Source organism: Dasypus novemcinctus, chromosome 22, assembly GCF_030445035.2.
Source record: "Dasypus novemcinctus isolate mDasNov1 chromosome 22, mDasNov1.1.hap2, whole genome shotgun sequence".
Lineage (NCBI taxonomy): Eukaryota > Metazoa > Chordata > Mammalia > Cingulata > Dasypodidae > Dasypus > Dasypus novemcinctus.
The window spans coordinates 22,460-94,548 of NC_080694.1; the positions used below are offsets into that span (position 1 = coordinate 22,460).

Below are 72,089 nucleotides of genomic sequence, written 5' to 3' on the forward strand. Positions count from 1 at the left end.
GCCGGGTGGGGACTGGGCTAGGAGAGAAGCTCTGCTATGCTGTCCTGGACAGTTGTTCCCTCCTGTGTGTCTGGTGAAAAGCCAAGAGACAGAAGAAGCTCCAGGAACAAGAGAGCGGCTCCGGTGCCCAAAGTCAGAGCCAAAACTTCCACCGCTAGGGGCCACTGTTGGATAGGAATAGTTCCTTCCTGACGCTTGCTGGGGGCCAGAGGGCTGAGTTCTAAGGCAGGGGGAGGGGCAGGGCCCCTTGCAGAAGGGGCTGTGGGGGAAGGGACCCGTGGGCCAGCTCTGGGGCTGCTGGGAGAGCCCCCCTCTCCATGCCATAGCTCACCTGGCCCAGGCCAAGGGTCTGGGTCGGGCCAGGCTGCCAGACCCGTCTGAAGAGGGGGTTTCCTCGCCAACCAAAGTCCCCGAGGCCTCCTCCAGCGGGGGGGGGGGGGGGGGGGGGGGGGAGCCCAGCCAGGGCCGGCCGGCGTTGCCCTGCAGGTCTCTCCCACGGCAATGGTCACAGACATGCTGTCTCCCATCGCCGTCACCTCCACCTTATGTCAGGGGAACCCCGGCCTTTCCCACCGGTGGCCTGCGGGCTTCGGCCTGGGCTCCCGGCCAGGCCTGCAGAGGCCTGTCTCCCGGAGAGGACAGGCCCAGGGTCTTCCCTCTCCCTTGTCAATGACCTCTCTTCCTCTGCCTTTCTTTTCTGGGACGAGAGGGGCCCCAGAGCACCCCGACGACTCTGAGCAAGGAGCCTGCCCTTCCTCCTCTCGCCCTCCTTTTTGGGACCGTACCGACCAACGAGCGTTTCTCTCGGCTCTGGGGCCGCGGGACGCAAAACGAAACTGCTTACCTATTGGGTGGTGAGACACTTGCGTGGAAATCATTTCTGCTCACTTGAGGCAGGCACTGCGGTCAAGTGGGCTTACAGGTCCAGGTGTTCCATGGACCGGGTATACTCTAAGCGGCCATCGTGACCGTCCAAAGCGGACGTATGGGTGGTCTGGGCAGTGACTCGAGTCGTACCCATCCGTTTTTGGGGGAAAAAAAGGGAGAACCCATCATCTTCAGCACATTTCCCTCTGCCACAGCACGCCACGCAACCAGGTGGTTTTCCTACTGATTGCCGTTCCAAGCTACCATAGCGGGCAATGCCGCAGGGATACTGTCCAGATTTCCAAACCAAAGCAGATAGGCCTTCTCGCCGAGGCGCAGCTGCCTGGTCGATCAAGCCCCAGGCCCTGGTGCTCCTGAGGGCTGCGGGGACACCCAGGACTACGCTGCTGATGGCAGGTGGCTCCGGGCCTCAGTGGCCTGCCAGTGGGCTCTACTTGGGAATCCGTGCTCTTGCACGGGGTACGGGGTGGGTGGGGGGAGTCGGTTGCAGGGGGGCCTCCCTACACATGCCTCTTCTTCCGTCACTTTGGCTGCGGCTGAGCCTGGCACTGGGTGCGTGCACGCTCAGGAGACAGGCTTCTGCATGTCTCTGGACAGGCCCCGTGCCAGCTGGGACCTGAGCCCCAGCGCAGGTGCACCACCTGCGCTCAGGTTCGTTGGACCGGCCCAGGTCAGCTGAGAGGGAGGAGAACGTGGTCGTCACCCGCGGAGGGAAGCAAAAGTGCCGACACCTGCCAGCGGGAGAGCCGCATCCAACAGCCCTGTGGGATCTAAGCCCCCTCTCGCTCCATCCGCTGCCTCCGCCTGACCCCCTCCTTTCGGGGCGCCCAGACAGCGCCCGGGCTGGGGGTGGGGGAGGGGGAGGGGCAAGCGCTAGGCCTCCCGCGCCGCCGCACACCGCTCTCTGAGGCCCGCAAAGCCGGGAGCAAAGCGCAGGCGCCCCGGCCCGCTGGGCCGCCCACGCCCAGCGCCACTCACCCCGCCCCCGGCAGACTCGCCCCGACCCCGCCCCTCCTGGTTGCTCTGGAGACGGTGGCCACTGGCGGGAGGTGCCCAAGCCCGGGAGTGGGAAGACGGTTGCGATGGATTGGGGGGGAGGGGAGGCGTTTTCTGCACTCGGGAGTTGTCCCCAGTGGCAGTGCCGGGACAGAGGCGGCCAATAGGCATCCTGCCGAAACCCACCCGATGCACTTCGGGGAGCGCGTCCACTGCCAGGAAAGCCTCCAGCGCCGGGGGAAGCGGGGTTCCAAAATGTATACACCGAATGCCAGCAGGCGGCCACGGGGACGCGACGGAAGGGGTCGCCGACGTGGGTGGAGCCTGCCGGGTGGGGACTGGGCTAGGAGAGAAGCTCTGCTATGCTGTCCTGGACAGTTGTTCCCTCCTGTGTGTCTGGTGAAAAGCCAAGAGACAGAAGAAGCTCCAGGAACAAGAGAGCGGCTCCGGTGCCCAAAGTCAGAGCCAAAACTTCCACCGCTAGGGGCCACTGTTGGATAGGAATAGTTCCTTCCTGACGCTTGCTGGGGGCCAGAGGGCTGAGTTCTAAGGCAGGGGGAGGGGCAGGGCCCCTTGCAGAAGGGGCTGTGGGGGAAGGGACCCGTGGGCCAGCTCTGGGGCTGCTGGGAGAGCCCCCCTCTCCATGCCATAGCTCACCTGGCCCAGGCCAAGGGTCTGGGTCGGGCCAGGCTGCCAGACCCGTCTGAAGAGGGGGTTTCCTCGCCAACCAAAGTCCCCGAGGCCTCCTCCAGCGGGGGGGGGGGGGGGGGGGGGGGGAGCCCAGCCAGGGCCGGCCGGCGTTGCCCTGCAGGTCTCTCCCACGGCAATGGTCACAGACATGCTGTCTCCCATCGCCGTCACCTCCACCTTATGTCAGGGGAACCCCGGCCTTTCCCACCGGTGGCCTGCGGGCTTCGGCCTGGGCTCCCGGCCAGGCCTGCAGAGGCCTGTCTCCCGGAGAGGACAGGCCCAGGGTCTTCCCTCTCCCTTGTCAATGACCTCTCTTCCTCTGCCTTTCTTTTCTGGGACGAGAGGGGCCCCAGAGCACCCCGACGACTCTGAGCAAGGAGCCTGCCCTTCCTCCTCTCGCCCTCCTTTTTGGGACCGTACCGACCAACGAGCGTTTCTCTCGGCTCTGGGGCCGCGGGACGCAAAACGAAACTGCTTACCTATTGGGTGGTGAGACACTTGCGTGGAAATCATTTCTGCTCACTTGAGGCAGGCACTGCGGTCAAGTGGGCTTACAGGTCCAGGTGTTCCATGGACCGGGTATACTCTAAGCGGCCATCGTGACCGTCCAAAGCGGACGTATGGGTGGTCTGGGCAGTGACTCGAGTCGTACCCATCCGTTTTTGGGGGAAAAAAAGGGAGAACCCATCATCTTCAGCACATTTCCCTCTGCCACAGCACGCCACGCAACCAGGTGGTTTTCCTACTGATTGCCGTTCCAAGCTACCATAGCGGGCAATGCCGCAGGGATACTGTCCAGATTTCCAAACCAAAGCAGATAGGCCTTCTCGCCGAGGCGCAGCTGCCTGGTCGATCAAGCCCCAGGCCCTGGTGCTCCTGAGGGCTGCGGGGACACCCAGGACTACGCTGCTGATGGCAGGTGGCTCCGGGCCTCAGTGGCCTGCCAGTGGGCTCTACTTGGGAATCCGTGCTCTTGCACGGGGTACGGGGTGGGTGGGGGGAGTCGGTTGCAGGGGGGCCTCCCTACACATGCCTCTTCTTCCGTCACTTTGGCTGCGGCTGAGCCTGGCACTGGGTGCGTGCACGCTCAGGAGACAGGCTTCTGCATGTCTCTGGACAGGCCCCGTGCCAGCTGGGACCTGAGCCCCAGCGCAGGTGCACCACCTGCGCTCAGGTTCGTTGGACCGGCCCAGGTCAGCTGAGAGGGAGGAGAACGTGGTCGTCACCCGCGGAGGGAAGCAAAAGTGCCGACACCTGCCAGCGGGAGAGCCGCATCCAACAGCCCTGTGGGATCTAAGCCCCCTCTCGCTCCATCCGCTGCCTCCGCCTGACCCCCTCCTTTCGGGGCGCCCAGACGGCGCCCGGGCTGGGGGTGGGGGAGGGGGAGGGGCAAGCGCTAGGCCTCCCGCGCCGCCGCACACCGCTCTCTGAGGCCCGCAAAGCCGGGAGCAAAGCGCAGGCGCCCCGGCCCGCTGGGCCGCCCACGCCCAGCGCCACTCACCCCGCCCCCGGCAGACTCGCCCCGACCCCGCCCCTCCTGGTTGCTCTGGAGACGGTGGCCACTGGCGGGAGGTGCCCAAGCCCGGGAGTGGGAAGACGGTTGCGATGGATTGGGGGGGAGGGGAGGCGTTTTCTGCACTCGGGAGTTGTCCCCAGTGGCAGTGCCGGGACAGAGGCGGCCAATAGGCATCCTGCCGAAACCCACCCGATGCACTTCGGGGAGCGCGTCCACTGCCAGGAAAGCCTCCAGCGCCGGGGGAAGCGGGGTTCCAAAATGTATACACCGAATGCCAGCAGGCGGCCACGGGGACGCGACGGAAGGGGTCGCCGACGTGGGTGGAGCCTGCCGGGTGGGGACTGGGCTAGGAGAGAAGCTCTGCTATGCTGTCCTGGACAGTTGTTCCCTCCTGTGTGTCTGGTGAAAAGCCAAGAGACAGAAGAAGCTCCAGGAACAAGAGAGCGGCTCCGGTGCCCAAAGTCAGAGCCAAAACTTCCACCGCTAGGGGCCACTGTTGGATAGGAATAGTTCCTTCCTGACGCTTGCTGGGGGCCAGAGGGCTGAGTTCTAAGGCAGGGGGAGGGGCAGGGCCCCTTGCAGAAGGGGCTGTGGGGGAAGGGACCCGTGGGCCAGCTCTGGGGCTGCTGGGAGAGCCCCCCTCTCCATGCCATAGCTCACCTGGCCCAGGCCAAGGGTCTGGGTCGGGCCAGGCTGCCAGACCCGTCTGAAGAGGGGGTTTCCTCGCCAACCAAAGTCCCCGAGGCCTCCTCCAGCGGGGGGGGGGGGGGGGGGGGGGGCCAGCCAGGGCCGGCCGGCGTTGCCCTGCAGGTCTCTCCCACGGCAATGGTCACAGACATGCTGTCTCCCATCGCCGTCACCTCCACCTTATGTCAGGGGAACCCCGGCCTTTCCCACCGGTGGCCTGCGGGCTTCGGCCTGGGCTCCCGGCCAGGCCTGCAGAGGCCTGTCTCCCGGAGAGGACAGGCCCAGGGTCTTCCCTCTCCCTTGTCAATGACCTCTCTTCCTCTGCCTTTCTTTTCTGGGACGAGAGGGGCCCCAGAGCACCCCGACGACTCTGAGCAAGGAGCCTGCCCTTCCTCCTCTCGCCCTCCTTTTTGGGACCGTACCGACCAACGAGCGTTTCTCTCGGCTCTGGGGCCGCGGGACGCAAAACGAAACTGCTTACCTATTGGGTGGTGAGACACTTGCGTGGAAATCATTTCTGCTCACTTGAGGCAGGCACTGCGGTCAAGTGGGCTTACAGGTCCAGGTGTTCCATGGACCGGGTATACTCTAAGCGGCCATCGTGACCGTCCAAAGCGGACGTATGGGTGGTCTGGGCAGTGACTCGAGTCGTACCCATCCGTTTTTGGGGGAAAAAAAGGGAGAACCCATCATCTTCAGCACATTTCCCTCTGCCACAGCACGCCACGCAACCAGGTGGTTTTCCTACTGATTGCCGTTCCAAGCTACCATAGCGGGCAATGCCGCAGGGATACTGTCCAGATTTCCAAACCAAAGCAGATAGGCCTTCTCGCCGAGGCGCAGCTGCCTGGTCGATCAGGCCCCAGTCCCTGGTGCTCCTGAGGGCTGTGGACAAAGCCAGAAGAGACTTGTGGACAAAGATCACATCTATGTCCAGCCCTGTCATACAAAAACCCAAACTCTAAAGTAGGGCAACTGAGATGGCACTGAACTTCGTCTACCATGACCATAGAAACTGTGGGTCTCTGTAGCCCTCAAAAGAACTAATACCTGGGGTTGTATCTACTTTATCTGGCTCTGGGATAACAGGATTATTAACCGCCTTTACCTTAAGGCATTAAAAGTTTTAAATTGGGGAACCAGAGGACAAACTGATTTTTAGTTCTACAGCCTAGATGATTCTTTTAATCTGCCACACCTAGCCCTTCACTCAGAGCTCTGGCTAAGGGAAGGCCCAGGGGGCTGGGAAGGTTAAAGGGCTCAGGAAAACCTTTCCCTTTCCCAATTCCCAAATGACCCACTCCCTTCCCTTCCCACACTTTCCCACATTAACCACATCCCTCATTAGTGTGGTACATCTGTTACAATTGGTGACCACCTACTGGAGCACTGACACTAAGTGGGGATTATACTTTACATTATAGTTTAAATTCTCTCCCATACAATTTTGTAAGTATGACAAGATATATAAAGGCCTGCAACTGACACTGCAACATCATTGAGCACAATTCCAATGTCCTGAAAATGCCCCCTTATTATACCTATACCCTCTCCCTCCCCTCAGAACCTCTGGGGGCCACTGCTTCCTCATCAATGATAAATGTTCTCCCATTACTAGAATCACAATAAGTCTGTAACAGAATAACAGTCAGTCTACTGTAGTCCATCATTCATTCCCCAATTGCAAGGATTCTGGAAAGGTGATGCCCAGTCTGTCTCTGAGAGAAGGCTTAGATCCCAAGGGGCAGGCAGATGAGACTATCTTCTTGAAGTTGCAGACTCTGTTCTTTGGAATGGCTGTTGTCCATTCTCATCTCCTTGTCAGATGTCCTTGGTAAGTTCAATGAACTGGAGAGTAGGTGTTGCAAATCTCTTGAGCTTCGGAGTCCACTGGCACATAGAAATCCCAAAACTTTAAGTCTTGTGGACATAAACCTATCAGTTCTATTACTAACTATAGGCTCAAATACAATGGGCAGAAGATCCATGTGTTTGGAAACCACAACTGAGTCCAACTCTGTCACACTGGGGAGCATAAATTCCAAAGTAGGACCCAATGGCGGGGTGCCAAACTCCTCAAACGTCGACCCAGCCTATAGTGTCTGGCTGTCTGCAGAGCCCTCGGGAACCTAGCTATTTGAGGCAATTATTTACTATGGCAGTCAATCAGATCCTGCTAGGATGTGCATAAATGTAACCTCTAGCATGACCTCCCCATTCACTTTGAAGTCTCTTAACCATATAAACTCATTTGTCTTTACTCTTTCCTCCTTTTGATCAATGTCCAGTTGCATTGCTACTTGGTGCTTGGTGGTAATCCCTCGGTGCACGGGAGCCTCATCCCTGGGCATTATGTCCCATGCCAGGGGGAAGATAGTGTATTTATATGCTGAATTTGGCTAAGAGGCCACACTTAAGCAACAAGGACGCTCTCAGGAGGTAACTCTTAGGCAGCCTATAACACTAAGCTAGGTTTCAATTTCAAAAGTAAAGGTTCAAAAGCACAGTCATCAATATCAAGGGTCCATCAATGGCCCATCCTCTTTTACTAGTCACTGCCTGTATACTCAGGGGGTTCTTGCTGTCCCATTAAGGAATATGGCAGAACTGGAAATTTAATGTTCTGGTTATTGTGTGAATCTTCACCCACTGTGACAATGCCCCATGAACATTTGACCACATGCCTTACATATATGCCCCAGGTGAACCTCTTCCCATGAATCGCCCATCATTGACAGCCCACACCATTGATCCTCCCCTGCCACAGTTGGAACCCTTCTTAGATCCAACATTTATTCAAAAAATGAAGCCAATGAAATAACCAAACAGAATAAGAAAATGAAATGATAGGTTAAAAAATAAAAATTGAAAAAAATTGAAAAAAAAATTAAAAATAAAAAATTTTCATTGTGCCTTTCATCACTATAAGATCTGTTGTCTTGTATGTGCAGTGACATTTTCTTCCATTTATTCCCCCAGAGTCTTATTTTCTTCACTGTACCTTCAGAGAAGCTTTAGGTTATTAAAAAAAAAAAGCCATGTACAGAAGATAGGTTTTCCCATATACCCAATATCTTCCCCCTTTTCCTGTTTCCCCCATCAATAACATTTTACATGTGGATGGTACATTTGTTACAATTGATGTACAAATATTGAAGCATTGCTACTAACCATGGTCAATGATTTACATTATGGTTTATAATTTGGACCCTACACTTTTATAAATTTTGATGACATTTAACAAGGCCTGCATGCATCACTGTAAGACCATGTGGAACAATTCCATCACCCCAAAAATGCCCCAAGTTCCACCTATTTTATTTCTCTCTTGCCTCCCCTTAGGATCTGGGCAAGCATCATGCTTCATTCCATAAGAACGAGATTCATAGTTATTTACAACAACACTGAGTGCTTCATACACTGGCCTGTCCTCCCATTTAAGGCACTGCCTATAATCTTAAGAGACTCCTGCCACTCTGAGAACACAGCAGGACTGACTCCCCAGGAGACCACAACTTCCCTCTCATTATGTGGGTCTCCACCCTCTGATAACACATACTATGATGGGATGAACACTCACACACTCCCTAGAGGCCTGCCTCAGGTGTACCATGTCCTGCATGCTCCCCACATCCAAAACCCTAAACCAATAACTCTCCCTTCCATATTTGCCAAAATAACATTCTCAATGTTGTCGTTTCAACCACATACCCACAAATCCCCAGTGTTCACCTGCTCCCTCCCCCAACCCTCCTCCCAGTTCCCTGTACAGTCCAACCCACCTTACCTTCCCCTCCCCAACCCCTCACAAACCAGCACCACTGAACCCAAGAGCCTCACTGCACCACTGTCACACCCATTCACTACAACACTAATCCCCAGAGCTCATCTGTTCCCTCCCCCAACCCTTGCCCCAGTTCCATGGACAGTGCAACCCACCCCCACCCTACCCCCTCGCAGACCAGCACCACCCATCCCAATAGCCTCACTGCACCACCATCATGCCCAGCCACTGCACAGATAGATACACCCTTCCACCTTATCATCAATTTTGCCCATAAGGGCACTGGCCCACAACCCACTACACCATTTCTGACAGACACTTAAATTTAAGAAAGGATTAAAATAAAGTAGTCATTTATTGGCAAAGCAGCTGTGTTTCATAGATAGGGCACTGACCTTGGAGTTTCCACTCCCAGGTGTGAATCCAGCTCTGAGTCACATTAAGTTGTGAGATCTCAGGCAAGACATTGGACCTTTAATTAACCTTCCCAAGCATCTACAGTACATACTTGATATATATTAAGTCATTCATAGACAAATGTAATGGTTGATATATTCTCCTCCTCCTCAGGTGGAAAAACTGAGGTACAGAATTATACATGCAACAATGACAAAAAAACAGAAGTGAACTTCATCAGAAGTCAAAAGTTTTGTCAGTCAAAGAACATTATCAAGAAAGTGTAAAGAACCTACAGAAAAGTTGCAAATCTTATTTCTAGTATGGGTTTAAATAGCCAGTATGTATAAAAGAACACCTACAACTCAACAACAAAAAGAAAAAAAAAACAATTAAAAATGGGCAAAGGACTTGAATAGATAATTCTCCAGAAGATATATCAAGTACCAATAAGCACATGAAAAGATATTCAAAGTCATTATTCATTAGGGAAATTCCTATAGAACATACAATATCTGCAGGGTCAGCATTTGTGGATACATGGAGATTGAAATGATCTGGAAGATGTCAAGAAGACACTGCCAATTTTGGAAATTTAGGTGAATACAGAACAAATGGGAGGCACCATGGAAACCTGTCACTGAATTTTAGAACCATTTGTAGGCTGATTATTACAAGTTATTTTAGATTGCCATTAACTACAATTCTTTTCTTCTATTGTCTTTGCTATTCTTCTTACAGTAAGAAGGATGGCCCAGCAGCAGCTCATACGGTACTTGTTAATCCACAAACTCCACTCTACCCTCCTGCCCAAGGCTAGAATACTACTTGAGTAATTCATGGTTAAACAATTAGTGTGCTCACAGATACTCTGTGTCATCCAAGCTCCCAAGGAATAAATGATAGTGGAGCTTCCCAAAAACCAAGAAGATGAGGTAGCCCAACTAATGCTGAGGTGAGGTCACTATTCTTTGTCTAAGATATAAATGTTACCCTTTTTGTTTCTTTCTCTTTCCATTGACTTCAGATAAGGTTATCTAATTACGTATAATATATTTCATACATACAATTTCCTAGGAGAGGCAAGTGTCGAGTGCGGTCCTCTTCAAACTGACCCCTTCTTTAAAAGAGCATCCACAAAAGGCAGCAGATTATAAACTATGTGGTTGGGGTCTTTACCTCAGCAAAATTTTTCCCTCCACTGATTAAGAATTTTATAATCACAAAGCAAAACGGACTTGAGAGATTTATGTTCAAGCAAAGCATGTGCCCTACCACAGATGTCCCTCCACTTGCTTATGGGGTCTTCGACTTGACCACAGTTTCCCATCTGTTCTTCTAAAGCACCAAGGGAACAAAGTACCTGAGCAAACACTACACAGCATGATCCACTATGGAGTTTTCATTTCTGTAATTGGGAATGACACTAAGCAGAAGCAAAAACAGCACATATTTTGGAAGCACTCATGTTTGAGGAAATATCTGCATAAGAAAATCAGAGCATTCTTGCTGGCTTTGTCTGGAGAGTCATTCTGTTTCCATATCCCAGAAGAAATGAAGATTGGGGTATGGCTAAAGAAAAGAGAGTTTCCAGGTAAAGAACTAGGTCTTACAAGCATCAATGTTCCCTTAGATGGCATGGACTCTGTGTACAGGGACTGGGGACTGTCTATGTGCAAGTCTGAGTGGTGTGCTTGTGAATGTGGGGGCAGGGGAGGGGGTGTGAGTGTGTGTCCTGGAGAGGGACAGTGGGATGCATATCCTTGAACACACTTCTAGCCTCCACTCTACACCCAGATCCAAAATTCAAGGATTAGGAATAAAACCTGAACTTGTTCTCAGTTGAGAGGGATTGCTGTCCAGCTGCCCCTCAATACTTCCCAAGGCCTGGCAGGCTTTCTGGAGGACTTGTGTGAAGGGGCTATTGCCTGGCTTGTTCCACACACTGGCTCTCACACTCCTGCTGACATGGTTTCCTGGAATGAACCAGACCCACCACAGAATCTCTGGACCACAGGGCCCAGGGCTCCCTGCTCTTCTCAGAACCCACAGCTCCAGTGAGACAGGTCAGCCTTGTCCCCCAGACTCTACCAATGCCCCTCCCTGTGAAGTTTCCTCAGGCCATAGTTTTCCTGCACTGGGTCATTCCAACAGGCACAAATGTTTTCTTCCTTCCCCCAGCTGTCAACACTGTTCCAGAGCAAGTCTGGTTCCAAAAATTATTCTGCACTGGTTCAAGAGAAGAGACTTGGGAAGAATGAAGTGTTGAAGAGAAAGAAGAGGAAATGTGGAGCAGGTCAGAAGAAGGGAAGGGAAGTAAGTGTATATGGAATCCACTGCTTTTCTAGCTTTCTTTTTGGCATTTCAGGAAATTCAGCAAAACTGAGGGGAACACTAGGTAACTGCAATTAACTTTTTATGTGAACATGCAAGTGGAGCTGGGAACTAGCTGGTAAAAATAGGCACAGGAGGTAAAGATGCCCTGACAACTTCTACCCAGGGGACAGAAACGCTTTCCATAAAAGCCCTTTAGTTGCTTGGCCATCCATCCAATGGCTCCTTAATTTGGGCAAGAGAGCTGTAGGTGCATGTAGGGTCACTGTATACAGCTTCCTCTTCCATTAATCTGTGCCTTTCCAGATTCTAGAACTTGTGTTTGTGTTCCAGATCCTAGTATCAACAGCTACAAAGACCATGCATGAACTGAAGGTCTTTGCCAGAGCCTCAGAGGAGCTGGTGTTTGCAGACTGAAAGGCATAATTCCATGAAATGGAGAAACCTCAGTACTCAACCCCTTATACCCATTCTCTAATCAGCTGATTTAGTGAAAGTCTGGTTTTTAGTTTGACAGATTTAAAGTGAGGTTTAGAGACTTTACTTTTAATGTTAGGTATTATTATATTAAACAATATTTATCTCCTACAAGTTTTCTTAATATTTATCAAGCACTCTAAAGAGAGTTAGAACTTCCTGAATTATCCTATGTCTGTTTCCCTAGTAGCTTTCACCAAAGACACTCTCATACAACCCTCATTTAGTCATAGTGGAACAACTGTAAATGTAATACTTAATTAAGCATCTGTCCTCAGGTCAATGTTTTTCTAAACATACCTTTACTGAACTTTGTTCACTCAGCTGGAAGGGAATGTGGGAACAATATTACCCAGGGTCTAACAGTATAACTTGGACTTCCTGTCTTTTATACTTGCAAATTAATTTTGTTGGGTGCGGTCACCCCTCGGGCTGAAGTGTGGTTTGCTGGCCTGGCGAGGGGAGCGGCCGCGGTAGGCCTAATTCCACTGCCCCCATAATAGGGTGGTTGGTCGGGCCCACCGCCACCCCTGAAGGAAGCTTGGCATGGGCGCAGAGTGACCTCGGGTCTCCCCTTCTCGGCAGCCATGCTTCCACGGCTGCCCCTCCTCCCAGATGGCGCCACCCGATGCCTTGTGGGGCGGCACCCTTCTTCTTCCTTCTCCCTGCGCAGGCGCAGGGCAGAAAATTCCAGTCTGCCCTTTTCCCCTCCCCCCGACAGCAGCAACAGCCAGGCGTGGGCGGAGAAATCCAGTCTACCCTTTTCCCCTCCCCCAACAGCAGCAACAGCCAGGTGTGGGCGGAAAAATCCAGTCTGCCCTTTTCCCTCCCCCTGACAGCAGCAACAGCCAGGCGTGGGCGGGAAACTCAAGTCTGCCCTCCACCCCAGCAACAGCAGCCACCAATCCCTAAACCCTGCCCCTTCCCCCAGCAACAGCGACAGCCAATCCCTAACCACCACCCCTCCCCCGTCCAGTACCGCCCACTGACATTTCGCCGGCAACCAATCAGAACAGGGCGTGGCTTCGACCAATCAGCCTTCCCCAGCCCCTATAAAACTGTTGCCTCTCCCTCAGTAAAGTGGACTTGCGTGTTTACCTTGTCTCCGCGGTAGTTCTTCTGCCGTGCGCCCTCCAGTCCTGAGAGCCCCCGACAAGGGCCTGGCCTCCCTTGTCCCCAGTTTATCTCCTGCTTCTCCGGGCGGCCCCTTCATCGCCGGCTTTGCTGGGTGACCCCATCAGCCGAACCGCGCAACCCCTGTGAGACCGACCCCTTGTCTGCTGCCGGACCGACCCCTCGTCCCAAGCGGGACCGATCCCTCATCCAAAGCTGGACCGACCCCTCGTCCGCAGCCAGACTCCACCTCTACCGACCGAGCAAGCCGCCGCAGTTGGGTATAAAATTAATGGCTCCATTTTCTTCTGACACAATGCACTGTCTTCAAAAACCTTGATGGGGATCTAATTTTCTTTCTATCTATTGTGCTAAACGCACAAATGATTTTTCTTTTTCTGCAAAGCCCATCAATTCTACTACACTATATATTGTCATTATATTCATTCTTATTCAGTGCTCAGTATGTACTTTCAATAAGAAACTTCAAAGCATTCCTTCTATTTACAGACAAAAATGACATCTTATGGGAAACGGACTTTGGCCCAGTGGTTAGGGCATCCGTCTACCATATGGGAGGTCTGCGGTTCAAACCCTGGGCCTCCTTGAGCCGTGTGGAGCTGGCCATGTGCAGTGCTGATGTGCGCAAGGAGTGCCGTGCCACGCAAGGGTGTCCCCCGCATGGGGGAGCCCCACGCGCAAGGAGTGCGCCCGTGAGGAAAGCTGCCCAGCGTGAAAAGAAAGAGCAGCCTGCCCAGGAATGGCACCGCCCACACTTCCCATGCCGCTGACAACAACAGAAGTGGACAAAGAAACAAGACGCAGCAAATAGACACCAAGAACAGACAACCAGGGGAGGGGGGGAAATTAAATAAATAAATAAATCTTAAAAAAAAAAAAAGAAAATTTGTTTCAGGTCTCTGCTTTGGTTTTGTCTTTTCATGCACTCCAGTTATTAACATACTGGCTCTTCTGTACCTATCATTAGCTTTTGACACTTTTTCTCAAATCTTTAAACAAATTTTTATTTCTCTTGAATATTTTTTCTCTTCATCAATTTCTATTTCTTATAAGGCATTATCATTCACTGTGTTTCTTCTAGCTTGCATTACATTTTGAAGTGATTTTTCCTTCTTCTTTTCCATCTTCTTTCCACATTTCTGTCCCTTCATTTTTTATTTCTTATCTGATGTCTTTTAATACCTTCCTTTATTTTCTTAATGACTTATGCCATGTTTTTTTGAAAAACTACAACATAAAGGACACTGAAATGAAGATTTTTCATTTCATTCTATGCTGTTACTCTGCATTTATTCCTTTTTTTGCCCTCTATTACCTTTGTATGTCGATTGACATGAGTATTTTTTCTATTGGTCAATTTATATGATTTTCCCCCTTGAATTTGTAGGCAGTATTATGATTCAGAATAGCTTTCCCAACCTCACAGAGCTGTCTCTCCTGTAGTTTCTGTAAAATGCTCAAAAATATGGCAGTTTAATTCTGGGTATTTCCTGGTTCCATATTTTTCCCACTCTTAAATATAGGTCTTTGTTCTCTCTGCCTCTATTGTACCCTGTTGTTTCCATTCTGCATATGATTATTGGGTTTTTTTTTAGATTTTTTAAAATTTATTTCTCTTCCTCCCCCCTGTTGTCTGTTCTCTGTGTCTGTTTGCTGTGTGTTTTTCTTTGTCTGCTTCTGTTGTTAGCAGCACAGGAATCTGTGTTTTTTTGTGTGTGTGTCATCTTGCTGAGTCAGCTCTCTATGTGTGTGGTACCATTCTTGGGCAGACTGCACTTTTTTCATGCTGGGTGGCTCTCCATATTGCATGCATTCCTTGCCTGTGGGGTTCCCCTATGCTGGGGACACCCCTGCGTGGCAGGGCACTCCTTGCATGCATCAGCACTGCATGTAGGCCAGCTCACTACATGGGTCAGGAGGCCCTGGGTTTGAACCTTGGACCTCAGATGTGGTAGGCAGATGCCCTAACCATTGGGCCAAATCTGCTTCCCTTTAGTTTCTTATTACTGTTGAAACTGAAGGTAAGTTCAAGTCAATTCAAAGACAGTTATCATCAATTTGTGATGTTAAATATAAACTCCAACATAACCCTACAAATAAAATATCTAAAAAATTTCAGAAAAAGAAATAAGAATGGGAAAAAACTGTTTCACTACAAAAGATCAACTATACACAAAAGAAGGCAGGAATGGAGAAAATGAAGGGAAAAAGTATAAGATGTATAAAAAATGAATTTAAAATGCCTAAATGAATCCTGATTTTCAAAGTACTTGCTTCAAAATAAATAGATTATAAGGTGTACACCCAAGAGACTTCAGTCTTTGGACTGTCCATGTCACAGCTGGGCTTTGAATCTCAACAGTTCATTGGACTCACCCAGTACAACTAACTAGAAAATGATGGCACAATAATGATGGGTTGATGACACAACAATGGTCCCAAGAAACATAAAGAGTCTACAGTTGTAAGCAAGATATTCTCATGCATCTTGCTCTATGGGAGGAAAGCCCCCTCTCAATTAGAGGTGGAATGGGCATCCATCCCAGAATCCTCAGCACTGGGGGAATGAACTATGGACTAAAGTAGACTTACTGGTATCCTACTACAGACTTATTGTGATTCTAGCAATGGAAGATTTATATCATTGATGTGAAGGCAGTCAGTGGCCATTAGAGGTTCTGAGGGAAAGTAGAGGGAAAAACAGATGTAAAATGGGTGCATTCTTGGGACTTGGGAATTGCCCTGAATGACATTGCAATGACAGATACAGGCCATTATATATCTTCCCATAACCTATAAAATGTGTGGGAGAGAATATAAATTACAATGTTAACTATAATCCATGATTAGAGGCAATGCTCCAAAATATGTTCATCAACTGTAATGAATGTACCACACTGATGGAGGACGTTAATGTTGGAAAATGGGGGAGGTATATGGAGGGGAGCATACAGAAATCCCCTATGTTTTTTATACATAATTTATGTAATCTAAGTATCTTTTAAAAAATAAAGAAGTAGATTAAACTCACCAATCGAAATACACATATTGGCAGAATGTATTGTAAAAAATACTTCAAACACCTATGTTATTTTCAAGACACTCACTTTAGATCCAAAGAAACAAATAGTTTGGAAATTTTTAAAAGAAAAAAATGTTACATACTAAGAGTAACTAGAAGAGAGCAGGGGTGGCTAAACTACTAGCAGAATAAAATAGCCTTGTAGTCCAAAACTACAACAAAAGAAAATGGAGGACACTATATATTAAGAAAAGGGTCAATCCACCAGAAGGTATAGCAATAGACAACATATATACACAGAGCCACAAAATACATGAAACAACATTGGCAAAACTGAAAGACAAAATAGTTATACAGTAATAGTTGGAGACTTCAAAGCACCACTTTCAAGAATGAATCAACAGGAAGCAGACTTGGCCCAGTGGTTAGAGTGTCTGTCTACCACATGGGAGGTCCACGGTTCAAACCCCGGACCTCCTTGACCTGTGTGGAGTTGGCCCATGTGCAGTGCTGATGTGCACAAGGAGTGCCGTGCCACGCAGGGGAGCCCCATACGGAAAGAGTGTGCCCCATAAGGAGAGCCGCCTAGTGTGAAACAAAGTGCAGCCTGCCTAAGAATGGCACCGTTGGGGGGGTGGGGTTGAATGGGACCTCACATATATATTTTTAATGTAATATTATTACAAAGTCAATAAAAAATAAAAAAATTAAAAATTAAAAAAAAAAAAAAAAAAAAGAATGGCACCGTCAACATGGAGAGCTGGCACAAGATAACTCAACAAAAGAGACACAGATTCCCATGCCGCTGAGAACAACAGAAACGGACAAAGATGCAGCAAATAGACACAGAACAGACAACCCGGGGGGGGGGCAAGGGGAGAGAAATAAATAAATAAATAAATAAATCTTAAAAAAAGAGAGAGAGAATGAATCAGGGAAGTGGATGTGCCTTAACTGATAGAATGTCTGCCTACCATATAGGAAGTCCAGAGTTCCATAACCAGGGCCTTGAGGCCCATGTGGTGAGCTGGCCCATGCACAGTACTGCCATGTGCAAGGAGTGCTATGCCATGCATGGGTGCCCCCAGTGTAGGGGTGCCCCATGCACAAGGAGTGCACCCCTCAAGGAGAGTCACCCCACATGAAAAACACAGCCCACCCAGGAGTGCCACCACACACAAGGGAGACCTGACACAGCAATATGATGCAACCAAGAGACACAAATTCCCAGTGCCACCTGACAAGAATGCAAGCAGACACAAAAGAACACACAGCTAATGGACACAGAGAGCAGACAACTGAGGGGAAGGGGAAAGAAATTAAATAAATCTTAAAAAAAAAGAATGAGTCAATCATTAAGACAGAGTTTCAGAACAGAAAATGAGGATGTGAACAATATTAAAAACAAACTGCACCTAATATATATAGAACACCACTCAACAACAATAGAATACTCATTCTTCTAAAGTGTCCATGGATCATTTTCCAGGCTAGGCACAAGACAACAAAAATTAAAAGATAGAAATCACAAAAAATCCTCTCCTACCCCAATGGATTTATATAAAAATCAATAGAAAGAAAACTGGAATTATACGATTAAGTGGAAAATATATGACCCATTTTTAAATAACTAATGGGCTAATTTTCTGAAATCCACCTACAAAGAAAATCAGAAAATTCTTAGAGAAATTTTTTTTTAATGTGCAAAAAACTATGGAAAGGAGCAAGACAGTACTCACTAGGAAAAATAACTATAAATTCTTATATTAAGGAAGAATCAATAACCTAATTTCATATGTTGAGGAAAGAAGAGAAAACCAAACCTAACATTAGTAGGAGGAAGGAAATAATAAAGATTATAGAGTGGAGACAAGTGAGATAAAAAATAGAAAAACAAATGAGAGGATCAATGAAACCAAACTTTGGTTCTTTGAAAAGATTAATAAAATTGACAAACCTTTATCCAGACAAACAAAGAGAAATGAGAGAAGATGCAAATAACTATTTAAGGAATGAAAGTGGGAACATTAACAGTCACCTGGCAGAATTTAAAGGGTTATAAGAGAATACTATGAACATTCATATATCAACAAACTAGATAACCGAGAAGATATGAACAAATTCCTAAAATATAAAAATAACCTGCCTTGACACAAGAAGATATAAAAGATCTTAACAGACATATGAAAGCAAAGAGATTGAATAAATAATCAAAAACCTCCCATCAAGGAAAGGTCAAAGTCCAGATGACTTCAGGGAGAATTGTAACAAACATTCAAACAAGAATTAACACCAATCCTTCCCAAACTCTTCCAAAAAACTAAGGCTACTATTGTTCTAATACCAAACCAGATAGACACATCAAAAGACAAAGAATAACTTCCATATGAATATAGAAGCAAAAACTCCCAACAAAACACTGGCAAATCAAATCAAACTACATATATTATAAGGATTATACCCCATGGCCAAGGGTGACATATCCCCAGAATGCAGTGGTGGGTCAACCTAAGAAAATCACTCACTGTAGTAACACCACATTAAAACAAAGGAGGGAAAAACCTATGATCACTTCAATAGCACTGAGAAGGCTTCTGATGAAAGCTACCATGATTTCATAATAAAATCGCTCAGAAAAACAGAAATGAAAGGTAACAACCATAACAAGTAAATACAAAAAACTCACAGCTAACATCATAGTCAACATGAGAATGAAAGCTTGCAATGAAAGAATGAAGCCTGAGATCAAGAACAAGACAAGGATGCCCACTGTTACCACTTCTATTCAAAATTAAACTGGAAGTTCTAGCCAGGGTTATTAGGCAAAAAAAGAGAAAGGCATTCAATTCAGAAATAAAAAACTACCACTATTCTCAGATGGTATGATCCTTCATATTGAAGATCCCAAAGAATGCACAAGAAATCTACTACAGGAAATAAATTCAGAAAAGTTACAGGGTATAAGATAAACACTAAAAAAAAAATCAGTTTTGTTTTTCCATACCAGGAAAGAACAATCTGAAATGGGCATTAAACATCAATTCCAGTAGCTGCAACACCTACTCTGCAGTTCATTGGCATCACCCAGGGTAACTAACAAGGAGGCGAGGATGGACAACCACCATACCAAGGAAACAAGAGTCTACAACTGCAAGCAAGAGAGTCCCATCCATCAGCCATATAGGACTGAAGCCTCCTCTCAATTAGAGGTGGAGTAGGTATCCCCATCCCAGAATCCTTAGGATTGGGGAATAAAATATGGATGAGAGTGGACTTACTGCTATTCTACCATAGACTTATTGGTATTCCAGCAATGGAAGAAATTATATCATTGATGTGGAGACAGTGGCTGCTGGAGGTGCTGAAGGCAGAGAAAGGGAAAAAGAGGTGTAATATGGGGGCATTTTTGGAACATGGAACTGTCTTTAATGACACTGCAAAAACAGATACAGGCCACTATATATCCTAAAGAATTGAGTGAAAGTGAGTATAAAGAATATAAACTATAATCCATGCTTCATGGCAATGCTCCAAATGTGTTCAATTGCAATGAATGTACCACATTAATGAAAGAAGTTGTTAATGTGGGGAAGGGTGGGAGGTGTTTGGAATGGGGCATTTAGAAATCCTTTCTATTTTTTGTGTAACATTTTCTGTAATCTAAGTATATTTGAAAAAATAAAAACTGTCTTACATAAAATTTCATTCACTATAGACTCTAAAAGAATAAAATACCTGATAATGAATTTAAATAAAGAGATGAATGGCTCATACACTGAAAACTCCAAAGCACTTAATTAAATCTGACCTAATTAATTTTAATTAATGATGACCTAAATAAATGACAAGATATATGTCCTTTTTTTCAGATTTAATATTGTTACAATATTAGTACTATCTGAAGTAATCTACAGATTAAATACAATACCTATCAAAATCTCCACAAACTTTTTTTAGGAATGGAAAAAGATCCTCAAATTCATATGGAATAGCAAGGCACCAACTAGTCGAAACAATCTTTCAGAAGTCTCTAACTATATAATAAGCACACACAACCAAGATATCATCCCAAATTATACAACATAATGTAGACCAACTAGTCAAAACAATCTTTCAGAAGTCTCTAACTATATAATAAGCACACACAACCAAGATATCATCCCAAATTATACAACATAATGTAGAAAGAACAAGAAAAATCTCATCTATTCTCCAGGGGAAAAAACAATCAGCCAATACAGTCCCAAATGAACCAGAGAAGGAATTATCTGACAAAGCAGTCTCTGCTCAATGAGAAAGGTAAATCCTCCTGGAATGAAAGAAAAGATAGTTCTCAACAAAGAAACATAAATAACAAAAATGTAAAAGGAAACTTTAGACCTATATATAAAATATCCAAAATTCAAGGAAAACTAACAAGATGGTGGCAGAGTAAGGAGTTCCTAGAGTCAGTTCCTGCTACAGGGCAGTTAGTAATCACACAACACTATCTAAAGCACCTGTTTGGGGACTCCAGGAAGCCAGAAGAGTATCCTGCAGCATCCTTGAAAGAATGGAAGGAAGGAGACTGCCCATCTGCAGAAAAGATTCAAAAGTAGAGCACACCATGCCCTGGAGGCCAGTGCCCATCCTCCACTGGAGGCACAAGCTACCTCAGGAGGTATTCCGCAGGTGGAATTGGAAGCTCCATTTCCCAAAAATGGGCAGGAAGATAAGACTGGACACCAGCTTCAGCTATTGATTAGTAATTTCGGCAGGTGAAAGTATAATCCTCAGAATGGCTAAAATTTGAACCTATCCAAGTCAGAAGATTTTGGTATCCACCATGTTAACTCCACCCCAGGCACAAGGGAGGCAGATGGACTGAACATCCCAGTGCTGGTAGGGACCAACTTCTTTCCATCCAGATCAGATTGCAGCTCTAGCCCAAGCCCCAGCCCTGCCTCCAGCATGGAGAAAGTTGGAGGGAACTTTGCCAGCCTCTCTGGAAAAATACAGTCCACACAATTGATGCCAGTTATCTCCTACACTGGTGGTGCAAGCCATCTAAGGAGCTCTTCTGTGGCTGGAATTGGAAACTCTATTTCCCAAAAACAGGGAAGGAAGAGATGCTTGGTCACCAATTTCATCTACTAATTAGTAAATTCAGCAGGCTGAAGTACAACCCTAAAAACAGCTAAAGTTTTCACCTATCCAAGTCAGAAAGAGGACAGTAGATATCACTTGACTTTGCCCCGAGCATGAGATGAAGCTGGGCTACCTGAAAATCAAAGTGCTGGTAGAGACCAGCTTTTTTCACCCAGATTAGCCTGCAGGCCTAGCCCAGGCTTCAGCCCCACCTCTAGCAGAGAGCAAGCAGATGGAGCCTGCACCACCCTCTCCAGGTAACTGCAGGTACATTCAGTGAGGAGACTGAATAGTGGGAACTCTACTGGGGCAACTACAGTCATGTTGGACATGCATGGCATAGATTATTGCCCACACCTGCAGTTCCATCTCCCCTAGGCAGGGGAGAAAAGGACTTGAAGCTTAATCAGCCACTCTGGGTGACCACAATTGAGGCCTGCAAAACTTGGATTATTACACACAGCTGTGGATTTGTCCCAACACCTGGCAAAGGAGAAAGTTGGGAGAAGCTTCATCAGTCCCTGGGGAAATGAGGGCAGCCTGAGCCTCCACAGCTCACAGCACCAACTATATCCTTGGCTCCTACTGCACAATCAACAAGGGAGAAAGGGCAGGAAGCCCTAGACTAAAGAGAAAGAATGCATCCAGAATAAATACTTCTAACAAGTCAGATGTGGAAACACCAACAAAAAAACTACAATCCACACCAAGGAACAGAAAGACACAGCCCAGTTGAAGGAACAAAATAGGCCTCCAGATGACATAAAGGAGGTGAGACAACTAATCATAGATGTTCAAACAAATCTTAACAAATTCAATGAGATGGCTAAAAAGATTAAGGATATTAAGAAGACATTGGATGAGCACAAAGAAGAATTTGAAAGAATACATAGAAAAAGAGAAGATCTTATCAGAATGAAAGGAACAATAAATGAATTTAAAAACACACATGAATCATATAATAACAGATTTCAGGAGACAGAAGGATTGGTGAGCTTGAAGAAATGGCCTTTGAAATAAAACAGACAAAAGAACAGATGAAGAAAAGAATGGAAAAAATTGAACAAGGTCTCAAGGAACTAAATGATAGGAAGAGATATGCAAACAGTGACATGGGTGTCCCAGAAGAAGAAGAGAAGAGAAGAGAAAAAAGGCAGAAGGAATATTTGAAGAAATAATGGTAGAAAATTAACCAACCCTATTGAAGGACATGGATATCCACATTCAAGAAGCACAACATATGAATAAATCTCCCATATGAATAAATCCCATATGAATATGAAATCCCATATGAAACTCCCATATGAATAAATCCAAATAGACCAACTCAGATACATATTAATCAGAATGTCAAATGCCAAAGATGAAGAAAGAATTCTGAGAGCAGCAAGAGAAGAGCAACACAAAATATATAAGGGATACCCAATAAGATTAAATGCCAATTTCTCATCAGAAACCATGGAGGCAAGAAGACAGTGGTATTATATATTTAAGATACTGCAGGAGAAAAACTGCCAGAGAAGAATCTTACACCTGGCAAGATTGTCTTTAAAAATTGAGGGTGAGTTTACAATATTCACAGATAAAAAGAAAAGGAGAGAACTTATAACCAAGAGACCAGCTTTGCAGTAAAGGTTAGGGTGTGTTATAGCCTGTAAAGAAAAAACAGGAAAGAGAGGTTTGGAAGAGAGTCTAAAAATGAAGATTATATCAGTCAAAGTAAGTGAAAATCTAAAAACAGTGGTAAAAATAAAATATGACAGATAAAACCCCAACACTTACAAATAAACTTAACCAACATTCTAAAGCACTTGTATTCAGAAAACCACACCTCATTGCTAAAAGAAATTTAAAAAAGACCTATATATTTGGAAGAACATTCCATTCTCATTAATTGGAACACTACATGTCACTAAGATGTCAATTCTACTCAAATTGATATAAAGATTCAGTGCATTCCTGATAAAAATTCCACCAGCATTTTAAAAATAAATGGAAATTTATTTGGAAGGGTAAGGGGTCCTGAAAAGCCAGAAACATCTTAAAATAGAAAAGCAAAGTGGGAGGACTCTCACTTCTGGACTTTAAACTATATTACCTAGCTACAGTGGTTAAAAACAGCATGGTATTGGCATAAAGACAGACTCAGAGACCGATAGAACTAAATTGATGGTTTCAGAAACAGACCCTCACATCTAAGGTCAAGAGATTTCTGACTAGCCTGCCAAACCCATCCAGGGCAGGCAGACAGTCCATTCAACAAATGGTGCTGGGAGAACTGGATATCCATAGTTAAATGAAGGAAAAAGTATCCCTACCTGACAACTTATACAAAAATTAACTCAAAATGGAACAAAAACTTAAATATAAATTCAAGAACCATAAGGCTTTTAAAAGAAGATGTAGGAAAATATCTTCAAAACCTGGTGGTTGGTGGTGGATTCTTTTTTTTTTTTTTAATACTTTTTTAAAATTAAAGTTAATAGAGCACAAAGAACGTTACATTAAAAAACATCAGAGGTTCTCATATAATCCACTCCCCATGCCCCAACCCCATCATTTTTGTAAATTGTATTTTTTGAAGATATATACATCACAAAAAATGTTACACTAAAAATTGTACTCCCCACACCCCCTACCCCACTCCTCCCACACCAACAACCTCCCCCATCATTGTGGCACACTCATCACACTGGGTGAACACATTTTGGAGCACAGCTGCAGGTGGTGGATTCTTTTTTTTTTTTTTTTTGTCCTTATAGGTCAATGAATATTTATTGAATAAATCTTAAGATGAAGTGTTTTTCATCCTCTCAAACCACCCTATTACTTTGTTTGTTCATAAACAATACCATTTATCTAAAATGTACAATCAATGGCATTTGGTATAATCACAGAGTTATGCATTCATCACTTCAATCAATATTAGAGTATTCTCATTACACCAAAAAAAGAAAAACAAAAAACAAACCACTGTCTTACCTATATGTTAGCTCTACTAATTAATCCTGTGATGTACTTTCTTTTTTTTATTGACTTTGTAATAATATTACATTAAATATATATATATATGAGGTCCCATTCAACCCCACCACCCCCACCCCACCTCTCATCCCCCAGCAACACTCATTCCCATCATCACGACACATCCATTGCATTTGGTAAGTACATCTTTGGGCACCTCTGCACCTCATGGTCAATGGTCCACATCATGGCCCATACTCGCCCCCATTCCATCCAGTGGGCCCTGTGAGGATTTACAATGTCTGGTGATTGCCCCTGAAGCACCATCCAGGGCAGCTCCATGTCCCAAAGACGCCTCCACCTCTCATCTCTTCCTGCCTTTCCCCATACCCATCAGCCACCATGTCCACTTTTCCCAATCCCAATGCCACCTTTTCTATGTGGACATTGGTTGTGTCCATTGCACCTCTATGTCAAGAGGAGGCTCATTTTCCACATGGATGCTGGATGCAATCCTCCCACTTTCAGTTGTAATCACTCTAGGCTCCATGGTGTGGTGGTTGTCCTTCTTCAACTCCATCTTAGCTGAGTGTGGTGAGTCCAATAAATCAGATTGTAGGTGCTAGAGTCTGTTGAGGCTCAGGACCTGGCTATCACATTGTCAGTCCAGAGATTCAAATCCCCTAAATATATCTTAAACCCCAACACTAACTGCAACTCCAGGACATTAGCATGAAAGTCTTATGAAGAGAGATCCCATCTAAGTCCTGATTCATCACACATAAACACCAGTTCCAAAGAGGGGCCATCTGACCTGGTAGTTAACCCCATCTGCCATGACCATAACTCCCATGGGTCTCTTTAGCCCTCAAAGGAACCAATACCTGGGGGTTGTATCTGCTTTATCTGTCTCTCAGACTCTGCTCAGTTGTGCATAAGGGGAATCCTTCTGACAGCCTCCAGACTCTTTTTTAGAGACTCATAGCCATATAAACTCATTTCTCCTATTTCCCCCTTACATTAGGTCAAACAGCATTTTAAAGTCATGTTATTTTATGTAGACAGGGATATTCTGCTGATCTGCATTGAACCTTCCGTATAAGGTCATTTTCCAGTTGCATCATCAGTTGGTAGTTGATAGAGGTCCCTCGGTGCCAGGGAGGCTCATCCCCGGGTGTCATGTCCCACACTGGGGGGAAGGCATTGCATTTACATGCTGAGTTTGGCTTCGATACTGGCCACATTTGAGTAACATGAAGGCTGACAGGAGGAAATTCCCAGGCACAATGCTGCTCTAGGCGTTGTTCTTATTTTGGGCTTATCAGCTCACAAGCATAGTCATTAGCATCAGGGGCTCACTGTTGAACCCTCATTCCCTCCCGGTCCCCACCGCTGCACCTGGGAGACTGTCGCTGCTCCCCTAGGGACCACGACAGAGCACCACTGGCCAGGAACCCAGTACCCCCCCTGCTGTGGTTTTTAATTGTTGCCACTATGAGTATATCCAAACATTACCATGCACCCTGGACATATGTTCTGTACAGCTCCCTGTCAGCCATATATCACCTGTCAATGGTATCCTATACCAGTATTCCTCCATTGCCATTGTTGAACCACTCTGTGATCCAGAACTCCCTGAAATTTGAAGCCCAATATAATGTCAGGGTCCCTTACTAGGAAATGGCATATAGCGATGGGTTTAAAGGTTAGATATAGAATACGTGTTGACTTGGAAAAAATTCTACATCCTATCTTTTTCTTTTTTCTTTTTCCCCTAATTATTGAACTTCTCTTCACAGGAGCCCTAGACCACAGCAATGCAGATATATAATATACAGCACTCCCATACATCCACCACAAAACCTTTTCCCTTCCACAGTGATACTCTTACACCCTATTCACATCATATATACTTAACGTGATGTACAGAGTCTGAGACAATAGCTTTCAAACAAGGTGACATCTGTGCTTACATTGTGGTGCATACTTTAGGATACACAGTTTTTTAAATTCTTAGTTATTCTATGTTTTACATTATGGTTTACATTATCAGTCTGTCATCTCCTATATGTTATGGTGTAATATTACATGTTTTATATCCATCCTTGTGTACTCTTACGAAACTCCTCTCTTACCCCCCCTTTACCTTGGTTCCACACATTTAACGTCCATTTTCCCTTCCACCTTGGTGCCCACAGTGACAGCCAACCTCCATTTCCCGAGGAGCCACTTCCAGAGATAGATGGAATAGTGTTCAGGGCCTAACTTGCTCGACTGCCCCAATGCCCTGGGAGCCACCCTTTCTCTCGAGGGATACAGTTCCCTCTATTTGATGGCATTAGTCCTCCCCAGGATGTGGGTCCACCCCCACTCTCACTACTTGGGTTTCTACCCCATGGTATCACCCACTCTGGCAGAATGAGCATTTAGACATTCCCCAGGAGCCCATCCTGCATCAGACCCTCCCCTCCGAGCATTCTAAACAGGTAACCCACTTTATTATATTTTGATATGATTTTCTTGGCATTTTACTCTCCACCAACACCTGACACTCTCCTGTGTTCGTATGCTACCTCTCCCTCCCCCCACTTTTGGGCAATATTACCCATCCGCCCATCCTCACCCTCAAACCCGCAAAGCCCCAACCAAAGGCAACCCCTTGCCCCCATTTTATCTCTTCTTTGTGTTCATACTTACCACCATCTCGTCTTAAATTCCACCCCTGCAGACATCGGCTCACATCCTTCCTCCACCCTCCGATTCTTAAAGGAGCTAAGAGCAGGGCTGAGATGGACTACTGATGTTTAATGTACATAAAAGTTTTAATTAACCCTACTGTAAAAGGGTGGAAATACAGAGAGTTGATGGTAATATATTATAGTGAGTTACAGTTGGTGTATAAATGGGAATGTGGCTGAAAAGTGTAGTCTAGGGATGTATATGTCAATTCACAGGAAGCTAGAGAATATTCTAGGGAATGAATAACACAGTAAACCCGGAGGTGGATGAAAATTGTGGTTGATGGTACAGATGCAAGAGTGTCCTTTGTGAACTAGAGAAGATACACATCTGCAGATATACATAATGCAGGGTGGTGGGAATTTGGAGTAGCATAAAAAATATACAACTGGAATGACCTATGGACTGTGGTTAACAGTAATAATGTACCATTTATGCATGTATGCCTAGGATGTACTGTTTATGGAAAAAGTGTGCCAAATGTAAGCTATGGACCTGGTAATAATCTGATGATATCATCACATAATTTGTAACAAATGTGCCACCACAGTGTGGTGTATTGTTATAAGGGAATTCTGCACATGTGTATGATTGTTTTGTAAGCTTACAACTTTGTCATAAAAAAATGTAAAAAGTAATAATAGGGTATGTTGGAGGAATAACATACCAAATGAAAGATAAGGACTGTAGTCAGTGAGATTTTGACAATATTCTTTCATAATTTGAACAAATGTCTCATAACAATGCAAGGTGTTAGTGTTGGGTTAATGTATGGGACCCCTGTATGATGTTATGCATGTTTGTTTTGTAAGTTCACAACTTTTACTATATACATTGTTTATGCCTGTAAATGTATAAATCATATAAAAAATAAAAGAGTGGGTTAGGGGAAAAATACACCAAATGTAAGATACTTTGGTTAGTAGTAATATTTTGATGATGCTCTTTATTCATTAGTTATAAATGATTCACAACAATGCTAGGCACTGATGACAGAGTGAAGTATGAGAGCCCCATATGATGTTATATATGTTTGTTTTGCAATAGTGTTTTCACAACTATTACTATACACTTATTGTTTATATATTTTGTGTATAAGTGATATACTTCAATAAATTTAAAAAAAAAAAGAATTCCACAAGTCAACCAGCATATCTGTAGGCTTGGTTTCCTACCATCTTCCAACCTTGGGGTCACCCTGATGAATACACATCCCTTCCCCCACTACTCCTCTGTGGGCAACCGCTGGCTCCAGTGCCTTCTTCCCATCTGATCAAGCCCTTCAGAAAACACAAGTGGCAGCACTGCCTCAGCCACAGGCACCCCCAGCCGACCCACATTTGGGTCCTGCAACCCCACCCCAAAGTGTAAAGACCACTTTCACCCTAAGTTCCTGGTGGGCAGCCTCATGGAGTCATCAGCACTGACCATTCTTTCCAGTTTGTGAACCTGGCAGCTCCCACCTCAACCTCTCCTCAAGGCCAGATACCCATGAGTAGCACCAGTTAGCTTTGGGGGGTTGATACCCACAAGTTCCACCTTGGGCACCCATGCCAGGCTCCAGTGGGCCTGTGGGTCCATCCCCCCATATTGTCCTCTGGCACAGCCAATGCCTCTGGCTTTGCAGCTGCCACCAACAGGCCCTGTGCTGTGACAAATTTCAATCCCAACATGAGGCAGTGATGCTCAACATTTGGCAGCACCCCCCAGCCAGCTCCAGGTCGGGGGTTTCAGTAGGATGTAAGAGCTCTGGGAACCAAGTGAAGGTCACAAATCTGTGCTAAAGCATTCAAGCACTAAGTGTAAGAGCAGAAACGAGTGGGGCCCCACACCACAAACTACCATGGGGTAAGCTTGGGCCTGAAGCCCTGGGGCCTGGGGCCAGAGCACCCCTATAGCCATTGTGGCAGCTGGCGCCCCTGAGAGGAACCCTGTGTTTGGAGGCATTAATGCCCCTACTAGCTGCCTGACACCCAGGGGCCTGCCCCAGCAGGGTCCCCTTACTTCTTCTGGTGGAGGCCCAGCACCTCTCAGAGCCATACTGGATTTACATGCACATCCATCCCAACCTTTATTCCCACCAATCCACCAGGAGCAGCCTTGTCTTCAGGGTTCTGTCATCACGAGGCAGGGCTTTGCATGAGACAGAAATGTAGGCCCTCAGCCCATTCACTTCTCTCTAGGTGGGGCTCCACCATCTCAGGGTCTAAAAGGAGAATACTGGTGTGAGGAGTGGAACCTCAAGCAGCCTTAGGAAGCAGATGGGGCTCAAGCAACTGGGCTCCCATCTACCACACAGGAGGTCCAGGGTTTGATGCCCAGGGCCCCCTGGTGAAGGCAAATTGGCCCATGTGGCAAGCTGGCACATGTGGAGTGCTGCCCCACACAGGGGAGCTGCACCATGCAGGAGTGCTGGCCCACATGGAGAGCTGGCGCAGCAAGACGATGCAACAAAAAGAGATATAGAGGAGATACAATAAGAGATAAAGCAAATCCGGGAGCTGAGGTGGCACAAGAAAATGATCAACCCTCTCACACTCTGGAAGGTCCCAGAATTGGTTCCCAGAGCTGCCTAATGAGAATACAAGCAGACACAGAAGGACACACAACAAATGGACACAGAGAGCAAAAATGGAGGGGGGGCAGAAATAAATAAAATTAAAAATAAAAAAAAGCCTTGTCCACAGGCTGGATCTGAGGTTGCCAAGTTTAAATGTGTCACACAAATCAACCCCTGTTCTCTTCACTTCTAGAGCCAGCTGGAGCCCCAAAGATAAAGGTTTCCATTTCCTCTGCATTCCCTGCAGGTTTGTTCCTGAAGTTGGGGGTTTCGGTTGTCATCTAGTAGGATCCCAGCAGCCAGATTACTCAGGCAGGAGAGGAGGCCTTGGCCTGTCTGCTCCAGACATAGAGCTGGCTGAGCCCACTGCTGCCACAGGTGCCTCCTGCCCTGCCCATCTTCCTTTTCAGGCTTCCAGATGTTTTATAAATAAAACCTGATTTTTTTTCTTTTCCATAATATATCTCTGATCTGTAAATCAACTACAGAGAAGCCATTGACTGGCACAATTGGAGAGGGATGAAGCCAGGCTTAACTCTTTGAAGTTTCTGATGTTCCAGGTAACGGGGTGGGGAAAGCAGCAAAATAAATGAAACCTGAGTATGAAGCCTGACACATAAATATTAAAAATGTGTTTGGACTTTAAGGTCTGGGAGTCCAATATATAGTGGATCCAAGGAAAGGATAGATGGGGTGCCCAGGGTAAAAATGACCTGGGGAAGGGAATGGTAGATGGGGAGCAGAAGGTGAAGAGGCCCCTTCTCCTCCCCTGAAGAGGGGGAGACACAGGTGGAGGCCCAAGACAGTGGGCCCAGGGAAGGGGACTCTGACTATGGAACGGGCTGCATCATCACTTGTACATACAATAAAACACAAGTGATACACCCAGTGTTTTGAAGCTAGTAATTTTTTTGCTTTTAATTAAGGTTTAGACAAATCACAGCTCACCTAGAGAGTGTGGGCCTGGCATCAAGGCACTAGGACCAGAGTGAACAAGAGATGAAAATTCACCTCTGCTCTGTAAACAGTGAAATGCATATGCCTAAGATATGAAATATTCTTGGACAATTTGCCTTAAAAAAAAAAAAAAAGCATAGGACCGGACAACCAGCAAGATGGTGGCAGAGTGAGGAGCTCCTAGAGTCAGCTCCTGCTACAGGACAGTTAGTAAACACCATGAGCTATCTGGAGCTAGCTAAGTACCTGTTTAGGGGCCCAGGGAACCAGAAGAGCATCCTGCAACATCCTGAAGGAATGGAAGGAGAAGTCTGCCCATGTACAGAGAAGACTTTTAAGTAGAGCACATTACACCCCGGAGGCCGGTGCCCATCCTCCACTGGTGGCACAATGTACCTCAGGAGCTATTCCATGATTGGAATTGAAAGCTACACTTCCCAAAAATGGGGAGGGAAAAGGTAGTTGGGCATCAACTTTAGCTACTGATGAGTAAATTCAGAGGGCTACAGTATATAATCCTAAGAACAGCTAAAGTTTGAACCTGACTAAGTCAGAAAGAGGTTGGGAGCTGCCATCAAGGGGAAGCAGGACAGAATAAAAATCCCAGGGCTAGTAGGGACCAGCCCCCTTCCATCCAGATCAGACTGCAGCTCTAGCATAGGACCCAGCCTCATCTCCAGCAGGGAGGAAGTTGGGAGACCTGCATTAGCCTCTTCAGAAATTACCAGCCAAGTTGCAGACACCACTGAATATCCTACTATAGCAGCACAAGCCACCCCAAGAGCTATCCTGTGGCTGGAAATGGAAGCTCCATTTTCCCAAAAACAGGGGAGGAAGAGATGGTTGGCCACTGATTTCAGCTACTCATTAGTAAATTCAGCTTGTTAGAGTCTAACCCTAAGAACAGCTAAAGTATGAACCTGTCCAAGTCAGAAAGAGACTGGTGGCCACCATTTTAACTCTGCCCCCAGCAGGGGAAGCCAGCTGACCAAAAATCATGGTGACCATAGGGACCAGTTTCTTTCATCCAGATCAGGCAGCAGTCCTATCCTAGGCTTTAGCCCCACCTCTCGCAGGGAGGAACCTAGTGGGTCCTGCACCAGCCTATACAGGTAACTGGAGGAACCTTTAGCTGACACGGACTGAATAATCAGAAGTCTACCAGGACAACTGTGGCCATCTTGGACCTGCAATGCATAGATTGCTGCCCACGCCTGCAGCTCCATCCCTGACCCAGGCAGGATTGAAAGGGGTGTGAAGCTTCATCAATCTCTCTGGGCAACTATGGTCTAGGTCTGCATGTCTTGAATTATTCCACACAGCTGTGATTCTGTCCCTACCCCTGGCAAAGGAGAAAGTTGAAAGAAGCTTCATCAGTCCCTGAGTAATGAGAGCAGCTTAAGCCTCCACAGCTTAGAGAACCAATGACATCCTTGGCTCCTACTGCACAACCAGCAAAGGAGAAAAGGCAGAAAGCCATAAACTAAAGAGAAAAACTACACCCAGAATAAATACTTTACTACTCTGGATGCCAAGACACCAACAAAAATTATAATCCACACCAAGAAATAGGAAGATATGACTCAGTTAAAGGAACAAGATAACCCACCAGATCACAGAAAGGAGTTGAGACAACTAATTATAGAAGTTCAAACAAATCTCATTAATAAATCCACTGAGATGGCTAAAGAGATTAAGGATATTAAGAAGACATTGAAGGAGAACAAAGAAGAATTTGAAAGCATACATAGCAACTTAGCAGATCTCAGAATGAAAGGTGCAATAAATGAAATTTAAAAACACTGGAATCATATAATAGCAGATTTGAGAAGGCAGAAGAAAGGAAGGATTGGTGAGCTGGAAGAAATGGCCTCTGAAAGTGAACATACAAAAGAACAGATAAAGAATGGGAAAAAATGAACAAGGAATCAGGAAACTAAATGACAGGAAAAGATGTGCAAACATACATGTCATGGGTGACCCAGAAGAGAAGAGAAGGGAAAAGGAATATTTGAAGAAATAATGGTAGAAAATTTCCCAACCCTATTGAAGGACATAGATATCCATGTCCAAGAAGCACAATGTACTCCCATCCAAAAAAATTCTGAATAAATCAACTCTGAGACACATACTAACCAGAATATCAGATGCCAAAGACAAAGAGAATTCTGAAAACAAGAGAAAAGCAATGCATAATATCAGGGATACCCAATAAGATTAAGGGCTGATTTCTCTTCAGAAACCAGGAAGGCAATAAGACAGTGGCCTGATATATTTAAGATACTACAAGAGAAAAACTTCCAGCCAAGGATCTTATATCCAGCAAGACTGAGGGTGAAATTAGAATATTCACAGGCAAAGAGAAACAGAATTTCTGACTAAGAGGCAAGATTTTCAGGAAATACTAAAGGGTGTGCTAGACCCTGACAAGAAAAGACAGGAGAGAGAGGCCTGGAAGAGAATCTAGAAATGAAGATTATATCAATAAAAGTAAAAGTGGAAAAGAATGGTGAAAATAAAATATGGCAGATAAAACTCAAACAGTCAAGAATAAACTTAACCAATGATGTAAGGTACTTGTATTCATAAAACTGCAACTCAATGTTAAAAAAATTTTTTTTTAAAGTTCTAAATAACTGGAAGACTATTCCATGCTCATGCATTGGAAGACTAAATAACATTAAGATGTCAATTCTACTCAAATTGATATACAGATTCAATGCAAGTCTGATGAAAATTCTACCAGAATTTTTTTTAATTGAAAACACAATTATAAAATTTATTTGGAAGGGTAAGGGATCCTGAATAGCCAGAAACATCTTAAAAAGAAAAAGTGAACTCTCACCTCCAGACTTTAAATCATATTTCCTAGGTATAGTGGTTTAAAAAAAGCATGGTACTGCCATAAAGACAGACACATAGATCAATGGAATCAATTTGATGGTCCCGAAACAGACCCTCACAGGTATGGTCAAGCCATTTTTGACTAGCCTGTCAAACCTACACAGCTCAGGCACAATAGTCCATTCAACAAATAGTGCTGAAAGAACTGGATATCCATAGCCAAAAGAAGGAAAGAGGACCCCTATCTCACATCTTATCCAAAAATTAACTCAAAATGGGCAAAAACTTAAAAATAAAAGCAAGAACCATAAAACTTCTAAAGAAATTGTAGGAAAGTATCTTCAAGACTTGGTGGTACGTGGTGGATTCTTAAAGAAGATAAGAGGAGGACTGAGATGAACTACTGATGGTTAATGTATGTAGAAGTTTTAATTAGTTTTGCTGTAAAAGTGTGGAAATGTATAGAGTAGATGGTAACATATAGTGAGTAAAACTAGTTAATAATTGGGGATGTGGCTGAAAATGGTATTCTAGATATGAAATGCCAAGTGACAAAATGCTAAAGAATAATCTAGGAACTGAATAGCACAGTAAACCAAGAGGTGGATGAGAATTGTGTTTGATGGTATGGATGCAAGAGTGTCTTTGTTAGCTAAAGCAAATGTACATCACTACTGTAAGGTGGTGGGAATGTGGAGAAGCATGGGAAAAATACAACTGGAAGGAGCTATGGACTCTTGTTAGCATTGATGATATAATATTCTTGCTTCTATGCCAAAGATGTACTGTGTTGATAATGGGGCAGTATGGAAAATGTGTGCCAAATGTACACTATGGTCATGGTAACAATCAGATGATATTATCTGGTCTGTAACAAATGTTCAGATAGAGGGGTGTTGTTTGGGAATTCTGTACATGTGCATGATTGTTTTGTAAGTTTACAACTTCTGCCATAAAAATATACTTAAAAATAATAATAGGGTGGGTTGCAGGAAAAATACACCAAATGTAAGATAAGGACAATAAGATTTTGACAAAAATCTTTCATAATTTGTAAGAAACATCTCACAAAAATGCAAGGTGTTGGTGATGGTATATGGGACCCCTGCATGATGTTATACATGTTTGCTTTCTAAGTTCAGAATTTTTACCATACTTATTATGAATGATCATATATAAATGATATAAAGATAATAATAGGGTGGGTTGGGGGAAAATATTTTGGTTAGTAGTAATATTGTGACAATGCTCTTTAATCATTAGTTAAAAATGTTTAACAACAATTCAAGGTATTGGTGGTAGGGTGAGGTATGAGAGTCCTGTATGATGCTATATATGTTTGTTTTGTAAATTCACAACGATTATTATACACTTATTGTTTATGTATGTGTATGTATGAGTGGTATACTTTAATAAATTAAAAAAAAATTTTTTTTAAATCATGGGACCCACTGAGTCCATCACTCTCCTTTCTGGGTAACAGCAGTGGAAGGAGACTATCTGGGGAGTCAGGCAAGCTAAAATTAGATTTCAATTATAAAACAAAGTAAAAATTAGGTATTTTTTTAAATCACCATTTTACAGATGAGGGATAGGTACAAAGATCTCAAAGTACTTCTCCTGAAGTGACCCACCAAGTACATGTCAGGATGTAAGTACAGGGAAGTCTGACTTTAGGCTAAACCACTGTGGAAATGACTTCACAAGAGTCACAATTCCATCCAAATTGGGCTGCCCTCAAAGCCCATGGTTGAGCTTCAACTACATCCAAGGGCTGCAAATATTATGGTCTGAAACCACCTCCCCAGCCAGGAGAGACATCATAGAGATGGTGGAAAGAGCCACTGTCTCCACTTTTTATACTCTATTAAATAAACAGTGAGTGCATGGTGACAGTTTAGGTGACCCTGTGCTAGGCACAGGGCAAGGAGAGATTAATTAAACCTTATGGGAGTGACTTACAGTCCAGGGAACAAGAGATAAAGAATCAGCAAATACAACTTGAAGAAGAGTGGTCAGTGGTAGGATAACAGAGCAGGTAAGAAAGATGCTGTGAGTTGATGAAGTTCAACCTGCTGCCCACATAGGATGTCTAAGGTTTGGTTCCTGGTGCCTTCTAAAAACAAACAAGGAAAGAAATGAATAAACCAACTCAAAGGAGCCTATGTGGCTCAGTGGTTCAGTGCCATCTTCCCACATACAAGGTCCCAGGTTCAATGCCCAGTCCTGGTACCTCAAAAAAAAAAAAAGTTACCAAAGTCAGAAAAGACAAGACTGGAGCTGGGGATCAAAAGAGGAGGAGAAAGCAGCCAAGTGGCGAGGGGTTATTTCCATATCAAGGAAATAGTTAGTGACAAGTGGAGAAGGAAGACAGAGCTTGATCACTGCATGACCTCCAAGGGAGGTGGGCATGGCAAATAAGCCCATTAAAATTGGGCAAAGTATTTAAATAGACATTTCTACAAAGAAGATATACAAATGGTAAATAAGCATATGAAAATGTGCTCAAGTCCACTAGCCATTAGGGAAAGGCACATCAAAAGCATGATGAGCTATCCTTCACACCCATTCAAAAGGCTATTATTTTTTTAATTGGAAATAGCAAGTACTGGTAAGGATGCACATAAATAGGAAACCTCGTACACTGTTGGTAGGAATATAAAATAATGCACTGGCTGTGGAAAACAGCTTGGCAGTAACTCAAAATTAACCTAAAATTACCATATGAACTGGCAATCCCACTTCTGCATATATATCCAAAAGGATTGAAAGCAAGGACTCAGACAGGTATTTGTATGCCAATGTTCAGAGCACAATAAAGAAAATGTGGAAGTCAAATAACTACCAGAAGATGAATAAACAAAATGTGGTAAATACATATGATGGAATATTATTCAGCTGTAAGAAAGAATGAAGTCCTGATACATGCATCAACATGGATGAACCATCAGGACATTAAGTTTGGTAAAATAAACCAGACACAAAAGGACAAATATTGTATGACCTCACTGATATGAACTAAGGATAAGAACCAAACTCACAGAATTAGAATCTAGAATATGTTACCAAGGGATAGAATGGGGGTAGAGAATGGAGCGCTGATATTTAAATTGTGCAGAATTTCTGTTTAGGTTGATTGTAAATGTTTGGGAATGGATAGTGGTGATGGCAGGACGTTACTGTGAATTATATGTTTGTGAATGTGGTTGAGAGAATTTGTTTACGATCTTGTACATTAGTAGGAGGAAAGCTAGAAGCCTAAAGATGGGATTGTTTAACTAAGTGAAAACTGTTATGGATGATGGACTGAGGTTAATAGTACAAATATAAGATTGTTCTTTCATGAATTACAACAAATGTATGGCACTATTAAACATGGTTAATAACAGGAAGGTAGATGGAAAAAATACACCTAATGTAAATTAAGGATTATAGTTATCAGTAATACATTATATTCATTCATCAATCCTCACAAAGCTGACACACTAATGCAGAGTCAACAATAGAGGTATACACAGGAACATTAATTTTTTACATGAATTTTCTGTAAACATACAACTTCCCTCATTTAAAAAAAATTGCAGTAATTTTAAAAAGCATTAAGCTAAGTGAAAGAAACTAGACACAAAGTACCACATATTCTATGATTTCATTAATATAGACATAAAGATAAGTCTATAGAGATGGAATGAAATTAGTGGTTATGTAGGGCTGGGGAATGGCAGAGGGACTGGGAGGTGACTTCTAAGGAGTATAGGGCTTTCCTTCTAGGAGAGATGAAAATGTCCTAAACTTGATTGTGGTGAGGAATGCACACATTCGTAATTATACTAAAGTACACTTTGGATAGATTATATGGTATGTAACTATATCTCAAAAAAACTGCTTTTAAAATTTGGGGCACACATTGTGGAGGTTCTTGTAGTCCAGTGTAATACTCTTGCTTTTTACTGTAAGCTGGGAATGCATGGGGGTTTCAGTAAAGAAAAGGGCCAAGACTTGCCTGAGGTTTTAACAGGATCGTTCTGGCTGCTAGGTAAGAATGGACCACAGTGGCAAGCAGGTCAAAGGCAGACCAGTTAGGGAGCTACCACAATAGTCCAGGCAAGTGATATGGTGGATTAGACAGAGCAGCAGCAGTTAGGGAAACCAGGTGGTTGGGTTTTACACATATTTGAAGTAGCTGTTGCTGGATTACTGTGGGGTAAGAAAGTGACACAATCCCAACTCCAAAAGACAGAGGAATGAACAAACAGGAGGAATGCAACTATGCATGAAAGTAGACTATTATTATTCTAATAATGTAAGAACTTGTAACATTGATAAAAATAAAGGCAGTGGACACAGAGGTTCTGAGGAGAGGGAGAGGGAAGAATAGGTATAATGCGGGGCATTTTTCAAACACTGGAATAATTTTGCATACTGCAATAACAGAGACAAGTCATTATACATTTTCTCAAAACATATAAAAATGTGCTGTGCAAAGTGTGAAACATCATGCAAACTATAGACCATGCTTAACAGCAATGCTTCAATATGTGCTCATCCCATGAAACAAATGGACCACACTAATGAAGGATGATGTTCATGGGGAAAACTGTGTTAGGGGGAGGGAGTAGGGTATATGGGATTCCACTATATTTTTGATGGAATATCTATGGCATCTAAAGCACCTTTAAAAATAAAGAAAACAAAATGCTTTTAAAAATTGTGACATTTAAGCAGAGGTATCAATGGAGTTGTGATGTTAGGCAAGAGAAAGACTGGGGTATCATCAAAACTATTTGATATTTGAAAACATGGAAACAGATTCTGAAGAGAGGGTGCACTGAATGAAATCCATAAAAAATAAAAATGATACACGGCTCTTCACCAAAATTTTAAAACTACAGATCTGCAAAAAAGAAACTATAAAGGCAAACTACAGACAGGGACTAATATTTGCAAACTTAACTATGACAAGGAAAGAACACATACCTAGACTATCTGAAACTGATATCTGGATAGGTATCTACAATATTGGGAGCGGCTATGGCTCAAGCAGTTGAGCACTTGCTTCCCACAAGAGAGGTTCTGGGTTCAGATCTAAGTACTTGCTAAAATAAACAAAAACAAAAAACAAGCAAACAAAAAATTTTTAGGGGATCCCATGTGGCTTGGTAGTAGAGCACTGGCTTCCCACTTATAAGGTCATGGGTTCAACCTCTGGGCTTAATACCAAGAAAAAAAAAAACAAAAAAACCACACAGGTATTCTAGAATAAATTAAAAGAATTTCCAAAATTCTCAAAATTCAACCATGAAAAAACAATCCAGGGTGTCACAGGGTGACAACTGCTACCGGTTTTCACCAGACTGAGGTGTCCCTCAGGCCGGTGGGCTCAAACTAGTTGGCCCCGGGGGAGTTGAGGATGGATACGGAGACTATGCACACTCCAGAGACAGGGTTCTGGACCAAGTCTAACTTTATAACATAGAAACAGCTATTTATAGTTCAGGGCAATAGGGAAGGGGGGCTAGGTGGTATTAGATTGGCAGGGGTGAATATATGCCCAAACAAGGAGAGGGGTAAGCTATGGGGGACGGTTAGGTTGATCATGTAGTCTGAGCTTTTTCATGCCATACTGCCTGATTGGTGGGTATCAAACAAAGGGAAAAGGGCTCAGAGAGGAGGAAGAAGACATGGTGTAGCTGGACAGGGCCTGGTTGCCATTCTGTCTGACCTTGTGGTCAGTGGTTATTTTGTTTAGCTGTGTGGTTGCCTTAGAGACAGCATATTGGCAACTGATAAGCTATGCCTTGTCAGCTGTGCACAGGGTGCTCTTGGGCGCTTTTATTTCTCCTACACCAGGGAAGTGGCTGTGGCCCATCTCCAGGGCCTCCTTGTGAAGGCAGGCTCACCCACAGGCTGCCGATTGCTGCCTGGCCCGCACATGCTGCAGAGAGCCGATTCAGCAAAGTGACACAACAAAGGAGGGAGACAAGCAAAAAACAAACAAACAAACAAACACCACCTTCCAAGGCCTGCAGCCTGGAGCTGAGCATCATGGGAGGGAGGGCCAGGGCAGCTTCCCGCACTGCCCAGGTGCAGGCCCCACCCAAGGCCTCTGGACTGGGGATGGCCCCACCCACTTCCTGCTTCAGGCACCCAGTGCTCAGCTAGTGGATCATCTGAACCATTCCTCAACTTCTGAGTGTTCTTCTTTAATCTTGAACATTCTCCATTTAATATTTCAGCCCTTTCAGCTTTTCACTTTATCTACTTAAGCATTATCTTGTCACCCTATTTCTTAGAGATTATACTTCAATTTTGAACTGTATTTCCATTTTTCTTATTTCTTCTCATTCACTTTTTGAATTTTAAAAATTTATATCTTATCATGTATTTCATTTTCTTAATGCCTGTTATCTACTTTTCAGAAAGCATATTTCAGTACATAATATAGATCATGACAAAGAGCTTTCATTCATTTGTTGTGGATTACTCTGCACTTACTCCTTTTCTCCCTATATTACTTTGATACTTGAAAATAACTGTTTTTTCTCTTGGTTTTCATATGATTAAAAAAATTTTATAGAGAGAATTGAGACTGAAAATAGCTTTCCAACAATACAGATCTGTTTCTCTTTCTACATGTTTTATGAAATGTTTTAAAGTATGGATGCTTTCTTCCTGATATTTTCAAATTCTGTACTTCCACCACTCTTCCAAAAGGGTCTTCACTCAATTCATTACCTCTCCCACAACTTTTTTGGTCTATTTTCTTTCTCCATCTGACCACTGAATGTTCCTTTTACATGTACTCCTCTCTGGAGAAATATTTCCATGTTGCCAAAATCTAGTCATTCTCTATACATGTCTACAGATTTTCAAAATCAATGATCTATGAAAGTCTATATATATTCAAAAGTAATATGTATATGTTATTTCAATACGTTATACTATATTTCATTTCTGAATTATCTTGTTTTTGTATATTTAATGCATCATATTCCTACAATCCTTAGTTGTAGTTTCTTATACTTTATGACTACAGTTACTAATTTTCTATTTAGTTTTAAATCAACCTATTTTCATACATATTTGGTGTTAGCAATCATGATTCATATTCTGCAAATTTTGAAACATTTTTATTGCTTTAGATTCATAATCCAATAGGTTCAGGGTCATTTCTATCTGGACTACAATATTACAACCATATGGCTTTACACCTATCACCAGGCACACACATGGTCCTCAAGGATTCTGGTTATTATTTGTTCTTACTCTAGTTAAATAACTGTTTTATAAATAACCTCTAGAAAGAAAAATTCATTTAATAGGGTTTATTGAATTTTAAAAATTTAAGAACACATCAACATATTTCAGGCATAGTCTATCATGATCTTACTATTAAACATTGAACATATGGACATTAAGGAGAATTAAGTTCTTCAAAATCATAAAAATGTAGGTATCCAACAATTAACTCACATTTCAGGATTTCACAAATGCACTCACAGGATACCTATAATCTGGGGGCTTTCTGCTGCTCACTACGTGGATGGTCATTTGTGGAAGTTATTCTACTCTGTTCACAGCTGCATTTTAAAAATCCACAGCTAACATCACACTCAAGAGTGAAATACTGAAACTCTTTCCCAAGAGTTCATGACCAAGATAAGTTAACTCACTTTCATCACTGCTTTTAGCATTGTACTATAAGTTCTAGCCAGAGCAATTGGGTAAGAAAAAGAAATAAAGTCATCCATACTGGAATGGAAGAAGGAAAGCTATCCCTATAGATGACATATCCCTTTAAATACATAATTCCAAAGAAGTCACAACAATACTAATGCAACAATAAAGGCATAAAGCAAACTTGCATAGTATGAGATAAATGCACAAAAGTCAGTTTTGTTTATACAGCACAACAAAAAATAAGTCCACTCAATCAGCCGCTAACAAATAAAATAGCTAAGAATGAATTTAATGAAAGGATAAAACACATGAACACTAGCAAACAAACTGAATGAAACTAAAGAAGACCTAAACATATGGCAAGACATCCATTGTTCAATGATGATAAGATTATATTATTATAATATCAATACTTAACATAGGGAGCTACAGATTCAATACAATAGTTACAAAAATCCCAGTGCCATTTTTGTTTACAGAAATGGAAAAACCGATTCTCTAATTTAAATGGCTTCAGTAAGTGTCTTTAATAGAGAAAACAATCACCTTTCTTCCTTGTGAGACTAGGATAGACTAATTTGTATAATATGAGGAGGGCTTTCATTGAGATCTGGTTGACTTGGGTAGGAATATGTGGGATTCTCTGAGGGATACTGGGGTTCACAGAAATTTGAGTCTTAATTCTCCCTGTTAATGGAGGGCAATATTTTTCTGTAAATTTCATAGGGACACAGAGGCCAGGATGTGGAATATCTCTGAGTACAGAGCTGTGTCTCCATTGCCATATTTTCATTCAGGCTGGGTGAAGTTTTTGGTTCTCAGAAGGAAGTAGAGGTCTCTGAAAACACAATAATTGACCAATTCCCCTCCTCTTTATACCCTAAATCTCAGGATCTGCAGTGAGTTAAGCATGAGCAAGGGTATGAAAATTCACTCAACATCAGTAGTGACCAGTAAAATTAATAAGAAAATTAGAAGGTCTCACTGCTCTTGGAGTGCACATGATCTGGGAGAGGAAGGACTGAAATAGGAAGGTGCACACTCCAGGATGCTGAGGGAGTTGTTTAGTTCTTTAGTCAGGGAAACACCTGTTGTTGACCACCTCTAGAGTTCTCATATCATTCTACATTTCAACTCCAGAATTTCTATTTCCACTAAATTTATACTTTCTAGCCCTTTATTGATATTCTCTACTTGGAGAGATATCATTCTCATGTTTTCCTTTCACTCACTGAGCAGATTAAAAATTTGTAGATGCACTAATCCAGAAAATGGGTGTTGATGGAAGTGGGTACTGCTCATCTCTTTTGAAAAAGAATGGTTCAAACCCCGGGCTTCCTTGACCTCTGTGGAGCTGGCCCATGGGCAGTGCTGATGTGCCAAGGAGTGCTGTGCCACACATGGGTGTCCCCTGCATAGGAGAGCCCCACATGCAAGGAGTGCACCCTGTAAGGAGTGCCACCCAGTATGAAAGGAAGTGCAGCCTGCCCAAGAATGCATTGCATGCATGGACAGCTGACACAAGATGAAGCAACAAAAAGAAGCACAGATTCCCATGTCGCTGACAACAACACAAGTGGACAAAAAAGATGCAGCAAAATAGACACAGAGAACAGACAACCAGAGTGGGGGGGGAAGGGGAGAGAAATAAAAATAAATAAATCTTTAAGGAAAAAAAAAGAACAATCATGAACACTTATGCACCGAAGCAGGGCACCTCAAAATACATAGGCAAACAAGGAAAAAAACTAAGTGGGGAAATGCATGCCTCTACAATTACTCTGGGGGACTTTAATACACCAATATCACCTTAGACAGAACATCTCAATGAGAATCAATAAAGAAGTAAAGACCCTGAATAATACATTAGAGGATCTGGACCTAATAGACATATACATAACATTACACTCAAATACAGTGGGATATATATTATTCTTGAGTGCACATGGATCATTCTCAAGAACAGACCACATGCTAGGCAACAGAACACCTCTCAATGAATTCAGAAAGACTGAAATTACACGAAGTAATTTATGTGACTAAAATGCACAGAAGCTGGAAATCAGCAAGGGGCTGAGAAGCAGATTAGGCACAAAGATATGGGAGTTAAACAGTACACTCTTAGACAAACAGTGGGTCAAGGAGAAAATTGCAAAGAAATCGGTAACTACCTTAAAATGAATAAAAAAATAACACAGCAACATTGCATAACCTCTGGGATGCAGCAAAAACTGTACTGAGAGGAAAACTCACGGCTATAAATGCTGATATTAAAAAAGAAGAAAGTGCTAAAATCAAAGACTTAACTGCACATCTGGAGGAACCAGAAGAACAACAACTAACCCCAAAGGAAGTAGAAAGAAGGAAATAACAAAGATTAGTGCAGAACTAAATGAAATTTAAAATAAGAAAGGACTAGAAAAAATAAAACCAAAAGCTGGTTCTTGGAGATCAATAAAATTGATAAACCCTTAGCTACACTAACAAGGAAAAAAAAAGAAGATGCAAATACAAAAAATAAGGAATGAGGAAAAGGATATCACCACTGACCCCACAGAAATCAAGTTTATCATAAGAGGATACTTAGATAAACTGTATGCCAACAAGAATAATTTAGAATGGGCAAACTCCTAGAAACACACAAGCAGCCTATGTTGATGAAAGAAGAAAGATGAACTCAACAGACCAATCAGAAGTAAGCAGATACAGTCAACAAAAACCTCCGAACCAAGAGCCCAGACCTGTTTCACATGTGAATTCTATGAAACATTCCAGAAAGAACTAACACCAATCCTGCTCAAACTCTTCCAAAAAACTGAAGTAGAAGGAACATTGCCTAACTCATTCTATGATGTGAACACTAACCTAAAACCAAACCCAAACAAAGATGCTACAAGAAAGGAAAATTACAGGCCAATCTAATGAACCTAGATGCTAAAATCCTCAACAAAATACTTGCTAATCATATTCAAAACATATCAAGCAAATTTCACACCATGACTAAGTGAGTTTCATCCTGGGTATGCAAAGAGTGTTAAACATAAGAAAATCAATCAATAAAATACACCTCATAAAGAGATCAAAGGAATAGAAACACATGATAATCTCTACAGATGCAGTAAAAGCATTTGACAAAACACACCCTTTCCTGATTAAAACACTCCAAAAGACAGGAATAGAAGGAAACTTCCTCAACAGAACATAAGGTATATATGAAAAACCAACAGCTAAATCATATAAAATGGTGAAATCCTAAGAGCTTTTGCTCTAAGACTGGACACAAGACAAGGATGCCCACTGTTACCGCTCCTGTGTAACATTGTGTTCAAAGTGCTTGCATGAGCACTGCAGCCAGAAAAAGATGCAAAAAGCCTCAAAATTGGAAAGGAAGAAGTACAAGTTTATTTACAGACAACATGATCCTATACATAGAATGCCCTCTGAAACAAAGCTTCTAGAACTTATAGTTCAGTAAAGTCACAGGATATAAGAACAATGCAAAAAAAAAATCAGTAGCATTCTTGTATACCAATAATGAGCAATCTGATGAGGAAATCAAGAAAAAAATACCATTTACAATAGAAACTAAAAAAAAAACAAATACCTAGGAACAGTTTAACTGAAGAAGTAAATGACTTATATGCAGAAAACTACAAAGCACTGTTACAGGAAATCAAAGAAGACTTAAATAAATGGAAGAATATTCCCTGCTCATGCATAAGAAGACTAAATATCATTAGATGTCTATCCTACCCAAACTAATCTACAAATTTAATGCAATCCCAATAAAAATCAACACAGCATTTTTTAATGACTTGGAAAGACTATGAAACTTATTTGGAAGGGCAAGAGTCCCCAAGTATTCAAAGACATATTGAAAAAGTAAAACAAAATTGGAGCAATCACACTACCTGACTTTAAAGCATACTACAGAGCTAGAGTGGTCAAAACTGCATGGTACTCTCACAAGAATACACATACTAGCCAATGGAACTGAACTGAGAGTTCTGATATAGATCATCACATATACAGTCATTTGATATTCAACAAGGCCACCAAATCCACTCGGCTGGGAAAGAATGGCCTCTTCAATAAATGGTGCTTGGAGACTGGACATAAATAACCAAAGAATTAGAGGAACACCATCTCACACCTTATATGAAAACTAAAGATGGATCAAAGATCTAATTATAAGAGCCAAAACCATAAAGACCTTGGAAGATAAGTAGGGAAGCTTCTATAGGACTTTGTAATAGCAAATGTCTTCATGAACTTCAATCCCCAAGCATGAGAAGCAAAAGAAAAAAATAGATAAATGGGACCTCCTCAAAATTAAAACCTTTTGCACTTGAAAGGAGTGTGTGAAGAAAGTGAAAAGACAGCCTCAGCAATGGTAGAAAATATTTGGAAACACCAAATATCTGATAGGAGCCTAATGTCCACCATATGTGAAGAAATATCTCAAAATAAAAAGACAAACAATCCATTTAAAAAATGGACAAGTGATTTGAACAGACACTTCTCCAAAGAAGGAAGACAAAAGGCTAAAAAGCATATGAAAACATGCTCAACATCACTAGCTATTAGGGAAATGCACATCAAAACTACAACAAGATACCATCTTACTTCCATTAGACTGGTGGACATTAAAAAATCAGAGGACTAAGGTGCTGGAGAGGATGTGGAGTAATGGACACCTTCATCCACTGCTGGTGGGAATGTAGAACAGCCCAGCCATTGTGGATGACAGTTTGGGGTTTCCTCAAAAAACTAACTATAATTCTGCCATATGACCCATCAATTCCACTGCTGGGTATATACCCAGAACTGATAACAAGGACAAGAACCGATTATACACAACAATGTTCATAGCACCATTATTCACTATTTCCAAAACTGGAATCAACCCAAATGCCCATTAAGAGATGAATGGATAATCAAAATTCAGTAGATACATACAATGGAACACTACCAACTGTAAGAAGGAATACAGTACAACACATGGGATAACATGAATGAATCTGAAGGGTCTTATGTTAAATGAAGCAAGCCAGGTATTGAAGGACAAATATTGAATGACTTCTTTGATAAGAATTAAGCTAATTGAGCCAACACAGGGAGCTAGAGTCTGGAAGACAGGTTTACAGGAAATAGAAAGGGAGAAGGTTGTAAGCCAATGCCCACAGGGGTGCAATCTATGATAAAGTATGAGTAGTTGTGCAGTGAAGGGATATGACAGGGGTGTAAGGATATTATTGGGTTGGGTGGTGCAAGCTTGATGGGTCTAGGGTAGGGAGGATGGGTTGAATGGTCCATGGAAATGGGGAAAGAGTTGAGGGGGGAGGTAGCAGGTGAACATTGGCAGGTATGTGGTTGAAACTACAATGCTGAGAAAATTGTTTTGGCAATATGACAAGGAAGGGCTACTGGTTTAGGGTGCTGGATGGAAATACATTTGGGAGAGGGCACACCTGGGGCAGTCTTCTAAAGAAGGTGCAAGTGATGATTTTGTCATAGTGTGTTGGATCAGTGGAGGGGGAACCACATAATGAGTGAAAAGGAGTTAAGCTCCCATACAGGGGAGTCTTGATATGTTCTCAAACACAGGGGAGGGTGTCTCTGGAGAGTATGGGTGGTTCCTAACAGGAGAGGACAGACTACTGTGTCAAGCCAGCAGCACTGTTGCAAATATCTACAAATTTTGTTCTTCAAGGAGTGAAGCCTGGTGGTCACAGTGGGTCCTGTGGGGGGGAGAGAGAAAGAATGGGATCAACAGAAGAGTGAGTATTTAGGGGGCAAAGGAAGAATTCTGCATGATCTTGCAATGATGGATACAGGCCATGTTAAATTTCATCAAAAATTTATAAAAGTGAATGGTGTAAAATGTAAACCATAATAGAAACCACTGACCATAGTTTGAAGCTATGTTTTAATACTTGTACATCAGTTGTAACATATATGCCATCCTCATGTAAAAAGATTATTAACAAAGAAAGGGAAAAAGGGGAGGATGTTGGGTATATGAGAGTCCCCTCCATTCTGTATGTGACTTCACTGTGACCTAAAACTTCTTTGTAGACAAAATGAAAAAATAAAATACTGGGGAAGTAATGGAAGAAAATGCAACTGTACATATAGCACAACATATATTACAGTGATGAAAGGCAAAACTTAAAAAACAATTCTTTTACTATTTTTCATTTTTAAATACCCCTTTTTAACCTTATTTTAGTTTTAGTTTTCTTAAATTATCATGTATTTTTTCTTATGTTTAAGCCTTTTGTTATTATTTCATTTTCCTATTAAGCAAATTTGAAAATATTCTTAGCTTCATTTTTGAAGAACTTCTAGATTACAGAAGGGTTACAACTATGATAGAGGAGGATCATTGGTGTGGGGAGTACATGATGGGGGATAGATACATGGAAGGAAGTTCATGTGGGGATATATATAAGGTATATAAATATGTTCCAATGTTCATGGGGCATTGCCACAGTGGGTAGAGATTCACACAACAACTGAAAGAATACCGAATTCCTATCCTTGGGAGCTCTGCCACATTCTCTAATGCTACAGCAGCAATCCTCCAAGGAGTAATGACTAGTGAAAAAGGATGGTCCACTGATATACGCTTGAGATAGATGACTATGCTTATGCACTTTTTGCTCTTAAATTTGCAAGTTAGCATAGTGATGTAGGGTACTGAAGAGCTACTTCCTGAGAACCTCCATGTTACTCAAATATGGCCTCTCCCTAAGTCAAACTCAGCATATAAATGCATTACCTTCCCCCCCAATGTGGGACATGGCTCCCAGGAATGAGCCTCCCTGACACTGAGGGATTACTACCAAGCACCAGAGGATGATGCAACTGGAAAAAGACACTGAACTAAAGGGGGAAAAGGTAAAGATACATGAGTTTATATGGCTAACACACTTCAAAGTAAGCCAGGAGGCCATCAGAGAGTTATCCTTATAAAGTCTCCACAGGATCTCATAGGCTGCCAAAGCAGATACTACCACAAATAGTGGGACATCTGAGGGATCCAGAGACACCCAGCTTATACAGTCAGGGCAGATAGCTCTGGAGATTGAAGCCTGGCCATTGGGCCCTACTTCGGAGTTTGTGCTCCTGAGTGTGACAGAGCTGGACTCAAATATGACTTCTCTACACATGCCTCTTCTATCTCTTTTATTTGAAACTATAGTTGATGCTGGAATTGGTAGGTGTACATCCAAAAGACTTGAATCTCTGAAATGTCCCTGTGCCAGCTGGGCCCTGAACCTCAGTGGAGTTGTAACACCTACTCTCCAGTTCATTGGACTCATCTAGGTCAACTAACAAGGAGGTGAGGATGGACAACCATCACACCAAGGAACTGAGAAAGTCTACAACTGCAAGCAAGAAAGTCCCATTTATCAGCCAAAGGGGATCAAAGTCCCCTTTCTGGTAGAGTAGGCATCACTATTCCAGAATCCTCAGGAGTGTGGACTTACTGGTATTCCACTATAGACTTATTGTGGTTATATCAATGGAAAATCTATCACCAATGTGGAGACAATGGCCACTGGAGGTGCTGAAGTCATGGAGAGGGAAAAAGAGGTATAATATGGGGGCATTTTCAGGACTTAGAATAGACCTGACATTGCAATGACAGATACAGGCTGTAGCAGTCTGGTATTATTGATGAATTCCAAAAAGAAGTATTGGATTATGTTTGTAAAATGATCTTTTCCTCTGGGCATATGAGATTATATTGGATTTATAGGTTTACCTGATTAGGTAATTATGTTAATCACTTGTGCCAGAAGGGCATTGAGTCCCAACCCTTTGGTGGGCAGAAAAAAGGCATGGCAAAGGACAGAGTTAGAGGTTTTTTTTGTTTTTGTTTTTTTTTAAAGATGTATTTATTTATTTAATTTCCCCCCCTCCCCTGGTTGTCTGTTCTTGGTGTCTATTTGCTGCGTCTTGTTTCTTTGTCCGCTTCTGTTGTCGTCAGCAGCACGGGAAGTGTGGGCGGCGCCATTCCTGGGCAGGCTGCTTCTTTCTTTTCACACTGGGCGGCTTTCCTCATGGGCGCACTCCTTGCGCGTGGGGCTCCCCCACGCGGGGGACACCCTTGCGTGGCACGGCACTCCTTGCACGCATCAGCACTGTGCATGGGCCAGCTCCACATGGGTCAAGGCGGCCCGGGGTTTGAACCGCGGACCTCCCATATGGTAGACGGATGCCCTAACCACTGGGCCAAAGTCCGTTTCCCTATAGGTTCTTAATGTAGGAGTTTTTATGTTGGAATTTGATGCTGAAGCGGGAGTCCTAGGAAGCAAGGAACCCTGAACTCACAGAGAAGCAAGACTGCAGAAGGGAGGAAACCCAGGAAGCCTGAACCCTTGCAGATGTAGGCAGCCTCTTACTCCAACATGTGAAAACAGACTTTGGTGAGGGAAGTAACTTATGCTTTATGGCCTGGTATCTGTAAGCTCCTACCCCAAATAAATACCCTTTCTAAAAAAAAACAACCAATTTCTGGCATTTTACATCAGTACACCTTTGACTAATACTCAGGCCATTATATATTCTGCCATAACCTACAGAATTGAATGCAAGAGAGTGTAAACTACAAGGTAAACTATAATCCATGCTTAGTTGCAATGCTTCAAAATCTGTTCATCAGTTGTAATGAATGTAGCACACTAATGCTAGAAGTTGTTAATGTTGGGAACAGTGGGAGGTATAGGGAGTGGGGCATATGGGAATGTCTTATATTTTTCAATGTAACAATTTATGTAATCTAAGGATCTTTTAAAATTAAATTTAAAAAAGGATACAAAGGCCTCTGAGCTGACTACAAAGGGGTATCCAGGGATCTACCATCCTGGGAAAGGTGAAAGAAGGGGACACAGCCTAAGGCTGAGAGCTTCTGACCCACAATTCGGGTCTGCTGTGTCCCACCAGCTTTTCCAGGCTGACTGGGATTACACTGTTGTCTACCTTGGGCTACTAAACAGAGGTGGAGAAATCCAACATTCTCAATCTCCCTCTCTTATAGCCGGGGTTGATTGTTGAGGATGTACCTTCCCAGGAAACAGGAGAGAGAGGGACACAATCTAAGGCTGACTCATCTTTGGACCCACAAATTTGGTCTGTTGTGTCCCATGGGCCCTTCCAGGTCAGAGAGGCCTTGCCATTGTTTGCCTTAGGACGCTGCAAGGGAGTAAAGAAATCTGACCCTCTCAATCTCCTCAATGAACAGGGACTGATTGTTGAAGATGCAGAAGGGAGTAGAATTATTTCTTACCCAGGAAATGGGAGGGTGATGCCAGAGAAGGCTAGAGACTTTTTTATAAGAAAGTCCAAATTACAAGGATTTTAGCCTCCAGGCAGGATCTTCTCACATTGATCCAGGCTGTGTTACAGTAAAAACACATTAAACAGGCATCGAACTGAGGGCTGCCAAAGAGTGTCATCTGCTGGCAGAACTTGGTAGTACATATGAGAAAACTAAAAATAAATGAGGCATTTTCTGACCTTTATAGCTTGCCTCCCAAGGCCCTAGGAAGTAGGTCTGCAAAACATTACTGGGTGCAGAGCACACTTTTGAGCAACTAACAAGGACAAGCCTAATGATCCAGGTTGAATCAAGAATCAAAGAGCAACAGTAACACACAGCCTCCTGCCACTAAATCCCAATAAAAGACAAAGAAATTGAGCATCTGAGTAAACTACATACTAATCAGGTGCCTAGACATCAGCAAAAATTTATGAGCCAGAATAAGAAAATGGAAGGCATAGCCCAGGAAAAGGAATATATCAAAGTCCCAGAAGAGATGCAGGATTTGAGAGAACTAATTAACGAGATGTGTACCAATTTCCAAAATTAAATTCATGAGTTAAAAGACAATATGGTTGAAGAGATGAATGTCATTCAAGAAGATGTTCAGCAAGCACAAAGAGAACTTGAAATGTGGAAGAGAAAGCAACAGAGCTCATGGGAATGAAAGATGCAATAGGTGAAATCAAAAACAACATTAAAGGTTTACAACAATTTCAAGCAGACTTGAAAGGATAAAAGAAAGAATAAGTGATACCAAAGACAGAAAACAGCTGAAATTGAAGAGAGAAAAGAATAGAGGGAGGGAAAAAATGGGAAAAAAATTGAGCAGAGCCTCAGGGAGATGAATGACAAGAAAAAACACAACAACATACATGTCATGGGAGTTCCAGAAGGAGAATAGAAGGGAAAAGGATTAGAAAGAGTATTTAAGGGAATAGTTAAAATTTCCCAATGCTTACAAAAGAAATGACCCTGCATGTCCAAGAAGCCCACCTTATCCTAATCTGAATAAACCCCAATAGATATACTCCAAAGCATATATTATTCAGAATGTCAAATGTCAAAGATAAAGAGAAAATTCTGAGAGCATTAAGGGAAGCAAATCATCACATACAAGGGATGCCCAGTAATAGTGTGGATTTCTCATCAGAAACCATGGTGGTGAGAAGACAGTGGTATGATGCAATTAGGAGACTGAAAGAGAAAAACTGCCAGCCAAAAATTCTGCACCCAGCAAAACTGTCCTCCAAATATGTAGGTGAGTATAAAATATCCACAAACAGAAACTAAGAGAGTTTGTAAAAAAGAATCAAAATTGCAGGAAATAATAAGGAAGCCATAGAGCCTGAAAGAAAAAAACAGAAGAGAGAGGCCTGGAGCAGAGTAGAGACAAAAGAATAGCAGAAAGGATAACCAAGAGTAAAAAGATAAGACCAAAATATGATATCAACATGAATACCAAAGAATAAAATGTTGGAAATAATGCATTTACAGTAGTATCATTGATTGTGAATGAAGTAAATGCACCAAACAAAAGATATAGATTGACAGAATGGATAATAAACACAAGAGCCATCCACACACTGCTTACAAGAGACCCACCTTAGACTCATGGATACAAACCAGCTGAAAGTAAAAGGTTGAAAAAAGATACTCCATGTAAATAGAAACCAAAAAAGAGCAGGGATCGCTATACTATTATTGGACAAAACAAACTTTAAGTGAAAAGAAGTTATGAGACAGAGAAGGCCATTATATATTAATAAAAAGAGCAACCCTCCAGGAAGATATATTTATGCACCTAACCAGGGTGCCCCAAAATATGTAGGACAAACTCTGACCAAACCAAAGGGAGAAACAGGCATCTCTACAATAATCACTGGAGACTCTAATACACCACTCACATCATGAGACAGAACAACTGGACAGAAGATCAACAAGGAAACAGAGACCTTAAAGAATAATAAATGAGTTAGACCTAAAAGACACACAGAATGCTGCATCCAAATGCAGCAGGTTATACATTCTTCACACATGCCGATGCATCCTTCACCAGGATACACCACATGCAGGACACAATGCATGTCTCAATAAATGTGAAAAGACTGAAATTATACAAAGCACCTTCCTAGATCATAATGGAATAAAACTGGAAATCAATAATAGACAAGAAAAAGGCAACTTCACAACTGTGTGGACTCTAAACAACATACTCTTAAATGATCAGTGGATCAAAAAAGAAATTCCAAGTGAAATCAGGAAATATATTGAGAAAAATGAAAATGAGAACACAAATTACCAAAGCTTATGGGATACAGCAAAGCCAGTCTTGAGAGGGAAATTTATGGTGCTAAACACCTATATTAAAAAAGAAGAGCTAAACTCACACTTAACTGAATACCTACAGAAATCAGAAAAAGAACAGCAAACCAATCCTCAAAGCAAGCAGAAGGAAAGAAGTAATAAAGATTAGAGCAGAAATAAATGAAATTGAGAAAAACAACAACAAAGAGAAAATCAAAACCAAAAGCTGGTTCTTTGAGAAGATCAGTAAAATTGACAAATTGCTAGCAAGATTAACAAAGGAGAAAAAGGAGGCAAAAAAAAAAAATCAGAAATGAAAGGAGGGAAGTAATGACTGACCCCACAAAAATAAAAAGAATCAAAAGAAGATATTCTGAGAAATTGTATGCCAACAATCTAGACAACCTAGAAATGGGCAAATTCCTAGAAATGCACCAACAACCTACACTGACACTATAAGAAATTCAAGAACTTAACAAACAAATCACATTTAAAGAGACTGAATCCATCATCAAACACCTCACAACAAAGAAAAGCTCAGGACCAGATGACTTCAGAGATTAATTTTACCAAGTATTTCAAAAAGAATTAACACCAATTCAGTTTAAATTCTTCCAAAATGATGAAGAGGAGGGAAAATTACCCAACTCTTTTTATGAAGCCAACATCACCCTAATACCAAAGCCAGATAAAGACAGTATAAGGAAAGAAAAGTACAGACCAATCTTTCTAATGAAATAGAGATACAAAAATTCTCAACAAAATGTTGACAAATTGAATCCAGCAACATTATCAAAGACTTACACATCGCGACCAAGTGGGATTTATTCCTGCTAGGCAAGGCTAGCTCAACATAAGAAAATCAGTCAACATAGTACACCACATTAACAAATTGAAGGGGAAAAAAACACATGATCATCACAGAAAAGGCATTTGACAAAATCCAGCATTCTTTCTTGATAAAAAAAACACTTCAAAAGATATGATTGGAAGGAAAATGCCACAATATGGTAAAAGGATATGTAAAAAACCCACAGCCAACATTGTACTTGGTGGGGAAATGCTGAAAGCTTTCCATCGAAGATCAGGAAGAAGACAAGGATGTGCACTATCACCACTGTTATTCAACATTGTACTACAAGTTCTAGCTAGTTACTCTAGCTAATTACTCTAATTACTTTAGAGAAGAAAAAAAATTAAAGGCATACAAATAAGAAAAGAGGAAGTAAAACTTGCACTATTAGCAGATGACATCATCCTATATTTAGAAAATTCTGAAATGACTACAATGAAGCTACCTGAGCTAATAAATGAGTTCAGCAAAGTGGCAGAATACAAGAGCCACATGCAGAAATCAGTGTTTTTTGTACACTAGTACTGCACAATCTGAGGAGAAATCAGGGAAAAATTCCATTTACAATAAGCAAGAAAAAGACTCAAATATGTAGGGGTCAACTTAATCAAAGAAGTACAGGACCTATATGCAGAAAACTACAAAACAGTGGTAAAAGAAATTTAAAATGACCTAAACAAATGGAATGACATTCCGTGTTCACGTACTGAAAGATTAAATATCATGAAGATGTCAATCCAACCTAAACTGATTTATAGGCTCAATATAATACCAATCAAAATTTCAACAGCCTACTCTACAGAAATAGAAAAGGCAGGGAAAAGGACTTGGCCCAGTGGTTAGGGCATTCGTCTACCACATGGGGGGTCCATGGTTCAAATCCCGGGCCTCCTTGACCCATGTGGAGCTGGTCCATGCGCAGTGCTCATGCACACAAGAAGTGCCCTGCCACACAGGGGTGTCCCCCACATAGGGGAGCCCCACGCACAAGGAGTGCGCCCCTAAGGAGAAGCCGCCCAGCATGAAAGACAGTGCAGCCTGCCCAGGAATGGCGCCGCCCACACTTTTCCTGCAGCTGACGACAACAGAAGCAGACAAAGAAACAAGATGCAGCAAATAGACACAGAGAACAGACAACCGGGGGAGGGGGAGAATTAAATAAATAAATAAATCTGTAAAAAAAAAAAGAAAGAAAAGAAAGAAAAGGCAATTACCAAATTCATTTGGAAGGGAAAGTGCACCTAAATAACCAAAAGCATCCTAAGAAAGGGCAACATGGTGGGAATTTCACTGCCAGATCTTAAAACATATTACAAAGCTACAGAGGTAAAAACAGCATGGTGCTGGCATATAGAAAAACTCATTGATCAGTGAAATAGAATTTAGAATCCAGAAATAAACCCTCACCTCGATGGTCAACTAGCGTTTGACACATCTACCAAGTCCATGTTAATGGGAAAAAAGTCTCTTCAAAAAATGGTGCTGGGAGACCTGGATATCTATAACCAAAAGAATGGAATAGGACCCCTATCTTACATCCTATACAAGAATCAACTCAAAATGGATCAGAGACCTAAATATAAAAGGAAGGATCATAAAACTACCTGAAAAAAATATAGGGAAACATCTTAAGGACCTTGTGCTACATGGTGGTTTCTTGGACAAAGCACATGAAACAAAAGAAAAAATGGATAAATGGGACCTCCTCAAAATTAAACACGTGTGCACCTCACAGGGCTTTGTCAAAAGGGTAAAAAGGCAGCTGCCTCGGCATAAGGAAATGCTTGGAAATCATATGTCCAATAAGGGTTTAATAGCTATAATATATAAAGAAATGTTACCACTCAATAATAAAAAAAGACTCAATTAAAAAATGGGCAAAAGACATGAGTAGACATTTGTCCAAGGAAGAAATACAAATGGCAAGAAAACACATGAAAAAATGTCCAACATGAGTAAAAATTAGTGAAATGCCAATCACAACTAAGAAATATCATTTCACATCTATCAGAATGGCCACTATTAAAGTCAGAGAACTACAAATGTTGGAGAGGATGTGGAGAGATAGGAACACTTATTCCCTATTGGTGGGAATGCAGAATGGTACAGCCACTGTGGAGGACTGCTGGGCAGTTCCTAAAGAAGGTGAATACAGATTTGCCAGTGACCCAGCAATATCACTATTGGGTCTACACCCAGAACTGAAAGATACAAACAGACATCTGGACACCTATGTTCATGGCAGTGCTACTCACAACTGTCAAAAGCTGGAAAGAACCCAGTTGTTCATCAACTGAGGAATGGATAAACAAACAGTGGTATATTCCCATGATGGAATATAATGCAGCTGTAAGAAGAAAGGGAGTCATAAAACATTTGACAATGTGGATGAACCTGGAGGACATTATGTTGAGTGAAGCCAGACACAAAGGACAAATACAGTAAATACAGCATTACTATGAATTAAATATACTGTATAACACACTGTATGATTTCATTTATATAAAATGTAAATATAAATCAATTTATAAAGGGGAAAAAGTATTTGTGCAAGAATATTCAAAAATGGGAGTTGTGAAGAGTAGGGGAGGCACAGATGGAGAAGTGATGGATTTTCTTATTTATTATTATTGAAATTATGAAAATGCTCTAATAATGATAGAGGTGATGAATGCACAACTATGTGATGCTGCCGAATACCAATGATTGCGCACTTTGGATGAACTGTATGCTTCCTTGATACGTACCAATAAAATGATTTTTTAAAAAAAATTGACAAATAGCACTTAAAAATGGGAAAATATGTAAATAACACTTTCACCAGAGAAGAAACATTCAATTCTTTTCATCACTAGGGAAATACAAATTAAAACCTGCTATGACTTATCATAAAGACATAGTAAAATGGCTAAAATCAAGAAAGATAATACCAACTGTTAAAGAAGATATGGAAAACCTAGAGTCCTTATATATTTCTAGTGAGAATGCCAAATGGTGCTGCCACTTTGGGAAACATTTTGTCAGTTTCTTAAAAATATAAACTTACATCATTGTTGCTAGTTCCACTCCGAGATATCTATCCAAGACAAATTGCTGTACCATGATTCCCACAGCAAGTTCATGGCCGCCAAAACTGGGGAAAAAAATACAAATGCCTATCAAACGGGGCTTGGATAAGAGAAGGTGGTACATCGTAAATAGCTCTGCAGCTCTAACTAGGTAATTTCATTCAAATAACTTTCACCGAATAAACAAGTTATCCGCGTCTGGAAAAATGCCAAAGACTGAAGCAGGCCCCAAGCCCCCTGCTGCCCAGGGCCCGGCGAAGGCAGCCCCCAACCTCCCGGTCCCAAACCGCACAGAGAGGGCAGGACCGGCGGGGGTGCCGCGCACAACCGTCAAGCGAGCAGGAGCTTCGGCAGCCGCACGGCTGGGCGCTCCCACAGCGCAGCGCGGGGATAGCCGCTCGGCCGCTTTTCTGCGCTGCCGGAGTCCCCCGCAGCCCCGCGCCCTGCCGCGCCCACAGGCCCGCGGGCGCTCCCCACCCACCCGCCCCGCCGCTGCCAGTACCGGGCTCCGAGCCGGGCGCAGGCGGGCGTCTGAGGAGGGGCCGCGCACTCCGCCTGAGGGTTCCGGGCCAGCGCTCACTGCTCGCCTGCTAGCGGGCCAGACACGCCCCGCACACGCGGAGCCCCGCACAGGCAGAGCCCCGCGCGCGCGGGGCCTCGGCCCTGCTGGAGCACCAGGTCAGCGCGTCCGACGACTCCGAACACCCGGAGCTTCAAAGGGCCGCCGCCGCGCCGCCTGCCGGGTGGGGCCTGAGGGGGTGGGACCTGAGGGGGTGGGGCCCGAGGGGGCGGGGCTGAGTGCCCGGTCACGCCCCTGCCAGGCGGGCCCGCGCGCCCTCGCGCCCCTCGGCTCTCCTGTACCACCCGCCTTCGGGACCCCTACCTGTGTTCTCCTGGGCCAAGCATCTCCCCACCCCCGAGACCTGGCTGAGGCCTGGCAGCCCCTTGGATCCCCCTGGCCAGGAATGGGGCCCGCCTCCCAGGAAGAGCTGCCGGCCCCCCTGTTGTGAGATAAACATTCTTCTACATCACAAAAGACTGAAGCTCTGGGTGCAGCGCAATCAAGGGCAGCAGGAGGTGCGCTGGGTGGGGGGGACCCGGGAGTCTCATTGTAAACAGAAGGTGACTGGCTCCTTTTCAACTAACAGGTCATGATTCTAGGACCCAAGATGATAAAAATAGTTAAAATGGGCAGAATTGTAGTTTCTCAAGATACACAGGATTTTTAAAGTGGAAAATCTTCAAGGGAAATTAAGACCTATGAAATGCTATGGTTATAAGTGAATCAACACTTGGAATATTTTAGAGCAATACTCGGGGCAAACTGTCAGTAATTCATCTTTTAGGACTTGTGTAATAACTCCAAACAGATTATTCCTGTAATGTCAAAAAACTATCAAGTAAATGGAAACATTTTTTAAAAATTTTATTTAATTGCCCTTTTTTTAAAGCTACATTGATCACAAAAAAGTTACATTAAAAAATATGAGGTTCCCATACTCCACCCCCACCATAATATGCAAATACAGAGAGACAGAAAGATGATTAATGGCTGGGAGGGGTTGAGGGGAGTGGGGAAGGTGGAGTAACTCCCTTTGGATCTATGAGGGTTCCTTTGGAGTGGATAAAAATGTTCTGAAACTAGATAAATTCAATGCACAACATAGTGAATATACTAAATGCCACAGAATGTACTGTTAAAATTGTTAATTTTATGTTATGTTAATTTCACCTAACAAAAAAAATACAGATGTGAAGTGGAGGAAAAAGAAATGGTCATAATTATAATGTTCTTTGGTGCTTGAAAGGAACACTTTCTTTCTACTATATCTCTTACCTGCACAGTTCTGAGTTGTCACCTGCTGATGGTAGAGTTCCATGCCATCCAAAAGGACAAGGTGTGCCTACATTGCAAAAGAGCCACAAAAATCCTGACTGGTTCCTGTTCAAGGAATAGATTCTCTAGTTCTAAAAATGGCTAAAAGCTAGGGTATTAAGTTAAAAAAGTATCATCAACACAGACATATGTTGAAATGTAGTGGAGAAATTCGGGTATGCATGGTTTTGAAGGCCAGGACATGAGAATACTGAGAAGGAAGTTGGTTTATTTCGACTGGCCGGGCTCGGCGGACTCTTGTCCTAATAAAAACCGAGCCCCGAACAGCCTTTTCCAGACCCTTTTATACAGAGAATATAGGATTAGGAAGACTAACAGTGATGGTAAACAGACCTTTGGTTAGGTTCTTCAGTGTTTGATCTTAGTATCAGATAGGTTATTTCCTCTAGGTGAGTTACATATTCTCCACATCCAAGCCAGTTTGGATTAGCATAGCTCCACATTGTCTGGAGGCAGCCCTGAATACACACTCAGTCTCACATCCCTTCTGAACATTCAAAGACTGTAGGGCCTATATTACTTATCTGGCCATCTTGGAGACTAGGTACTCTTGGAAATAATTTTGATTTAATGCACAGGCTATATCAGTAGAATTTGAGAGAGGTTTGATTATTTGTGTATAGAGAGGCCAGCACTCAGGAAGGATTTTGAGAAGGAAAAATGGTTTATTGAAGGCCGGCTGGACTTGGTAACTTCCTGTTGCAAACCCAGGCCCAGAAAACTTTCAAGTTTCTTTTATACAGAGAGGAAAGGTTAAATGGTCCTTTTGTTTCAGTTCTCAATAGGCTTGAATTAGCATATATATCTTCCACAGTTTAGGTAAGCTTTTAGCATGGACTTCAGACATTCTAGATAAGCTTTTAGCATATTTGGTTTGCATTTCCCCTGAATACTTAAAGTTTATAGACCTTGCATTGTTAAACTATTTCCTGGGACTGGAGTCATTGCCATGACCAAGGTGACCAGTGGTCACCAAGGGCAGGACTGCAGACAGGTTAGGTTATCTCTGAAGAGACAAAGAGCCTCCCATCCATAGCCCACATCACATACTCAAGAGTGAATTAGGAAGAAAAAGGAATTTTGCAATTGAGCAAGTCTCTCGCTAGTCTTCATTACTAGAACCAATTAAAGCATTTTTCTTTTCTGTTCTAGTACAGAACCTGATCAGAGGGTTTTTCTCCTAGCTCACTTAAGCTTCCCCTCTTCTATTAGTGCCTTTGCAGGGTCCTCTCTTGTTGTAGAATTTGAGAGAGGTTTGATCCGGAGCTTTCTGTTTCAATCCCAAGCCCAGAATGAGATTTTTGAGTACTTTTTATACAGAGAGGAAAGGCCAAATGGTCCTTTTGTTTCAGTTCTCAATAGGCTTGAATTAGCATATATATCTTCCACATCTTAGGTAAGATTTTAGCATGGACCTTAGGTATTCTAGGTAAGCTTTTAGCATATTTTGTTTGCATTTCCCCTGAATACTTAAAGTTTATAGACCTTGCATTTTTAAACTGTTTCCTGGGACTGGAGTCCTTGCAATGGGACTGCAGCCTTTTATCATCCCACACCCACAAGTCACAGATAGTTTAGGTTATCTCTGAAGAGACAAAGAGCCTCCCACTCATAGCCCACATCACTCTGACCACAAGAACCTTCCCTGCCATTCTTTATGTCCCATTACCCCCCTCTTCCCTCCAGTTCCTCCTCCTCCCCCTCCTCCTCCTGCCTCTTCTCTCTCTTCTCTCAGGCTTTTCTAAACCACAAGAGGCAGTGGTTTCTTTTCTATTGTCATAGAACCTCAAATCCCAAAGACCTGCAGAATCACTCCTCAAAGTTTGCAAGTTTTTTCTATTACTTGTGTAGAGGACATGATCATTTTTGGTTACTGTTAGCATGGAGTATCTTTTTCAAAGATTTCACTTTTGGGCAGTTTTTATCCTGGATCTAAGGTGAGTCTCTTGTAGGCAGCACATGGATGGCTCATGTTTTTTCATCCATTCTGTCAGCCTGTATCCATTCACATTCAATGATATTACGGTAAATGCATTATTTACTTCTATCACTTTACTCTTTGGTTTTCATATGTCATGTCTTATTTCTGTCTGTATTTTCTCTCTTTTGGTTATCTGTTCTGCTATTCTTTCTTCTATAATCTCTTTCAAGCCCCTGTCTCCTGTCTTTTTCTGTCAGTTGTAAGGCTTCCTTTAATATTTCCTATAAAATGGAATCACTTTTATGAATTCTCTTAATTTCTGTTTTGTTTGTATTTTAAACTCACCTTCATATTTGAAGACCAATTTGCTTGATAAAGAATTCTCAGCTAGCAGTTTTTCTCTTTTAATATCCTAATTATATCATACCACTGTCTTCTCTCCTCCAAGTTCTGAGGAGAAATCCATACTAAATCTTTCTGGGCATCCATTGTATGTGATAGTTTGCTTCTCCATTGCTGCTCTCAGAATTTTCTTTGTCTTTGATGTTTGACATTTGGAGTAGTCCTATTAGACCTACTATGAATGTGAATAGACTTATGGGAGTAGGTCTATTCACATTTATTCTGATTGGGGTACACTGTGCTTCCTGGACATGCAAGGTCATTTCTTTCATGAGGGTTGGGAAATTTTCAGCTTTTATTTCCTCAGATACTCTTTCTGTCCCTTTTCCCTTCTCTTCTCCTTCTGGAACTCCCATGATATGCATGTTGTTGTGTTTTCTGTTACCACTCAACTCAATGAACCCTTGCTCCATTTTTTACATTCTTTCTCTTTCTGTTCTTTTCTCACTTCCATTTCTGCCATTCTATCTTCTGGATCACTTCTTGTTTCTTCTATCATTTCAAACTTGCTGTTGTATGCCTCTAATGTTTTTTGTTGTTTTTGTTTGTTTGTTTGTTTCCTCTTTAGGAGGTACTGGCAATTGAACCCAGGACCTTGTGCATTGTAAGCAGATGCCCAACCACTGAGCTACATCTGCTCTGCAGTGAGAGTTCATTTTTTCATTTGTTTGCTTTTAGAAGGTGCCAGGGATCAAACCTGAGACCTTATACATGGGAAGTACATCCTCAACCACTTGAGCTACAACTGCTCCCCTCTAATTAGTTTTTTTTATCTCACTATTGTGTCTTTCATTCCAATGAGTTCTTTACTTTTCTATTCAGGCTTCCAAATTCTTTTTTGTGCTCACTTGGTGTCTTCTTAATATCTTTTATCTTTTTATCCATATCATCTTTCAATTCATTAATTTGATTTTGGGAATTTGTGTGCATCTCCTTGGTTAGTTGTCTGAAATCCTGTGTCTCTTCTGGGGACTTTGGTATATTCCTTTTCTTGGTCATTTCTTCTATTTTCTTAGAATGACTTGTAACTTTTGCTGATGTCTAGGCATCTGATTTGGATGATGAGTTTACTCAGATGCTCACTTTCCTTTCATAGGGATTTAGTGGCAGAAGGCTCTTACTGGTGTTCTTGATTCTTGATTCAACTTGTTCTGGGTCTTTAGGATTGTCCCTGTTAGTTGTTCAGATCTGGGCCCTGAGCAGAGTAATGTGTTGCAGACCTGCTTCCCAGGGCCTTGGGGAGGGAGACTGTAAAGACCAGAAAATGCCTCTCTCTTTTTTTTTTTTCCCCTTCTTTTTATTTTATTTTATTTATTTATTTTTTTAATGTTATTCATTTTGTAAAAATATTACATTAAAAAATATGAGGTCCCACTCAACCCCACCACCCCCACCCCATCACTCCCCCCCCCAGCAACACTCATTCCCATCATCATGACACATCCATTGCATTTGGTAAGTACATCTCTGGGCATCTCTGCACCTCATGGTCAATGGTCCACAACATAGCCCATACTCTCCCACATTCCATCCAGTGGGCCCTGGGAGGATTTACAATGTCTGGTAATTGTCCCTGAAGCACCACCCAGGACAACTCCAAGTCCCAAAAATGCCTCCACATCTCATCTCTTCCTCCCATTCCCCATACCCATCAGCCACCATGGCCACTTTCCCCACACCAATGCCGCCTTTTCTCTGTGGACCTTGGATTGGTTGTGTCCATTGCACCTCTATGTCAAGAGGAGGCTCAGATTCCACATGGATACTGGATGCAATCCTCCTGCTTTCAGTTGTAGGCACTCTAGGCTCCATGGTGTGGTGGTTGACATTCTTCAACTCCATGTTAGCTGAGTGGGGTAAGTCCAATAAATCAGAGTGTAGGAGTTGAAGTCTGTTGAGGCTCAGGGCCTGGCTATCATATTGTCAGTCCAGAGATTCAAATCCCCTAGATATATCTTAAACCCCAGCACCAACTACACTTCCAGTAAAGTAGCTTGCTTATTTATGTCTGTGTTCCCACATGCTTTTCTTTGGTCCACCAGCAGATGGCACTCATTGTCAGGCCTTCAGTTTGATGTCTGCTCAGAGTGTGTTTGCATCCATCAGACCAGATCACTGTGATAGAGAATCCTAAACTTTCTCAAAGGCAGTTCCTCAGGCTGTGCTGGTAGTCCTCTCCCTCATCCCAGGTAGGCAGTAATTCCATTCCCTTCTCTGTCCTCAACAACCAGTCCTGGTCAGTAGAGGAAGAGAGTGAGATTGTCGGATCTCCTCAGTCCTGGATCTCTTTAGTCCCCTGCTGGCTCCCTGGCAAACAATAGCAGGGCCCCAGGAGGTTAAGCTTTGGTCCACGTATGTAATATTTTGGTGGTCAGTGGAAACTTGAAGAAGCCAATATATATGACTTATATGAGGGATTCTGAACCTTTCAATTATTGATTTCATTACAGTCTCCCGACAGAAAGGGTTAATCTTTATTGTGCATGAAAATCTTGTAGGGAACATATTTAAAATACTATTTTCTGTAACTTATACCTGGATATTTTTATCCGTGGTTTGGGGTGGAGGACCAGAAATCTGCATTTAATTAAAATACATTAGTTTTCTTGATTAGGTACATGAACATAATAAAAAGTATCTGTCTAGAATAATCTCATGATGACTTCTGTCCCTTCAGCCTAGTTTACTCTGCCACTCTTTCAAATTATTATTATTATGAATTTCTTAACTCTATCCAGAAAGTTTTTCCTAAGGAAACAACAATTCATTTTAAACAAGCCTTTTATCCTACTATTATATGTATTGGATGTTTTGAATTGTATCACATTGATTGCCTTCGTTTTCCTATATGGATATATTGTCATTTCTTTTTCCTCTGTTTTCCATGGGGTCAAAATTTAACATCCTAAATATATAAAATCCTATTTCATTTGATACGAACTTAACTTTCATGACATGTACATATACTTTACCTATACCTCTACAGACAGGGAGATTTTGTAACAATGAAAGGATCAACATAAGGGAAAGATATGACACAAGTAAATATATGCTCATTTAACACCTAAGATTCCATTTAATACCTAGAGCAAAAAAAATTGACACCTATCTGAGGGATACCCCTGTCAAGGAGGAGGGGGAAAGCTTGATGTCTACTGATCTCCCAAATTCAGGTCCTTGCACTATGCTCCAAAATTCAGAGCACTCATCCTGATTGTTTTAATCATATATTTATAAAGTTTGGCTCACCAAGAACATGTTCTCCCCCTGAAAGTACAGCATATACTAGTTGATTTCCAATGATTGTCTTGGAATGTATGAGCAAATGAATGCCTGAATGGATGGCTCACCAGGCAGAGGTGAAGATGTAAGAGAGTAGAGCATATTGTTGAAACTTTAGGTTTTCCCAAATGCCTTCAGTAACATACCCCAAACTGAATGCATTGAGATGTTAATAGCTATTCAATGAAAAACAGGAGTTCAGTACTCAAACTTTATCTTCTCTGTTCCTTATTTGAATATGCCCAATGCCCATTTTAGTGTCTATTTTTTAAATATACTTTTAAATTTTTAAAAAAAGATACTTAGACTACATGTTACAAAAAATATAGAGGGGATTCCCATATGCCCCAATCTCAACATTTTCCCACATTAGCAACATCCTCCATATATTTGTTACAATTGGTATATTTGTTACAATTCATAGATGTTTGTTACAATTGATGAACATATTTTGGAGCATTGCCACTAAGAGTGTATTATAGTTTACATTGTAGTTTAACTCCCTGCCCATCACGGTGTTTAAGTCCATTTCCCCATGTTCACAAACTTATTAGACCAGAATTTTATTAATATCTGAAAGAAGTGCTCCTTGGAACACTGTTTAGAATATGCTGACCTTTAGTGTAAGATAATTCTGTTGGGTGGTTTGCAGATGAGTCGTAGAGGTGGGTGGTGGCCAGTTTGGAGGTTTCCATTCTAAAATGCTGGATGAACTTGAATTTTATTATGCAAACTATATAAATAATTGAATGGTTTTAGATAAGAAATATTTTTGCATTTTTACACATGTGCTAGCCACAATGTAGAAGATAAAGTTGAGGGAGGCTGGACCAGAAGTGGAGAAATTATTTGGAAGCTTGTGACAATAATCCAGGCTATCAGTGATGAAATACTGGACTAAGTCTACAATGAGAAATGGGGAGGCAGGGTGGAATTGAGAAGATATATTTAGGAAGTAGTATTGACACATCTTCAGAGTAATTGTATTTCAGAATGATAGAGTGGGAGATATATAGGAAATTTTCCAGTTTCTGGCTTAGAGAATTAGGGAGGGGTGGTGACATTCATACTGAAAAAGAAAAGGGTGTAGAACTGTGGGGTAACAGCCTTAGTTTGAGGGATCTATGAAAAACAAGTGAGAAGCTCACATCTGGGACTCGGGAGAGAGATCTGGGCTAGATATGAAAAGTTAAGAGCCCTTGGCATCGTGCTTGAAACAATAGGTTTGGATGTGGTCACTGAAATAGACTATGGTGAATTGAGAAGGAAAGTGAGAAGACTGAACCTTGTGGAAGATCAACATGTAAATGGTTAACAGAGGAAGAGGACACTGAGATGTATGAAAGAAAATTAGCAGGGAGCCCCAAGAGGTAAATAAGGTGAAGCCAAGATAGCAGAAGGGGAAGAACATAATCAAATCTGTTAACACTACAGAAAATCAGGAAGGAAAGTTCAAGAATGATAAAGAAAGTGGCCTTTCATGTGAGAATTTGAATGTAATTGGAATACCCATAGGAGAATTGTTCCACTGGAGTGGTTGGCTGGGTTCAGCAAGTTGAAAAACACAGAGGGCTGAAATAGAAATGAATAGGTCTGGAGAGGGACTGCATGGGACTGTTTCTAAGGGGTTTATCTCTGAAAGGACAGCAGAGGAGGCTGTGTTGGGGTCTTCAAGGAAGCTGTCCTGACACTGTCCAGATGTCAACAGGGAAGACTGTTATTGGGCGTCATGGGGGAGACCAGCAAGGCTCTATCTATACAACAAGGCTCTCGAGCTTTGCTCTTTGTATAAACAGAAAGTGCTAATTGTCCTGTGCGTTAATCAGTCCTTTGGCTGATGTCAGGCAAAGGAGACCAGCCCCTGTGCTCTGGCCTCTCTGTGCCCCACCTGGGCCTACAGCAAGCCCAGAGGATCAAGCAGTGCCCTGACCTCATCCATGCCCTGCACTGAGCATGTCAGGGCACAATGGTGGGAGTCACACAAATAGAGGACTCCTGTACCCACAGGCTGGCAGGCTCATTCTAAGTGTTTTTTCTGCCCTTGGAAAATGTATTAGCCAGCCAAAGGGGTGCTGATGCAAAATACCAGAAATTGGTTGGTTTTTATAGGGTATTTATTTTGGGTAGAAGCTTACAGATACCAGGATATAAAGCATAAATTACTTCCCTCACCAAAGTCTAATTGGAGCAAGATGGCTGCTGATGTCTGTGAGGGTTCAGGCTTCCTGGGTTCCTACATTCCTGGGGCTTTTCTCTGGGCTCAAGGTTCCTTTCTTCCTGGTGCTGACTTCTCTTTTCTCTGCATGCTGACTTCCTGGGACTTCAGCTTAAGTCTTCAGCATTAAACTCCAACATCAGAAATTCTCAACTCTGTTCTTTGCCACACCTTTTATCTGTGAGTCCTCAACCACCAAAGTGTGGGGACTCAATGCCCTAATCATAACTCAATCAGGGAAGTGGACTTGGCCCAATGGATAGGGCTTCCACCTACCACATGGGAGGTCCATGGTTCAAACACCGGGCCTCCGTGACCCATGTGGAGCTGGCCCACATGCAGTGCTGATGTGTGCAAGGAGTGCTGTGCCACAAAGGGGTGTCCCCCACATAGGGGAGCCCCATGCACAAGGAGTGCACCCCATAAGGAGAGCTCTCCAGCATTTTAACCCCATGGAAAACACAGGAAAAGGAAATGACAATATATCCATATAGGAAAAGGAAGGCAATCAATATGGTACAATTCAAAACATCCAATACATATAATAGTAGGAAAAAAGGGTTGTGTTTAAAATGAATTGTTACCTTAGGACAAACTTTCTGGATAGAGTTAAGAAATTCATAATAATAATAATTTGAAAGAGTGGCAGAGTAAACTAGGCTGATGGGACAGAAGTAATCATGAGATTATTCTAGATAGATATTTTTCATTATGTTCATGTATCTAATCAAGAAAACTAATATATTTTAAATAAAATGCAGATTTCTGGTTCTCCACACCAAATCACAGATAAAAATATCTGAGTATAAGGTATAGAAAATAGTATTTTAAATATGTTTCCTACAAGATTTTCATGTACAATAAAGATTGAACCTTTCTGTTGGGAGACTGTAATGAATTTAATAATTGAAAGGTTCAGAATCCCTGACATAAGTCATATATATTGGCTTCTTCATTTTCCACTGACCACTAAAATATTATATTCCTGGACCACAGTTTAACCTCCTGCCACAATGTCTTTAAATTATAGTTTTGTTTTTTATTTACCAAGAAAGGGTTCTTATTTGCTTAAAAAAAATTATCTTTTTTATTATTATTCTTTTTTATTCATTGTCTCTAATAACAGTTATATGTTATTTAATTATCCCTGTAAAAGCTATCACTTTCAGCATTCTTGCATCAGGAAAACTTTTTCTTAAGAATGGTATGTTTTCTTCTCTGTGAAAAACAAATATGTAGTTGCTTTTTAGCCTAAGAAACTATTTAACAAAAATGATAAAAGCATGGCTGCCCTGATAGAAGGGGCTGAGGGTCAGAACTGTGTACTCTCAGTTTCCTCCATGACTCTTGCATTAATTTCCTCACTGCTGTTGATGTGGGCTATGGGTGGAAGGCTCTTTGTCTCTTCAGAGATAACTAAGCTGTTTGACTTGTGAGTGTGAAAAGGGAAGAGGCTGCAGTCCTGCCCTTAGGGACAGTGATAGTGGCTCCAGTCCCAGGAAATGTTTAACAATGCAAGGGCTATAAACTTTAAGTACTTAGGAGAAATGCAAAAACCAAGGCTTATCTAGAATGTCTGGAGTCCCTACTAAAAGCTTACCTAATATGTGGAAGAGATATATGCTAATTGAAGCCTATTGAGAACTGAAACAAAGGGACCATTTGGCCTTTCCTCTCTGTATAAAAGACGTTTGAAAATCTTGTTCAGGGCTCGGGATTCAAACTGAAAGCTCCCGAGTCCAGCTGGCCGTCAATAAACCATTTTTCCTTCTCAAAATCATTCCTGAGTCCTGGCCTCTCTATACTCAAATAATTGAACTTCTCTTAAATTCCACAACATTTTTGGCGACTCTGCCAGGACAATAAATGAAGGCCAGAAACGGTAGCATTTTGCTGCCCCTTCCAAATCCCCGAGGAAGCCGGGAGGACTCAGGTGAACCCCAAATCTGGGCGCCCCTGGATTAAATTTAATCCAGAAAAGATGTGGGCTCCACCAGAATCTTCCCGACAAAATCGAGGGCAATGGAAGGTCTGAAGAGAAAGATTCTAGGAACGAAAAAGAACTCCGAACATGGAAGAAGGTAAGACTCCCCGGGTGAGCACAGTCTGGAAGGCCCTAGCTTTAATTGCTAGGAAGGGGAGGCTGATCACCTCCCGAGAGAACCCTAGTAGCCCCAGAAGGCTGGGGAGAAGCCGTTCTCTCTAGGCTTGGGAAAAGGAGGAAAACCGGAGAAAAGCCCTGGTGTTTTAGGTTTGTCTAACTGCATGTTAGAATCTGGTACTGGTCTTATATCCACTAAAGGAGTGGAGTCTCGATTTTAATAGGAAAGGCTATTTATAGGTTCAAGTCCTAATGTCCTGGAAATTGGTCTAGATTAAAGAAAACAAAACTTAGTTACAGGAAAATGGATCAGCTTTTCTAGTGAAGCTTGGTCTGGGTGTAAAGTTTAAACAGTGGAAAAGTCTAGCTGAAATCTTTTGTTATGGTGCTAATTTGTGAATGAATTCGCTTTATACCAAATGTTAAGTGTTCTGAGGTTTGTGATGGCTGTGGGGGCAGCCATGGTGAAAATAAATATATAAACTTGTGGGTCAGATTAGTGACCTTTGTGCTTCTGTCTGTGTCAGCTCAAGGCTAGTTTTGGAGTTGTGTCCTTATGTAAAGTAGAATTACAGCTGAGCTGGAGCCCTCCCTTGCCATTGGCAAGGGAATGAAATGATTCTGGGGCAAAAGCTGAGGAGTCTAGATGTTTGCGGAGTCTAGATGTTTGTGCATGCTCTGCTGTCTTGTCTCTAGTCTGGCCCTTTGCCGGGGCTTAGAGGCCATCTGTGTCCGTGCCACGCACCCAAGTTTGTTGGGGATGTCCCAGTCAGGGTGGCTGGATCCCTGGGAGAGTTGCCAAATTTGAGTAAGTTCTGTCTGCCCATTTTGGCTGAAAGCTAAAAAGGGGGGGAGCGGCTTGCCCCTTTCCAGTGAGTCCACCCTTCTATTCATAAACCGCATTCCTGTTTGTTGTACACCCGCCTGCCTGGAAGGGGGAGAAGTGAAAGAAGTGAAAAGCAGAATCAGAATAATTGCAGTAAAGTTCCCTCCTTAGGTGTCAAGCCAAAATACATTTGCATTCTGCTCAGGTTCTTAGACGGTATTGTAGTAACCTTAAGTAAGAGAATGTGTTCTGTGAAGGTAAAATTTGTCTTAAGGGTATAAATATAAAAGTTTTACAAAGCATTGTTTAAAGTATTTAAGTGGCTAATTGCAGAAAGTCATTATTTAACAAAACTGAATTGATAATAATAATAATAAAAGGCAATTTTATAACAAACTTATTCAGCAGCCAATCTCCCCTGCCAACTTGCTTCCAAAAAAACTGTTTCTGGTATTACATGCTACTAAGTATTTAAAGTGAAGAAAAGTTCATTATTTTAACAAACTTGTTTAGTATTAATGGCAATTATATGTTGTAAGAAGTTTGCCTGGTAACTTAGTATGTGAGATATATAAAGTGTGTTTTTATTGTTAAGGAAACAGAAGATAATTTTGTCCTAAGATAAAATGATTGATTATTAGAAAGAGTAGAGTGTGAGACAGAACCTGAATGAATACTGAAAGTGTAGAAGGTTTGTAGAAGAAAAATTTTTATGATTAAAATTGAATAAGATCAATATACAAAAAAAAATCTTTTATCAATAGCTTCTTGTGCTTTAACCTCATCATTTCCTCAGTGTTTAAAAAAGAGTCTTACCTCTTTTAAAAGAACATTTATGTTCTAGAAATCAAATCCTGAAAAGTAGTTTTTTATTTCAAACTGCAAAAGATTCATTCTTTTACTTTAAAAGAAAAATTAAAGTAATAAGTTCATTTAATATGTTATAAGTCGAATGAAAAGTATTTAAAGGTGTTATAAAATTAATAAGTTTTAAGAAAATTAATAAAAACTGTAACTAAGAGTTAAAATCATTTATAAATGCATTTATATTATAAAACAGTAGAAAGACAATAACTGAGATTATAGCTGGGTGAATTTAGCCTGAAACTATTATTTAAGTGTAAATTCTACACTAACCTTTCCTTTGTTTAAGGTTACTTCAAGCCTAACCTCACCCTTTGCCTTTGCCTATAGTTATTTCATAATTGAGAAGAGCTGGGACATCACTGTCTCCTCTCCTGGTATTAGTAACCCTTTCTCTCATGAATTCAAGTGTAAACTAAATAAATTGCTGCCTGATAAAATAAAGTTAAATGGCCACTAGAGTTTTATTATCTCCAAAATCAAAAAGGGGAGTGAAAGAAGAGAAGTCTCCTGCCTTGACGGTCAGTGTTCCTAAGAGTAGCAATTCATGAGAGAAAGCAGTCTGTTTCCCTGAGGCTTCAAATAGCCTCAGTAAATATATATAAAATTAATCTTGTTGCTTATCCAAAATTCTGCTAATTTCAAAGTAAAATATAAAGTTCTAAAACAAAATAGTGCTAAGGCATTGAGAACATTTTAGTTATTACAATCCATTAAGTAAGAAAGAAAATTCTTGTGGTAAACTGCATGGTCATAGTGCAAATTAAAAAGAGTTTCAAAAGTCTTTGAAAAGTTTAAAGTAACTAAAGTCATGTTGTTGTGTCAAACTATTCATGTCTGCCTATTTGCTCAAATTGTTGAAGTTAAATATGCAGTTATATAAGTAATATGTATTTCTGGACCCCTAATTAATTAAGCTAAACAGTATATAAAATAATGCAAATTACAAGTAATATCAATGAGTTGTGTTTGTGTCTAACTCTTTGTGTCTGCCCATTTTAAAAAAATGCTCAATGTATGTCTTCATACATCAAGATAATATCAAATTAACAAATAAAAATTCTTAAAAGAAGTCTATTCAAATTGTTAAAAATTAAATATGCAGTTATATTTATAAATATTCTTAAAGCCCAAATTGAACTAAGCAGGATAAAAAAGTCATAAAAATCTGATTATGGAAACAATTGAGAAAGAGTCTCCTCTTTGCAAGAGCTTTTAAGGCAAGACTAGGTGTGGCAGATTAAACCTATCTACTAGGCTAAAGAATTAAGAATCAGTTTGCCTGGTAATTTCCCAGTTTAAACCTTTGTCAGCCATAAATTAAAAAAAAAAAACAAACAACAAAGATTAAGTTAATTTTCACATAAGAAAAATGTTGATGTAACCCGGCGGCCTGCTGCCTCAGTCTCCCACTCCCGGGTTGCACAGCAGTGGAGGAGACCAGTTTAGGCCAGTCCTATGGGCAGTAGAAGGATGCCCAAGAAGGAGCTAACTAAGTCGGTGCCATTTCACACTAAATTCTATTCCTTATTTAAAAAAGGGGGGAGCAGGTAAAAACTAAAATAGTTAGAATGTGATAGAGGAAGCAGTTAAATCAAACTTTTGCATGAGAAAGTTAAATCTCAGATAAGCTGTAACTTCTGAAGTATCCAATCTATAAAAAAACAAGAAGAGCTTGCATGCTAAGCTTAGGGGTATAAATTATGTCATTTTTCTTTTTTCGTGGCACCAGCCATATCTAGCTCTGCACCCTTTCTTGCAAGATTGAAAATAAATTATTTTCTTCTCCACAATCTGGTGAGCCTGAATTTCTTCCAGAAAATTTCTTTCCAACAAAATAAAGGTAATTAGTGGCTCTATTAACAAATTTCAGTAAGTAAAAAAAAGTCCATAAAAACTATAGAGAAATCTTTCCTGGGTTATAATTTTTAAAAAATTAAGTAATTGTGTAATGTGTTTTAAACCTGGTAGTCAGTTATGCTTTTAAATTAATAATTTTCATAACTTAAAAAAAAAAGTTTTTAGCTTCCTATAAGAGAAAAAGAGAACATTCCTTGCATAAACTATTATAGTTTCAATTTTATTTAACTTGAGTGTAATCTCCCATAGTTAATTTATAAACTAAATTAACATTATGTACGAAATCTTTAGAGTAATGAAAATTGTAAGTTCACATTGGTGAAATTAAGCTAAAAAAAAGATTGTAGATATGCTCTCTTAAATAAGG

The 72,089-nt window shown here is 42.1% G+C and overlaps 1 long non-coding RNA gene across 1 annotated transcript; it reads right to left on the reverse strand.

Annotated features, from left to right (window-relative positions):
• Window positions 1-6,397: 6,397 nt before the first annotated feature.
• On the reverse strand, window positions 6,398-56,893 carry LOC131275388 (uncharacterized). Its single transcript, XR_009182853.2, has 3 exons — window positions 56,857-56,893; window positions 56,333-56,419; window positions 6,398-6,667 (listed from the first exon to the last, which is right to left on the reverse strand). It is a non-coding gene; the product is annotated as an uncharacterized lncRNA (long non-coding RNA).
• Window positions 56,894-72,089: the final 15,196 nt, after the last annotated feature.